Source organism: Daphnia carinata, chromosome 7 (genome assembly GCF_022539665.2).
Source record: "Daphnia carinata strain CSIRO-1 chromosome 7, CSIRO_AGI_Dcar_HiC_V3, whole genome shotgun sequence".
Lineage (NCBI taxonomy): Eukaryota > Metazoa > Arthropoda > Branchiopoda > Diplostraca > Daphniidae > Daphnia > Daphnia carinata.
Window position 1 is genome coordinate 337,060 of NC_081337.1, and position 72,089 is coordinate 409,148.

Below are 72,089 nucleotides of genomic sequence, written 5' to 3' on the forward strand. Positions count from 1 at the left end.
AGAGCCAGAGCAGAGTAGCTTTGCAGAGTTGAAGGCGGCGCTGGTAAAGGCAGGTCGGCTGGCGCATCCAAATTATGCAAGGACTTTTGAGGTACACCCAGACGCTTGCGACTACGGAATAGGCGCAGCGTTGATGCAAGACAGGGATGGACATGCCATGCCAATTTGTTTTGCGAGCCGAGTGTTAAACAAGTCCGAGAGGAACAACTTCATCACTGAAAAGGAGTGCCTGGCCATTGTATGGGCCATGAAAAAGTTTCGCCCATATATCTAGGGAACGAAGGTGGCGGTGAAGACAGATCATCATGCCCTGTGCTGGTTAATGACAAAACAGGAGTGGCAGACTAGAACGATGGAGTTTGTCGTTGCAAGAGTACGACATAAGCATCTGCTACAACAAGGGAAGTCTCCATGAGGATGCAGATGCCCTGTCGCGTTACCCAATACAAGAGGGGGTGGAGAAAGAACACGTGACACCTATCCCAGCTGCGGCCATGGCGATGGACGTTCATTCCTGGACTGACGGACAAGATCGTGTAAAGCAGTGGAAGCGGATCAAGCAGGGGATGATCAGCAACACTTCCAGGCGATACGGGAACTTTGTGCTGAAGGAAGGCTTGTTCTACCTGAGAACGATCTGGTTCGGACAAGAATTTGACCGGCTCTGCGTGCCGCCAGAGAAACGGAAGGAAGCACTGTCGTTGGTTCATGATTAGCCTACGGCGGGGCGCCTAGGGCAAGCAAGAACTCTGGAGAGGGCTCGGCAGAGGTTTTACTGGCCGAAGATTAATAGAGCAGTGACCCGGTATGTTAAGGCATGTAAAAGTTGCCAGACACGGAAGCCGGATCATGGGAAGAAGAAAGGACGCATGGAGATCACGCAAGTGGGAGGACCATTCGAGAGGATCGGGATAAACGTCCTCGTTCCATTCCCGCGATCACGAAGCGGGAATAAAAACGTGATCGTTGCCATTGACTACCTTACTAAGTGGGTAGAAGCGAGGGCCATACCGGATTCCACGGCTCTGCAAATAGCAAAATTCTTCGTCGAGGAAATTGTGTTGCGGCATGGATTTCCGCGAGAGCTGACGTCCGACCAAGGGAAGTGTTTCACGGCAGAAGTAGCCCGTGAGGTGTTCGCCCTTCTTTGACTTTCCCATCGGATGTCCGTACCTTACCACCAACAGGCCAACGGTCTTGTGGAGCGACAAAACAAGACGCTGGCGACCATGCTGGCGATGTATGTGGACGAAAATCACGAGGACTGGGATGAATTCCTCGGGTTTGTCACCTTTGCCTACAACTCGGCGCGCCAAGATAGCACCAACCACACACAATTCATGCCGGTGTATGGGAGGGAAGCATTAATTCCGACGGACCTGCTAGCGGCGACGGGGCCGAATCAAACAAAGCTTGCCGACCCAAAGGAACTGATGAAGGCGTTGTCTAATTTGAGGGAAGAGGTCAGAGATAGACTGGCCCTGGTGCAGCAGCGGTGCAGCAGCCAGAAGTCTCAGTATGACACCAGAGTGAGTGAGGCACCGGTATACGAACCCGGTGTCCTGGTGTTAATCTTCTGGCCGCAGAGGAAGAAAGGTCTCGCTGAAAAGTTACTGCACCAGTACGTAGGACCTTTCAAAGTGATCAGGCAGATCACTGAACTAAACTACAAACTTCGAAAGCCTACTGGGAAGAGAACCATTGTGGTCCATGTTTCTCAAATGATGAGGTTTGTTATAGAGTCAGATGACGAATCCGATGGCGTGGTGGAAGCTGAGACCGTGACGCGTGCCAACACCAGCGAGGGACCACCAGAAGGCGATACCACGGCAGTGGCCGAGGAACCGGAGGCAGCGATGGAACCGGAGGCGGCGGTGCGTACTGGCACGAGTCCTGAGAGATTGCTGGAAAGCGACACCGCGGCAGTGGTTGGACAACCCGAGACGAAAGGCGCAAGGAGAAAGGCGAAGCGCCGACCATTGGAATTGATAGAGGAGGAAGATTTTGGCGAAGGCCTACAAGTGGAAGAGGAGCCAAGGCTTGGGATTCAAGAGGAGGTGGAACCGTCACCGGGGCGTCCGATCCGACAAAGACGGGCACAAGGATGGATGAAGAACATGCTGGTTTTATCAGTGATCTGTACCATTGGACAGATGGTCCAAGCGCATGAAATGAAAGGCAAGTTCGTGGTGACAGAAGGAGCTGTTTTTCATCCAGAGGGAACCCTAGCGTTAGGCGATTCCGAATGGATCGTCATTTACGACGTACCGACGAAACGCACAGAGCAGGTGATTAAGCGCATAACCAACTGGGTGGATGAGATGTTACGAGCTTTCGACAAAGTTGCGATGGGGAATTTTCCAATGGAAGTAAAGCCATTTTTAGAAGAACCTGCGTTCGACTTAGTCGAGATCAAGACAATAGCAGAGCGGCGACGACAGGAGTTCAGAGAGCTAGAGAGAGCCCTGAAGGGCGATGGTACTCGGCAGAAGCGCGGGCTGTTCGACGCTGGAGGCAAAGTACTTATTAAAGTGCTGGTTATTTGGGACCACTACCACCCAGGAGCTAGAATCGGTGCATTCAAGGCTCGAATTTTACCACAAGAAGGGCCTGGAAGTAGTACATCTTCTTCAGGAGCAAGCAACACTCCTGAATGTCATGTTGGGACACCTGGCGGAACATGAAGCGGAAATAGACAGCTTGATGGCGGCGTGGGGACAGATGCGCCGCGAACAAGCTCAGCTGAGAAAGGTCTTCAGCGAGAGCTGGACACACCTGTCGAGAGAATTGCTTTATCTCCAAAGAGTGGCGGGATCAATCGAGAAAGCTAATCGCGCATGGGACTGGACGGCGGAGGTCCTGCACGGCTGGCAGCCTGGGCTGGCGGACGCAGCAATAGGAAAGCTGTCACCTCTGATGTGCCCCCCGAATGTACTGACTCAAGCGTTAGAGTCCGTTCGACAGGCGTTACCACAAGGATGGGGACTGACACATTCAGGCATTTTAATTTATCTTTAACGAATGTAATTGATAAAAGCATCGATGGTTCAGTGGTAGAATGCTCGCCTGCCAGCCTGCCACGCGGGCGGCCCGGGTTCGATTCCCGGTCGATGCATTTTACGTCAAAAATTGACCCTTAGCACCCGTAGCAGATACAAGTTGTGCATGATCTGTTATCATAGTTCAACGATTAAGTAACCGTTACGTCATCACATTCGGGAACCGCGGGTAATTCCTGACATGGTATTGGCAAGATTCTCGTCTCTGAATAGCATCAAACTTTTTGCTAGCTCTCTAACAGCTTGCGCATTTTAATATGCATTTTACAATAAAAGCATTGATAAATGTATTTAGTCACGTGTTTTTACACGCCCTGAAAATATGAGTAGTATTTACCTAGACTTGTCTGCCTCGTTTGTCGTTGCAGCATACATTCACAAACAAAAACTTGAATAAGCCGTTTGATCCCGACGTGATTTGAACACGCAACCTCCTGATCTGGAGTCAGGCGCGCTACCATTGCGCCACGAAATCCTACAACAGTGATGGTGTTATAGTATGCACCAATTCAATAAGTTGAATGCATATATCACGTATTCCATCCCATTATGTTGATCAAGATCGGCAATTCAACATTGAAATTGATTGGTAAGATTATTTTATTTCATTTTTTAAGAGTAATTAGATTTTGAAGATCATTTAGGTTTTAAGTGAATAATTCGTTACGTTTGTGAGGTTCTTTTAAGTAATGATCAACATGTGGTAAATATTGAAGAAACGTCACAGTGACGTTCAGCGGCAACCTTGGTTAACACACGTAATTATGATTAACTTATTACAGGTGTAACGAGCCCAAAGGCTATCCAAAGGAATCCACACCTTCTTCATCCCTCAAGCGTTTCGCAAGTGAAAGTGAACGTATCTCCTCTCACTTTACCTTCAATATTTGTGTTCTGTAGTAGTATAAATACCGCATGTTTTTTAATCTTGTAATTGGGAATTATTCCGGCAATCCACTGACAATACACGAGGTTCGAAACATTACAATTGGAGGTCCCAATGAGACTTAAACTTGTTGTCCAGTAAAAAGTTTCTTACCCGGATAACGCTTGTGAACTTAGAATTTGAACAAGAGTCAGAAAGAAACAAAACCTATATCAGACCACCACGACAAAAGCGCATATCAAACAAATAGAATCCAAGAAACAAGAAGTTATTAAAAAGACCCATAACGCATTACAATTGTATTCATATTCATTGTTAGAACAAACGTTGCAAGTACCACGTGGTATAACAGCAGAAACTATTACAAACACCACAAAGACACTTAAAGATTACGTAGAATCCCTCGGTGGCAACACCGAAAACCTTGGCAGTTTATTACAACAGATTAGTATTGTGCATGGTAAAGAGAAAGAATTCCTGTTCGGCACCATCAGTGTTTTGCAAACAGAAATAGTACTTGCGCAGATTGCAGAGAAAAAATATTCGTCTAACCTCAATTTCGAGTTACAGAGCTTGCGAAAACAGCTAGATAGCAACAAGAAAAAGGCAAAGAGTTCCAAATACACCTTGAGTAGTTCCCTTGAGCAACTCCAAGAAAGAAACGAAACACTCAAAAACTCCCTTGAAAAATCTGCCAATCGAATCAGCTACGAAGAAGCCTGAAAGAAGCCTGAAAGATAGTACTACAAAGAATAAAAATCTTGAAACGGAATTACAAAAAACCAACGTACAGGCAGGAGACAGAGAAGAAAAAATCAAGTATCTGGAAAATAAAATAAAAGAATATAGAAGGCAACAGATAACATTCGCGGAAACCCAAGATTTAGACGCCTCCTTGTGAAAGTAAAAGGTCTTGGAAAGAAGAAAGATGGATAGAACTACAGCAAGCAGATAAATATTGCCAAAAATTAGTGAAGAAAATACAGGAAGATAGCCAGAAAAGTAAAAGATTCACAGGCAACTTTATAATCTACGAGAAAGGTATATTAACAGATAAGCAAGGAAAGTTAGTAGTCCCTATACCGTTAATCACAGGGATCTTACGAGGAAATCATGACCCCATGTTAGCAGGACATTTAGGAATAGAAAAAACAATAGCCAGACTTCGAGAGCAATACAGTGCCGCTCCACTTATCGGACCACCCACTTATCGGACCAAACCGGTTATCGGACCGAGGTCACACTCGCACACTGAGTCGAGGAGTGAGCGCCCCTAGTGTGGACTTATGAAGCATTTTTTAGAACCGGGGCGCGCGAAGAGCGGTCTGTATGAAGATGTCCCTTCATTTTCAGAGGGTTTAAATTTCATCGGAATGCTGTTGCTATCAGCTTCTTAGGATGAATCCGATGTCAGCTTTTTATGATGAGACAGGTACCCCAGCCTGCTATGGTGAGTCAGAAGTTTACCTCAATTTCTTTTTAGCTTTTATTCAGGAAAGATCCATTTTAGTTTAGCTGTAAAATGGAAAAATAGTGCGCACGCCGGTGTTAAGTACCAATGTAAACTCGCGGAATATGGCAAATTCAAATCGAAGAAAAAATAGGGAAGTTTTGACGCTAAAAGAAAAACTTGAAGTTGTAGAGCAGCTATAAAATGGATTGTGTGGGCGTGCTGTGGCGAATTCAATTAATTATAAAGCTTGTCTAGTTAAGTGAGTACAGAGAACCAGTCGATACGAGCAGAGCATTAGACACTATTACGAATGAGCGCGACGAGATGGCGCTGATCGCAGCCGAGCCGCTTTTCGGACCATCCGCTTATCGGACCACTGCACAGGGTGGTTCGATAAGTGGAGCCGTACTGTACTTCTTCCCATACATGCGACAAAACGTAACAGAACACATAAAAAATTGCCTAAAATGCGGAAAACGCAAGGCTGTGGGAGGAGGTAAAGCACCATTGCAACCTATGACCCCAGCCAAAAGGGCGTGGGAAAGACTTGCGATGGATATTGTGGGTCCAGTTCAAAAAACCGCAAAGGGACATAGGTATATTTTAGTCCTATCAGATTACGTCAGTCGTTTCGTTATTACAGTGCCGATGAAAGATCAAACTGCCCAAACAATTGCTAAAATCTTGGTTAATGATATTTTTACCAAATACGGATACCCCGAAGTCGTCCTAACTGATCAAGGGACTAACTTCCTGTCGAGCTTAATCCAAGAAATTTGCAAATTATTCAAAATCAGACAAATCAGAACAACAGCATACCATCCCCAAACGGAAGGATTAGTAGAACGTTTTAACAGAACCCTATGTGACATGTTAGCTTGTTACGTGACGGATGAACCTGAAAATTGGAACAAATATCTTCCATTCCTCACATTTGCTTACAGCACAGCGAAGAAATCGACACTACAACAAAGCCCATTCTTCCTATTCTTCGGATAGAACCAGTGCTCCCAAACGACATCAAAATAGATAGACGGTACGAAACATACGAAGACCCCAGTGTAATGTACTCACATCAGTGGAAGAAGGCTCAACAACTGGCGAAGGAACACCTATTTCGGGCGCAGACAAAAAAAAACATATTACGAATAAGGAACAAAAGCAATCAAATACAACATCGGTGACTGTGCTACTGAAAGCCCCACCAACTGCCGGAAAATTCATCAACCGGTGGAATGGACCATTAAAAATCACCAGAAGTTTCACAGATCTCACTTACGAGATTCAACACGCCAACAATGAAAAACTGAAATCGATACTACACGTCAACCGCATGAAACATTACGTCCCAGGAAACCTAGGAGCACAAAGAAACAGTACGAAGGGGACCAGGAAGACCAAGAAAACAATTCAGTAACGACAAAAAACAACTTACCCCTGAAACGCGTCCAGTTCGTGCAACCGAAGAGGCATCTTATATGATCATCGTACCAAACATTCCTTTTCCCACACCAAACAAACCTGCATACACTAGAATGGCGAATCCACGACACAACTTACGGCAACGTCAAGGGGTATCGAGATTCTAAGAAACCTTCAAATTTTCTTTTCATAGATGGAACTAATACTATTATTCATCCACTTGCTCACCATCATTCCATCAACGTATCCCATCTATTCAACCGTGTGCGACTGTAACAATATAAAGACCAGAGGAATTTCAGATATAGAAGCACCATATTACTGTAACAACAAGGAAACAGATACAGCACACTTACCCAGAATACCTACGCTGTACACTTTAAAAACGACGCAGAAACCAGCAGCTTCTAGGAAAGGCTGGACGTGCAAACAATGGATAAAAACGAAGAAAATAACAGGATCATTTTGGATTGGATCCTTCGACACAATATATTCACAAGAAACTAAACTAATAACCCCACTGGAATGCTGGTAAATGGTGAACGACAAGAAGTGTGGTGATAACAATGTGCAGACCGGACCAGCGGGACTGAGTTTTACAGCCACCCCGACAGGCGAAGGGCAATGGTATGCAATAAAACAATACCACACCCTCAACTGTGTAGCGGAACAAATCACGCTACGGCAGGAAAAACCGGATGACCCAATTGAAAGCCCTTTTGGACCGTTAATCACAACCCAGCAGGAAGGACCCTTCATTCAAAATAAAAACACAATAGTGTGGGGAGATAGAACGACAAATAACTCATACTCACAAACGTTGATTAAGGGAAGCGGATATCTGGAGCTTCCAACAATGCCGGAACACGAAAACACTAGTCGTCTCTACGACACAAATTGACAGGTTGAGATTTTGTTCCTCAAGAAACCAGATCGATACATCATACCACAAGGTTACAAAGTTGTGGGTATACCGCTTACATACCTAATTTTTACAACGGAAACTACAAGAAAACTATAGGAGATGTTTAAAACAACTATGAAAACATGCAAACTTAATACTCACCTAGATACATCAGTGTGCAAGGATTATAGAGAAATCCAAATAGCCAAACGTAAACGATCCATTCAGCAGGAAGTTAAATTCTTGCTAAACACTCCTCTCGAAGATTCAGGAAAACGTCTTTACAGCATTTCGTACGCCTGGGGATCAATAAGAATGGGATATTCACAATCAATCAGAATCGGGGAGAAAGAACGGTTCGTGAATTACAACGCAACGATATATATAATATACAAACCTGAAGAAAGCAACCAATTAAATGCTCACTTTCGTCTCAAAAACGATGATCAACTTCCACAAGGATCAGAATTCGAATACATCGTTGACCAAACAATCTGAGTACAGATCGGTGATTTATGTATAACAGAGGGAGAAGCAGGCCGACTGATTGTAGCCAAATGTTCGGAATATTCAACAGGATGGATCCTAGATCAACAAAATTATCAATTAATTTCACAAGAATCATATCTCTGTATTACACTAGGATCACCCCAAGCTATCATACTAACAGAGTGCAGAGAGGACAAAAACAGCGTAACACAAAAATGGATCTTCGAAACTGTAAACACCAATCCTGACATCCTAGAAAATTTCCCGGACACAACATTAGCAGAAATGCAGGAAATTCAGCAAGAACAACGAAAGGCAATCACAACAACGATTAATTCGCCATATTCGGAGGAATTTTAAAAACTAATCGCGGTAGCGGAAATACAATCTGGGACATGATTGCCTGGGGACTATTGAAAAATGGAAAAACACCAAATGAAAAATGTCTAACACACCACGGAGTAAACAAACAAATGACGTTGGAAGAATGTGACAAAGAGTGGCCGCGATGTCAAGAAGAACTAAGAAAACTGGTAAGAAGCAACGACCCATTGGTGCAATCACAAATTACGGTAGCCAACTGTAGCAAAGCAACAGAAAGAAGACAAGCTTTCGAATACACATCTGATTTTACCATCAGACCTTTCAATACAAACACCTGTATCAAAGCCAATACGACAATGTTAGTCCTCCAGGAATGCGCTAACACCAGCTCAATCTGGGGCACATTCGAGCACATAGGACAGCTCATGGCAACAGATGGAACTCGGTTACATTAACCCTCATCAGACAGAAAGTGCCTATCACAGAGAGTGGGAAGAGTGAGCATGGGGCATTGTCACAGCTCCAGCCAGAAACAACATTTTAGCTTCGAATATCGGAGCCCACACCAGCCAAAAACGCTTTCAGCGGCAGCCATTATTGCACTACACACTCAACAGCCATTGGACGGGAAAACACTCCCATCCATTCCGCCACTAGTGAAAAGGGAAGTCAACAACCAATCAGAAAGGAATGGAACATTGACTCCGCCCCCTACCACGCCCACAACAGAAAAATCCACAACAACGACAAGCGCTACAACAACTACGAAGCCCACAATAAAAACAACATTGGGATCAACGACAAACACAACGGTAAAAACTACGACTACAATTAGGCCAGTTACAAACACAGCAGCAAACAAACCCACAACAACGCATAAAATTACAACTAAGCCCAGTATGACGTCAACTTCAACAAAACCCCCAGCAACTACAAAGCCAATGATCACGTCAACAAGCACTAAACCTACCACTACTACTAGGACTACGACAACTGTTAAAATAACTTCGACTTCAACAACCACTACAACTACTAGGCGTACGTCAACGAAAACAACGCCCACTCCGACGAGCTTCACAACAACAGCTTCAACAACAACGCACCAACCAAGCACAACTACGCAAAGTACGATGACAGTGAAAGAGAGTCCAATGACCCCACAATCGTCAACACAGACAGCCAGAATGACCCCATTAACTACAACAGAAAAAACGTCTACAGCAGAAGAAAATCAAATTCAGGCCATCGAGGAGAACAATATTCAAAATTTACCGCCAGCAGAGTTCCTGTTAATGGATCAGAAAACTGAAGAGTCATTAATTAATGAAAATTTGGAAAGCGGTCTACCTAAAAACATCGAAGAATTCAACGACAAGGTTAAATATGAAATAAATAAGATGCACGACCAATATAAAATCAGCATTGAAGCGGAACACGAGAACAAACTCGCAAAAGAAATTCGAAATGTTTATTGTCAACTACGTCGGCAATCAAAAGAACGCAGGCTGTTATATTAGCTCAAACCAACAGAATTTTGGCCGCAGCAGCAGTAGGTTTACCTCTCTGCACGAGACTACAAGGCTTCGGTCAAGCAATGACACTTCAACAATGCGAAGCCAAAAGAATTTTTATATCAGAAAATGAAACAAAATGTGGATTTAAACCGTTCTTTACTTACGAAGGAAAGAACTGTTCGATCGGAACAGATGGATGGTCAATTCATCCATTTTCCGATTGTTTTTGGAAAACACCGTTAGTGAATTTGAATGGAAATCCATACAACTGGGAACACAACTCTACAACAGGAGATTGACCCTTCACAACTGACAATAGAAGCACAAGGTCAAATGCGCTCTCCCCTACCAAGTGCACCAAATTCATTAATCTACCCATCTATCGAAGAAAATGACATCCTTATCTACAAAATCAAAAAAAAAAAATAAAATAAAATAAAATAATAATAATAACACAAACACCGGAAAATAAAATTATCCATCCGTGGAATCACATTTGGGAAGACAAACGCCATAAATAAGATAGTTGTAGATTTGCGACGCACTTGTGATGGCCAGGCGATGTCACTCTCTTCTTGAAGACGCTCTCGCATAAAACGAGAAGATGTTGGGGTGGGATGATAAAAATCATTACCCGACTCTAGCCACGAAAGTAAACGGGTGAATTTGAGTGGGTAAACGTCGCGATAGAGCGCATTCCTAAATGATTCCTCCCCGTTTGTACCCGAAATCCCGCGCTCACAACTACAACGGAGAAACTCCCTTAATGTTGGCAATCTCACACAGAAAAACCAAGAATGTGCGAAGTTAATATGGACACCATCAACATCAACATTACAAGACCAGATGGAACAACCGTTTTGCACTATCTAGCCGAATATAGCCTGGAAAATCTTGCCATCCAAATTTGCGCAAAAAGAATCATCAAAATCAACCAACAAGACGACTCAGGTGAAACCGCCTTACACGTAGCAGCCGGATTCAACCGAATCGACATGATCGAAATATTACTGCTACACGGATCAGACGCAAGGATAAAAGACTCCCATGGACGCCCGGCTGATTCAAAAACATGCAGTAACAGAGCGCGAGCAATATTTCAAAAATGGGAGCAAAAACATAACAGTAATTCCCTGACCAAGACTGGAAGAAAAGAACAACTTCAATACCGCCGCGAGAAAAACGAAAAAGCCATAATTAACAAAGCTGAAATACCGGGTCGAAAGAAAAGCAAGAATAAAAGACGAAAAGAAAGAAGACAATACACCAGCAACTTTATTCAAATCACCTGCAATACTTTTTTTTATAATTTTTAGGTGGAGGAACAAGTTTTATTATTCAACCATAGCAACAACTGTAGTCGGTGACGGAAAATGAAAATTGTAGGACCAATTGTTCTTATCGGAGAGGGGAAGGAATATAACGAGCCCAAAGGCTATCCAAAGGAAGCCACACCTTTTTCATCCCTCAAGCGTTTCACAAGTGAAAGTGAACGTATCTCCTCCCACTTTACCTTCAATATTTGTGTTCTGTAGTATTATAAATACCGCATGTTTTGTACCTTGTAATTCGGAATTGTTCCGGCAATCCACTGACAATACACGAGGTTCGAAACATTACACAGGTATACTTGGCAGACGTTTTCTGTGCTTACCAATACCGCAGAAGCAAATGCACATCGACAGTTCAACAGACTATTTCCCATTAAAAGTGTGATTGCTAAAGCACCGATGGTGATAAAGTTGTTATTGGTTGAAGGTTCAAAGAAAACCAAGGCGTCTCGTGCTGTTAGGAAAAATCATTTCCTAATATTTGGCATCGATGCTTTTGTCCCAGCGTGCTATTTATGCATTTTAGTAACACAACAGTTACAAATGCTACGTAAGCCATAACTGGGACTCCGTAATACAGCGATCAGTTTCGTACAGCAGAGTGGCGCAGCGGAAGCGTGCTGGGCCCATAACCCAGAGGTCCGTAGATCGAAACTATGCTCTGCTAACTATGGATAGCTATTAAGTTATATGTAACACAATAACGTAAGCAAAATTATTGTTTATTCCGTAGCCATATAAATAGGCATTTTAATTTATCTTTAATGTATGCAATTGATAAAAGAAGAATTATATAAACAGCATCGATGGTTCAGTGGTTATGACATAATTCTATTTTCCTTACTGGAACAACCGTATATGGCACATGTAACGTAAGAAGGGCATAGACTGACATAAAGAATATTGCACATAAAACAGATATACAAGTAGATCATAAGATTACATACATGAAAACGCTATGAAATGTAAAATATAAAAAGTATAAAGTATACAAAATAGAAAATAGAACACAGAATATAATACTCTTCTAACTACAGTTTTCAGTACTATTTACAGAGCGGTAAACGGAGATAGCGTGTTATATTTGTGTGTCGGGATCACTTATTGTAGCCAGGTGTTCTTTTTCCATCTCCATGGATCCTTTAATCGCCGCCAATCTGGATTTTCTCCTGAATGGCGACCAGCTGCGTTGGTCAATACCTAGAGGAGATCGGATTTCGTCGTTCCGTGGATACCAAGAACCCAGGGAGCCAAGCCCTAGTGGTAGCACTTGTCCAATGGTTGCCTTCCAAGCAGTCGATCCGAGTTCGATTCTCGGCCATCGCAGAAAATTAAACATTTGGTTGGTGAATTTCTTTAGGGCGTTGTCATTATGAAATGGATTTGTGACACTTGTTGACACTGATACACAAAGGTGAAAACAGAAAATCACTTATATCAGTAATTGGAGACCAATCACTCTCTTATGCTGTGACTATAAAATTTTAGGAAAAATTTTTACAAGTAGACTAAAAAATATTTTACCGCAACTAATAAGTCATGGTAGCAATGGTAGCGCTCCTGACTCCATATCAGGAGTTTGCGTGTTCAATTCACGTCGAGATCAAACGGCTTATTCAAGTTATTGTTTGTTGTTGTAGTTAGGAGCTCCCGCTCAAGAAAAATAAGATGGCTCGAGCGGCGAGTTAGTGTCTTAAAGTGTCTATTTCCACACACGCTCAAACTCACACAGTTTCATAAACGAATAATAGATTACACACACAATGCGCGAAGGAAAGCCAGCTTTCGCAAGGCACCTTCTTGTAGGTCTCTCCATAGACGGGCCCAAAAACGAGACTGCCTTGGCTAGGCTTAAAGACGTCCGCTTGCCCGCTACTACCGACCTGCCATCTACAGAGCCAGACGGGCACAATATGGGGAAAATAATAGTGGTCAAGGGCTACACTGTAACACTCGGCCCTTCCTGACTCGAAGTTACTCGTGCTAGGGCAGTCAGAGCGAAATAATACCAAACAAAACAAAAAAAGACGTCGAGGAACTTCGAAAAACACACACACACAGAAAAGAAACAAAAAAAAAAAAATTTCGCATCAACAGACATGGGGGAGCCACACGAAAACTGGGAATGTGGACAATCTTGCGGTTAAATACTAATGTTAATACTAACACTAATGCTTATTTTTAACCATTGATGTGACGTAGTAATTAACCTCCCTTCCCCCTTTTTATCAAATACTACCCCACCCTCGGCTACACGGCTCTACTACAAAAACAAAACAAAAGAAAACAAAAACAAAGTTATGACCGACTACACGTGGCTCAGAGGAAAACAAAATAAAAAAAAAAAAAAAAAAAAAAATAAAATAAGAGAAAAAAAAAAAAATAATAATAATAATGAATGATAGTTCGACAGCGAAAGAAGGTGTGTTACGGTCAAGGGTCGTAGTCCTTCAACCATCCAGGGCGTTTTGTCCTTCTACCTACTCTTGTTGTGGTTGTGGGCGTAGCTGGCTGGGGCTCCTCTTCCGATTCGGACGTGGAATGGTTGCTCGAGGAAAACGACGATGACGATTCATCGGCTTCTACGCTGACTGATTCATCCCACTCAGCATCAGCCCTACCATGAAAGCGACGCAACTGGCAGCTATGCGCGTTGAAGCTTCGGTACGTCAGTTTCTTCCTGTTTGCTGGCAGGTCTTCGACAAGATAGGTTGTCTCGGACACTCTGCGTACAATTTGGAATGGACCAACGAACTTGGGGAGGAATTTTCTCGTTGCGTTCTTCTTCCTGGGTTTCCGACGTACGAGGACGAGGTCGCCGCGGCGGAGCTCAGGTTCTGGCCTTCGAGTACGGTCCAGTCGTTCTTTTATCTTTCGCTGCTTCTTCAATATGCGCAGCCTTACCGACTTTCTCAAATCTGAGACACGCGAGCGAAAAACATCGTGTGCCTCCTGCTGCTCCACTGGCCACGGAAAAAGGTTTTCGATGGCTAACACAGGGGCGTGACCATTGACCAACTCGAATGGAGTGGTTTCGGTCGGGGTTTGGCGTGCGGTGTTTATGGCATAAGTTGCCGCAGATAGGTGTGAATCCCGGTCGGTATGGTCCTCGTTGACAAAGGCGCAAAAAGCTAGCGTCAGGGTGCGATTTACTCGCTCAACCAACCCATTTGTTTTCGGGTGTTCCGCTGTCGCAAGGATGTGCTTCACGTTCCACCGGCCAACCCATTCAGCAAACATCTGCGACGTGAAGGCCGTCCCTTGGTCACTGATGATGCGACGCGGTGTTCCATGTCGAAAAACGACGTTAGTTTCAAGGAACGAAGTGACAAATTTCGTCGACGTATCGGGAACGGCGGCGACTTCGACCCACTTGGATAAATAGTCGATCGCGACTATAATGTGACGATGTCCTGAAGCAGTAGGCTTAAACGGACCTAAGTGGTCGATTCCAATCAGCTCGAATGGCGCAGAGGGTGGTTCGATGGGTTGTAGTTTGCCAACCACCTGACCGATCGCATGCTTATGTGTTTGACAGAAAGAAGAAGACATAACGAATATTTTAACACTACTTCCCAGCCGTGGCCACCAAAACCTACTCTTAATTTTTGCTAAAGTTCTTTCAATACCCTGGTGCCCAGATGAGGGGAGATCATGACACGCTTTTAAAATCTTTCTACGGAGGATGGAGGGAACAACAAGGAGGAATTTCTTGCCGGAACGCCTATTTTTCTTAAATAAAACTTTACCGCGAATAACGAATTCTTGCGAAATTTTACAGGGAGTAGGGGTGTCTAAGGCTACAAAAAATTTTCTCAGCTGGCCGTCTTGCTGCTGCAAGAGGGCGAGCTCTCGTGAGGCAAAACCCATTTCGGGTTCTCTTGCGGTCGCACAGATTGTCTCGGAATCACGGGCTGTTGTCAGGACTTCAACCGGATTTCTAGACAGCGTGTCTGCGACGATATTGTCGGTCCCTTTCAGGTGTTCAATCGTGAAATTGAACTCCTGCAGTTCGAGAACCCATCTCGCAAACTTCCCCTTCAAAACTTTCTTCCCCATCATCCACTTGACGGCGGAGCTATCCGTCTTGACAAAAAAGTGTCTACCATAGACATAGGTGCGCAACTTTTTCAGAGCCCACATCACCGCCAAGCACTCCAACTCATTGGCGTGATAGCGCGTTTCAGTATCCGACAGCCCCCTGCTGATGAAAGTCACAGGTCGGTGTCCTTCACCAGCATCTTGTGTCAATACTGCTCCAAGTCCAGTCTGGCTTGCGTCGGTCTGAATGGTGACTTCCAGAGCATCATCGAAATGGGCCAGAACAGGAGCAGTCGTGAGACGCTCAATGATACTGTTCTTTGCGCCTTCATGACGCTAGGTCCACCTCCACTCAGAATTCTTTTTGAGGAGCGCGTGCAAAGGGTGAGCCAATGCCGCAAAATCAGGGACAAAACGCCGATAGTACGACGCCAGTCTAAGAAATCCTCGCAGTGATTTTAAATTTGTAACGGGCATACACGTCAACGCACGCACCTTCTCTCCTTCCGGTCGGATTCCTTCCGCATCGATAATATGTCCTAAATGGGACACCTTGGTGGCTCCGAAAACGCATTTTCCGATGTTGAGGGTCAAATTTGCTCTCTCTAGGGCGGTTAATACCAGCTCTAGGCGTGCCAAGTGCTTCTCGAACGTTCGGCCAAACACCAAGATGTCATCTAGATAAACTAGACACATGTGCCACTTCAACCCGGCCAAAACACGATCCATTAAGCGCTGGAACGTCGCAGGAGCGTTGCACAACCCAAAGGGCAAGCGCGTGAACTGGTAGAGACCATCGGGAGTGACAAACGCGGTCTTCTCCCGGTCCTCTAAGGCTACGGGCACCTGCCAATACCCACTCGCGAGGTCCAAACATGAGAAAAATTGAGCGCCGGCGAGTCTGTCCAAGATATCGTTAATCCGAGGCATTGGATAGACGTCGCGCTTAGTCACCGCGTTAAGGCGCCGAAAATCGATACAAAACCGATAATCTCCCGACTTTGCCTTGCGGACTAGGACGACGGGGAAACTCCAAGGGCTAAACGATCCCTCCACCACCCCATCTTCTAACATTTCTTCTACTTTGTCGGCAATAACCTGACGCTCAAACGCCGACACTCTATATGGCGCCGATTTAATGGGACGCTCATCTCCCGTGTCAATGTGGTGGACAACCTCTGTGGTGTGGCCAATGTGCCTTTTAGACGGCGGGAAGCAGGCTCGCTTACGCTCGAGCATTGTCAGTAACGCTTTCTTTTGGGAAGGATCTAATCCTTCCCCGACTTCCACTTGCGATGCGAGTTCCACCTCTCGCTCTTCCGGATGCACTGTAGCGCATTCCTCCGATACCCTGTCCGTAATTGTAGACAGCACAGCGTCGTCATCCACCTCAACGGCACAAAAGAAATGCCGTCTTTTTAAGCGTAATTCCACGGGGGAAAAATTAACAAGGGGAATTTCCGTTAGCCCATTATGGACAGAGACAACGCTCGCGGGTATCACCCATTCCTTCCCCGGCTTCGCACAGCAGTTAAATTTGACATATGCTGTCCCCGATATGTCCGTCGACAACCTCCCCCTTACGAAAATGAGCGAGTTGGGTGGAACTACCAGGAGCCCATCCGCTTTTACAGGCATCCAGCCCCGTCGTTTTGATGGCGATTCTTCTGCGAAGGACTCTATGAGCCCATCGCTAACGACAAGATATTCCTCATTCCCTCGTTCTTCCTCCAAAAAATTTTCCTCCCTCCCCATCTCCTCGTTAATTATATACGCTTCTTCCGACCATCGCACCTTCTTTTTCTCCTTCGTCAAAACTTCCTCTATCTTACTTCCTTCGCCCTCTTCGACTTCCCTGCACCCCTGACTTAAATCTCCCTCAATAAATGCTATATCCTCCCTTTTTACACCCTTTTCTTCTACGTTACTTTTCTCCCTTACTAAATTTAAATCCCTATTTTCCTCCCCCCTTACACCTTTCCCCGTTATGTTACTCCCCCCTTACTAAATCAAAATCATTATTTCCCTGCGTCACTACACCCTTATTTTCCTTCTCAACTAACCCTTCCCCGATTAATTCAATTCTCCCTCCCTTTACTACAATGTTAGTTTTACTATTTACAATCCAGTCGACACCCAAGATTAGTGCGAAGGGAGCGGTCCTTAGAACGGTTACGGACGATAGGGTTACAAAGCTGTCCTTCCATTTGATGGATAAGGGTAAGGACCCCTCTACTCGCACAACCTTGTTGTCGACTCCCCTTAACTTAGTTTTTGTGACTTTACGCGGCGGATCTAAAAACTTACGGACGACGCTTAGCCGCACGGCACTGACGGTAGCACCCGAGTCGACAAGTGCTACTACTTCTCCTACACTTTTTATCCACACCTTGATAAGAGGCAAGGCTGGGCGACTTTCAATCACAAAAAATCCCTTCAAGGGCGCCATTGCCCTCCACGCACTACCCCGTCGTTTTTTGTCGGACAATCTCTGGCGATATGACCATGCCGATTGCAGGCATAACACAACCTCGGTGATGGGCCTCTTGGGACAAATCCTCCCCCTCCCCCTCGCGGAACGTTAGGATTCGAATTAACCGTAAGCCGTGGTAACGATGTCGAAATTTGGCTCACCAACCTGTCTCCCAAGTTTTGAAAGAGGGCGGTCAAATCTGGCGTCGATGGAGCAACATTCGTCGGAGGCGCTGTTAGAACAGGTTCCGTTGTTAACATTGGGGTGGGTACACTTCGTATTGCGGGAGTTAAACCAAGTTGCTCAAGGTCGCGGAGTCGTGCTAGGAAAGCCGTGAAATCTACTGGTACCGGTGACGTTAGAGCTGCGACGTAGATGGGGTTTGCGAGACCTCGTAACAACAATTTGATGACATCCGCCTCAGGTAGTGCAACGGGACAACGAAGGCAAAGCCGACGCTTGTCCAACGCGTACTCAAGACACGACTCCCCCGACTTTTGCGTTCGCGCTTCCACAAGGGAGCTCCACTCTAAAAACGATAGTGTACGCGCGAAATTGGCCACCAACGCGGCCGACCAAAGCGCCCAGGTATCATAAAGATGGCCCGTCTGTACGTGCCATTGGGAGGCGGTACCCTCAAAACGGGTCACAGCCACTAGGAGACGGTTCTCCGCGGTCCAGCCTTCTAAACCGGCTACCCTGTCGACATGGTCGATGAAGCCCTGCGCTTCCTCACCTACAGCACCCGAAAAGCGCGGTATCGAACCGACAGCAATTGTCGACGGGCGGGCATTTGGCGCAGCTGGTATCGCGGCAGCAAGGGCTTGGATAGCCTCGTGGTTTTGTTGTTGTTGCGCTTGGATGACGCCGACGAGTTGGGTAACTTGATCGTGCCTCGCCGCACCATCAGCCGCTGCGACTTCCGCAAACCGATTGAGAGCAACAATTAATTCTGCATTGTCTGCCATGTTTATCGGTGTTGGCTCGGTTCCCGTGAGAAAAAATTCAGATTCCTGACACCTCGTTTTCGTTGTAGGCGGACGCTGCACTGGGCGGACGATACGAGCCCTTGCGGACGGATTACGAGCAGATTCTCTCGGGGTCCGAAGATAGTATTCGGGTTCGAAACCGTAAAAGGGGTCTGTAATGTCGGTATCCAAATCCGACATGCAGAAACACCGCAATCAAGTTCCAAGAAAAACAAAAGAAAGGGACTAAACGCCACAAAAATAAGAGAAAAAAAACAACTCCCAACTCCTAAAGAAAAACAAAACAAACAAAAACAAAAAAGAAAACAAGTGCAATCAAAAACCACTTATTCAACGGGTCTCCCTTCAAGACCAAAAGATCGTCAACCCACCAAAAAAAAAGATGTTGAGCAACAAAAAAAAGATTGCGAGGAGAGCTCAACAAAATAAAAAAAAAAACACAAAGAAAAAGTCAAAACAAAAGTGCCCTCTGTACACAAGAGGAACAAACGCAAAAACGATACCGTCCAGATCGAGCAACAGCCCGTAAGCAAAAAAACTTCACGGCACGGCTTCGTATCGAGGTTCTTTTCTCGCCCTCCAAAAAAAAGAAAACGAGTAACCAAAAGAACCACTCAAAAGGTATTGCCGTTCCGCCGATATGGTCGCTCAAAAAAAACAGAAAAGAGAGAGAGGGAGAGAAAAAAAAATATCTCTCTTGACCAAAACGTGTTGGCCGTCCCAAAAAGAAAAAAAAAAGACGGAACGCACCACACAAAGCGGGTCGGGCAAGAGGTATGCCGAAAAAAAAATACACTCCAACTACACACAGTAAAAAAAAAACATGCACTGGAATTGTTTATTTGATAGCCCGTGGCTATAGGTAACCGGGGTTAAAATACTTACCTGTACCGTTCCTCCACTCTTCAACAAAGACGTCGCGGCGGGATGGGATCCACTCCCCTTCGGCGCCGGTAAGGACAATCCACAATGGCGGCGACCAGGTACGCGAAAATTTCCTTCTCACGTGGCCAGTACGCGGGTCCGATGTGGGCGACTTTGTAAAAGTCGTTCGATGGCCTACTAATATCCCTCTTCTGACACCAAATGTTGTAGTTAGGAGCTCCCGCTCAAGAAAAATAAGATGGCTCGAGCGGCGAGTTAGTGTCTTAAAGTGTCTATTTCCACACACGCTCAAACTCACACAGTTTCATAAACGAATAATAGATTACACACACAATGCTCGAAGGAAAGCCAGCTTTCGCAAGGCACCTTCTTGTAGGTCTCTCCGTAGACGGGCCCAAAAACGAGACTGCCTTGGCTAGGCTTAAAGACGACCGCTTGCCCGCTACTACCGACCTGCCATCTACAGAGCCAGACGAGGACAATATGGGAAAAATAATAGTGGTCAAGGGCTACACTGTAACATTGTGAATGTATGCTGCAACGACAAACGAGGCAGACAAGTCTAGGTAAATACTACTCATATTTTCAGGGCGTGTAAAAACACGTGACTAAATACATTTATCAATGCTTTTATTGTAAAATGCATATTAAAATGCGCAAGCTGTTAGAGAGCTAGCAAAAAGTTTGATGCTATTCAGAGACGATAATCTTGCCAATACCATGTCAGGATTTACCCGCCGTTCCCGAATGTGATGACGTTCCAGGCTAGTCTATCTGGAAATTGGAGGCGCAGACAAACCTTTTCAATTAGGTCCTGTGCATAGGTCTCTCCAATCCTGCTGAGTTCGAACAAATGCGACCTCATCTTCTCAGCGAAACGTTTGAATCCGATTGGGTCGTTCTTCAATTCCAACCGGTCAATCGCCTGGAGGTGCGCGGCTCTCATCACATCTCGACAACCGCAAGATTGCTTTAAGCGACGCAATGCTTCCATATAGGCGGCTTCACCGCCTCCTAGTCCGTGAACTAGGTCAGAACAATCGCCTTTCAGATAGCGTTTGAGCAGAGCAAGTTTCTCTCCGGCGGTTTTCCTGGTATCGTGGACGAGGGCACGAAACAAATCAATCCACTCGAACCAGTCGAGAGCTTTGCCGGTGTAGTTCTCAAGCTCTGTTCTTACCGACGAACTGCAAGAAGGTCCACTGTTTGGCTTCAGACACCCGGCGGCATAATGATCAATCCAATCGTCTGGTGCTGCTTGAGAATCCAGTGAACTGAGCTGACGTTGTTGTTGCAACCAGTTGGACGCGAGGGAAGTGAATGGAATACTGGCTTGGCTAACCGAGGTGCAGCGATCCTCTTCCAGACTCAATTGTCGCAGAGCTTGTTGAGCCTCTTCTGCTGCAACGCGGGCGACCTCAGCTTGGCTGGAAGCTTCTTCGGCCTGCTGACGAGCTTCTTCTGCTTGACGATGCGCGACATCTGCTCTCTGCCTGGCGGATCTGAGGTTTTCGGTCAGACGGGCTGCGTCTGATACAGGGGCAAACTGAGCTGGACGAGATGAAGCCTCAATAATTTCCGAAGGAGGCTATCCTACTCTTGAGGCTAGATGATCTTCGGCCCTCTCAACGACTTCGCCAGCGAGCTGGATATGTCTTAGATGCATGCTGTCCTGTCTGTCGTTTTCGGCCTGATCTTCAACCGTCATTAAATCAGAATGAAGCTGGTTTGCTCTTGCCAGCAAACTGTCGAGATGTCGCATCAGCGCTGAGATGGCACCTCGCGATCCATGGGAGCAAATGAGGGTGTCAATTTGGCGCGTAGTAGTCGTAAGTTGATGTCGAACCACCTTCCTCTGTCTTTTCCAGGTATCGATGGTAGCTGGATCCCCTTCTACATCTCTTCTCGCGGCTGTGTCTCCACCAATGGCTCCATCGTTAAGCCCCAATTCATCCATCTTGCTCAAGGTTGCGTCTTGCAAAGTAGAAACAGCAAGAAGTCAATACTTCGTAGTGCAATCACGGTCTGTGAAATCTGAAAGGCATCCAGCTCTAGGTTGCTGGTAGTAATACGACAAACTTCTGCTGATGAGCTCCGGCTCGAAGGACCAAAATGTTTCGTAGCTCGAAATAAGGGGAACTCAGAAGTTCGTAGAGTTGCGACTTCACTGTTGTATTGAGCGAGTAGAATTGCCTTGTATTAATGACCAGTATTTGCAAGTGTGTATCAGCGTGTGGAGTCTGAGATAGCACGAGAGACAGTGTTTGCCACTCAAACTATGGGACCACACTACACAAGTTTCCTGCAATTTAGTTCAAGGCGGTCTGAAAGAACAGATTCACTAACGATAAACACGGTGATTACTAACGATAAACACGGTGATTACTTCACTGACAAATGGTACAGCAGACGAAAAGTTGCAAGAGGAAGGGAAGTATAGGAAAACAGAAAGGCGCCAAAACTGTACGATTAATAAACACGCGTTGCCAGATATTATAGGCTGCAGCGCTACATTTGCGCCGTAACATCTATTTCTCTTTTATTGCATTGTAATGCCTTTCGCTTATTTTTACTTATTTTAAATGCACAAGCCCGAGACAAGTTTACTTTCCACTGGAAAACCCCTTTAAAAACTTACCACTTGACGAAATGGAATTAAGTAATTTATTGTTGCAACGATCTGCATAACTTAACATTAACCCGTTTAACAGTAATTAGCCACACTTAGCCCCTTAGCTCCCTGGGTTCTTGGTATCCACGGAACGACGACATCCGATCTCCTCTAGGTATTGACCAACGCAGCTGGTCGCCATTCAGGAGAAAATCCAGATTGGCGGCGATTAAAGGATCCACGGAGAGGGTAAAAGAACACCTGGCTGCAATAAGTGATCCCGACACACAAATATAACACGCTATCTCCGTTTAACGCTCTGTAAATAGTATTGAAAACTGTACTCTGAAGTGTATTGTATTCTGTGTTCTATTTTCTATTTTGTATACTTTATACTTTTTACATTTTACATTTCATAGCGTTTTCATGTATGTAATCTTATGATCTACTTGTATATCTGTTTTATGTGCAATATTCTTTATGTCAGTCTATGCCCTTCTTACGTTACATGTGCCATATACGGTTGTTCCAGTAAGGAAAATAAAATTATGTCGTAACCACTGAACCATCGATGCTGTTGATATAATTCTTCTTTTATCAATTGCATACATTAAAGATAAATTAAAATGCCTATTTATATGGCTACGGAATAAACAATGTTTTTGTTTACGTTATTGTGTTACATATAACTTAATAGCTATCCATTGTTAGCAGAGCGTAGTTACGATCTACGGACCTCTGGGTTATGGGCCCAGCACGCTTCCGCTGCGCCCCTCTGCTATACGAAACTGATCGCTGTATTACGGAGTCCCAGTTATGGCTTACGTTGCATTTGTAACTGTTGTGTTACTAAAATGCATAAATAGCACGCTGGGACAAAAGCATCGATGCCAAATATTAGGAAATGATTTTTCCTAGCACGAGCCGCCTCGGTTTTCTTTGAACCTTCAACCAATAACAACTTTATCACCACAGGTGCTTTAGCAACAACACTTTTAATGGGAAATAGTCTGTTGAACTGAATAATAAAACTTGTTCCTTCACCTAAAAAGTTAAGAAAAAGAATTGCAGGTGATTTGAATAAAGTTGCTGGTGTATTGTCTTCTTTCTTTTCGTCTTTTATTCTTGCTTTTCTTTCGACCCAGTATTTCAGCTTTGTTAATTATGGCTTTTTCGTTTTTCTCGCGGCGGTATTGAAGTTGTTCTTTTCTTCCAGTCTTGGTCAGGGAATTACTGTTATGTTTTTGTTCTCATTTTTGGAATATTGCTCGCGCTCTATTACTGCATGTTTTTGAATCAGCCGTGCGTCCATGGGAGTCTTTTATCTTTGCGTCTGCTCCGTGTAGCAGTAATATTTCGATCATGTCGATTCTGTTGAATCCGGCTGCTACGTGTCAGGCGGTTTCACCTGAGTCGTCTTGTTGGTTGATGTTGATGATTCTTTTTGCGCAAATTTGGATGGCAAGATCTTCCAGGCCATATTCGGCTAGATAGTGCAAAACGGTTGTTCCATGTGGTCTTGTAATGTTGATGTTAGTTGGTTTCCATATTAACTTCGCGCATTCTTCGTTTTCGTGTGAGATTGCCAACATTAATGGAGTTTCTCCATTGTAGTTGCGAGCTGTAAATTCGCAGTTGTTATGCTTCAGGATTCGTTGTAACAGTAGATCATTTTCGGCTGCTGCGATATGGCCAATTGTTTTTCCGTGATAGAGTATCTCTGGGTCCGCTCTGAAGGATAGTAATGTCGTACCTACATCTTCGTACGCATGTGTGGAGTAGCGTCTGTTCCTCTTCGAATCTTTCATTGAGGAATGTGGCCATCTTCTGTCTTGGCCAACCCTGTTGCGTTTTGAACTTATTTTGGATGCACCTTCTTATTACCTGCATTGGGGCTCCCATCATCTTTAATGAAAGTTTACCGTTTTCTAAGTCTATCATGGCTTGTCTTCGCAGTTGGATTTATTCTGCTCGGGCTGCTGATATGGATGTTATCGTTTTCATCCGACAGTTTTTACATGCTTCTGTTTCCCTCTGTTTGTTCGTCCGGCTTGTTCCGTTTTTGGGGAGGTTCACACTGAAGATAGGTGTCACTGTCATATCCTAATATAAAATTAACACTGTAGTCACTTTCCATATCGGGTGCAATTCCACTATACGCCGTTAATCCCTCGTTTTCATCATCACTTGATTCACTCGTGTCTTTCAGTTTTTCCATATTTCCGTAAAAATCGTTCTTCTCTGTTTCTATTCCGTTCCATCCCATGTATTGCACTAATTGCGTGTTTCCATCCGCACTTTTCGCACTTTCTTTTGCTCTGCAGTCCTGTTGACTATCCTCACTTTCGGTATCGCTAATAGTGATTAGCTCGTATACCCTCTTCGTCTCCTGATGGATGATGGTTACTTCCATTTTGTTATCCTGAGCGGTGTTGTTATAGGCCGTTTTGAGATGAATTGTTGGTTTGTAATTTGCACTTTGCTTTGCGAAACTTTGTTGTAGTTATGCCGTTGAGACACTGGGAAGAGTTTAGTTTTCGCATTTTGCAAAATCTTGCTTATTCAAATATCTTCATGTTGCTTTTTTTTCTCATATGTTCTTGTTTCTCTGTTCTTAATTTGATAACAGGTTTGTCTTGCATTTAATATGTCCCATTTTCTGTTTTATACTCTTTTTTGGGTGAAATTGTTGTCCACGTCTTGTGTTGCGCTGACATTTGGATTTACCGCAGGGTGAATCGACGAATATCGTGTTTGTTTTCCAACTTTCTTTATTACTTTTTAGTCATTGTTATTTTCTTATGGGGGTCTTGTGTTTTTTTAATTCTTCTTCGTGAGCTAGTTTTTTTCGTTCCTGCTTGTTCCATTGTTCTGTTTGTTATTTCGTCTTTAATGGAGGTGTTCGACTATGTGTACATTTTTCATTATCGATCACAGATCGATATGGCATTGTCTGGGCTTGGTGACGCGATTTTTTCTACTCCTTCAAGCCTTTCCTGGAGACTCCGCGTACAAGATCGGAGCCTCTTCTTCGGTTTGTTTCGGCTGACCTTTAAAATGTCGGGTTTGGCGCCGCGGGATTTTGGGTACAAACGTCCGGGGCTGAACGATTACTATTATTTGTAAGTGTTGTTTTACTTTATTTATTTATTAAAATTTTTTTTTTTTTAAAGGAATCATTTAGGGTATGCGCTCTATCGCGACGTTTACCCACTTAAATTCGCCGTTTTCTTTGGTGGCTAGAGTCGGGTAATGATATTTATCATGCCACTCCAACATCTTCTCGTTTTATGCGAGAGCGTCTTCAAGAAGAGAGTGACGATTGCCTGGCCATCACAAGTGCGTCGCAAATCTACAACTATCTTTTTTATGGCGTTCCTGTTCCCAAACGTGATTCCACGGATGGATGATTTTATTTTCCGGTGTTTGTGTTATTATTATTTTTATTATTGATTTTTTTTTTATTTTGTTGATAAGGTGTTTGTTCGGAATACAATATTGTTATTTGAGTTTGTTTCTTTATCTGTTTTTACTATAAAGTTTCAAGTAGTGGATAATGGTAAATGAGTTAGTTGCTAGAATGGGGAAAAGTATCTGGTTTTGTAAAGAATTTATTATTTTTTTTTTCGATTTGGTGGATTCAAAAAAAATAATCAACTTTATTGTTGAGCTTTTAAATGCTGGTAAGTGCGTTACTTACTGGGGGCTGCTAATTTAATATGTAATTAACTAACTTGTCAAGGGCTACGTTTAGTGGCTACTTTTAATTTTAATGACCTTGGAAATTTTACTTTTTGGCTGAATTACTGCTGTCTGTTTCTGACATGCAACGACATAGGTCTTCCCAAACCATGCCATACCCGACGACGTAAGTGCACATGGTGTGTTTTCCTGTACATCGTTTGGGTGTGTCAGTTTCTTCGATAGATGGGTAGATTAATGAATTTGGTGCACTTGGTCGGGGAGGGCGCATTTGACCTTGTGTTTCTATTGTCAGTTGTGCGGGGCGGACGTGCTTATGAACGGTTGTTCGATGGCTATGTCTGAATGGTAATTTGTTTCTCGTGTCGGTATTATTGGTGCGAGTTCGTGTTCTTCCTCTATGCCATCGTCTTATCTTCTTGTAAATTTCCGGTTTCTGCAGATATGTTCTTTAATCTTCGAGACGGGGTTGCAAATGATGAAGATCCGTAAGCATACGAGGAATAGCACAAATCCAATCGCTGATAGTCCTAGAAAATAGAATTATTTTCAATTTGTTGAACCATGAGAACATGTGGCCTATTTGATTATCTTGTTGTTCTGACATCACAATATCTCCAACAGAATTGGAATTTCCTTCTTGCATTCTGCCTACTAGGTCATTCAGGATATTTAATTGTTCCATCTCCATTGTCTCGTGTGCTGGGTGACTTTTCAGCGAGAAGTCGAAATCATTAAGGTGGAGTTCTTCAAATTCTGTAATGAGGTCTAAATTAGGCATGTGAATGCTAGGTTTCTGGCGTATCCGATCTTCTGTTGTAGAGTTGTGTTCCCAGATGTGTGGATTTCCATTCAAATTCACTAACGGTGTTTTCCAAAAACAATCGGAAAATGGATGAATTGACCATCCATCTGTTCCGATCGTACAGTTCTTTCCTTCGTAAGTAAAGAACGGTTGAAATCCACATTTTGTTTCATTTGCTGATATAAAAATTCTTTTGGCTTCGCATTGTTGAAGTGTCATTGCTTGACCGAAGCCTTGTAGTCTCGTGCAGAGAGGTAAACCTACTGCTGCTGCGGCCAAAATTCTGTTGGTTTGAGCTAATATAACAGCCTGCGTTCTTTTGATTGCCGACGTAGTTGACAATAAACATTTCGAATTTCTTTTGCGAGTTTGTTCTCGTGTTCCGTTTCAATGCTGATTTTATATTGGTCGTGCATCTTATTTATTTCATATTTAACCTTGTCGTTGAATTCTTCGATGTTTTTAGGTAGACCGCTTTCCAAATTTTCATTAATTAATGACTCTTCAGTTTTCTGATCCATTAACAGGGACTCTGCTGGCGGTAAATTTGGAATATTATTCTCCTCGATGGCCTGAATTTGATTTTCTTCTGTTGTAGACGTTATTTCTGTTGTAGTTAATGGGGTCATTCTGGCTGTCTGTGTTGACGATTGTGGGGTCATTGGACTCTCTTTCACTGTCGTCGTACTTTGCGTAGTTGTGCTTGGTTGGTGCGTTGTTGTTGAAGCTGTTGTTGTGGAGCTCGTCGTAGTGGGCGTTGTTTTCGTTGACGTACGCCTAGTAGTTGTAGTGGTTGTTGAAGTCGAAGTTATTAAAGGTGTCGTAGTCCTAGTAGTAGTGGTAGGTTTAGTGCTTGTTGACGTGATCATTGGCTTTGTAGTTGCTGGGGGTTTTGTTGAAGTTGACGTAATACTGGGCTTAGTTGTAATTTTATGCGTTGTTGTGGGTTTGTCTTCTGCTGTGTTTGTAACTGGCCTAATTGTAGTCGTAGTTTTTACCGTTGTTGTTGTCGTTGTTCCCAATGTTGTTTTTATTGTGGGCTTCGTAGTTGTTGTAGCGCTTGTCGTTGTTGTGGATTTTTCTGTTGTGGGCGTGGTAGGGGGCGGAGTCAATGTTCCATTCCTTTCTGATTGGTTGTTGACTTCCCTTTTCATTTGTGGCGGAATGGATGGGAGTGTTTTCCCGTCCAATGGCTGTTGAGTGTGTAGTGCAATGATGGCTGCCGCTGAAAGCGTTTTTGGCTGGTGTGGGTTCCGATATTCGAAGCTAAAATGTTGTTTCTGGCTGGAGCTGTGACAATGCCCCATACTCACTCTTCCCACTCTCTGTGTTAGGCACTTTCTGTCTGATGAGGGTGAATGTAACCCAGTTCTATCTGTTGCTATGAGCTGTCCTGTGTGCTCGAATGTGCCCCAGATTGAGCTGGTGTTAGCGCATTCCTGGAGGACTAACATTGTCGTATTGGCTTTGATACAGGTGTTTGTATTGAAAGGTCTGATGGTGAAGTCAGATGTATATTCAAAAGCTTGTCCTCTTTCTGTTGCTTTGCTACAGTTGGCTACCGTAGTTTGTGATTGCACCAATGATTCGTTGCTGCTTACCAGTTCTCTTAGTTCTTCTTGACATCGCGGCCACTCTTTGTCACATTCTTCCAACGTCATTTGTTTGTTTACTTCGTGGTGTGTTAGACATTTTTCATTTGGTGTTTTTCCATTTTTCAATAGTCCCCAGGCAATCATGTCCCAGATTATATTTCCGCTACCGTGATTAGTTTCTAAAATTCCTCCGAATATGGCGAATTAATCGTTGTTGTGATTGCCTTTCGTTGTTCTTGCTGAATTTCCTGCATTTCTGCTAATGTTGTGTCCGGGAAATTTTCTAGGATGTCAGGATTGGTGTTTACAGTTTCGAAGATCCATTTTTGTGTTACGCTGTTTTTGTCCTCTCTGCACTCTGTTAGTATGATAGCTTGGGGTGATCCTAGTGTAATACAGAGATATGATTCTTCTGAAATTAATTGATAATTTTGTTGATCTAGGATCCATCTTGTTGAATATTCCGAACATTTGGCTACAATCAGTCGGCCTGCTTCTCCCTCTGTTATACATAAATCACCGTTCTGTACTCAGATTGTTTGGTCAACGATGTATTCGAATTCTGATCCTTGTGGAAGTTGATCATCGTTTTTGAGACGAAAGTGAGCATTTAATTGGTTGCTTTCTTCAGGTTTGTATATTATATATATCGTTGCGTTGTAATTCACGAACCGTTCTTTCTCCCCGATTCTGATTGATTGTGAATATCCCATTCTTATTGATCCCCAGGCGTACGAAATGCTGTAAAGACATTTTCCTGAATCTTCGAGAGGAGTGTTTAGCAAGAATTTAACTTCCTGCTGAATGGATCGTTTCCGTTTGGCTATTTGGATTTCTCTATAATCCTTGCACACTGATGTATCTAGGTGAGTATTAAGTTTGCATGTTTTTATAGTTGTTTTAAACATCTCGTACAGTTTTCTTGTAGTTTCCATTGTAAAAATTAGGTATGTAAGCGGTATACCCACAACTTTGTAACCTTGTGGTATGATGTTTTGATCTGGTTTGTTGAGGAACAAAATCTCAACCTGTCGATTTGTGTCGTAGAGACGACTAGTGTTTTCGTGTTCCGGCATTGTTGGAAGTTCCAGATATCCGCTTCCCTTAATCAACGTTTGTGAGTATGAGTTATTTGTTGTTCTATCTCCCCACACTATTGTGTTTTGATTTTGAATGAAGTGCCCTTCCTGCTGGGTTGTGTTTAACGGTCCAAAAGGGCTTTCAATTGGGTCATCCGGTTTTTCCTGCCGTAGCGTGATTTGTTCCGCTACACAGTTGAGGGTGTGGCATTGTTTTATGGCATACCGTTGCCTTTCGCCTGTCGGGGTGGCTGTAAAACTCAGTCCTGCTGGTCCGGTCTGCATATTGTTATCACCACACTTCTTGGCGTTCACCATTTACCAGCATTCCAGTGGGGTTGTTAGTTTAGTTTCTTGTGAATATATTGTGTCGAAGGATCCAATCCAAAATGATCCTGTTATTTTCTTCGTTTTCATCCATTGTTTGCACGTCTAGCCTTTCCAAGAAGCTGCTGGTTTCTGCGTCGTTTTTAAAGTGTACAGCGTGGGTATTCTGGGTAAGTGTGCCGTACCTGTTTCCTTGTTGTTGCAGTAATATGGTGCTTCTATATCTAAAATTCCTCTGGTCTTTATATTGTTACAGTCGCATACGGTTGAATAGATGGGATACGTTGATGGAATGATGGTGAGCAAGTGGATGAATAATAGTATCAGTTCCATCTGTGAAGAGAAAATTTGAAGGTTTCTTAGAATCTCGATACTCCTTGACGTTGCCGTAAGTTGTATCGTGGATTCGTCATTCTAGTTTATGCAGGTTTGCTTGGTGTGGGAAAAGGAATGTTTGGTGCGATGATCATATAAGATGCCTCTTCGGTTGCACGAACTGGACGCGTTTCAGGAATAAGTTGTTTTTTGTCGTTACTGAATTGTTTTCTTGGTCTTCCTGGCCCCTTTCGTACTGTTTCTTTTTTCAGTTGGTTTGTCGCGTCTGATGTTCCTTCTGCTCCTGAATTTCATTTGCTCTCTCAAGTTGTTCTTGTTTCCTTCATCGCTCGATCTTTGATTTTCTCTTTAGTCTTTCACTTTCCTTTCGAATATTTTCAAGCTCTCTTATAACAATTTCTTTTTCCGTTGCCCTTGTTTCTACTCGTGCTAGTGTCACTATGGGAATACGGCTTAGGGTGTCGCCGTTTTGGTGCGACTTCCCAGGCCGGTACCCAATGACGATGTCAAATTCTTGTAGTTTGAGTGCCCATCTAGCTAATCTTCCTGCGGGTTCTGCCTTGCTCATGAACCATTCTAAAGGTTTATGGTCTGTAAATACGGTGAATCTGCGTCCGTATAGATATGTCCTAAACACATCGATTGCGTGGATGATTGCGTAAGCCTCTTTCTCTGTGGTTGACCACTTGGCCTCGCGGTCGTTCAGATGTTTAAAGCTATACGCTATGACGACTTCCCCGACTTCAAGATGTTATTCATTGCTCGTTGGAAATTGCTTGGTGCATTTGTTAATCCAAATGGCATTCTATTAAATTCGTATTGTCCAAATTCACAGATGAATATGGTTTTGTGTTTATCGCTTTCTTCTAACTCCATTTGCCAGTAGCCGCTCAGTAAGTCCAATGTTGAGAAGTAAACTGATCCACTCAATGCATCAATGGTGTCATCAATTCTTGGTAATGGGTATTTATCTTTTACAGTTATTTTGTTTAATGCCCTATAGTTAATACACATACGCATTTCTCTATCTTTTTTGGGTACCATTACTATGGCTGCTGCGAATGGACTGTGACTTTTCCTAATAATCTTGTTACTTATCATTACTTCAATTTTTGTTTTGACGATAAGTTTCAATGCTTCTTGTGTTCTGCGCAATCGTTGAGTAATTGGGGCGTTGTATCCTATGTTAATGGATGTTTTACGTCAGTTGCTAAACCCAAATCTGATTCTTTTTCTGCAAATAGAGATTCGTGTTTTTTCAATAGGATTTCGATTTTAATGCGTATCTCGTCTGAGATGGTGTTTGCTTCACAATCTTGGGTCTGTCTAATTCGCTTGGATTTCTTGTTATTGTCTGATTGGGAGAAAGATTCAAGGCTGCGATAATCTGTTTCGGTATGGCCATTGTTATAGTTATTTTCTGTTGAACGGTGTGGAATGAGTCGAATGTGGATGCCTGCTTTGCCAAACGTTAGGCTGTATATTGGGTGTATGTTCCACTTGGTTACTTTCCAAAGCTGTGTTCTATCCCAAAATGGTCGTAGTTAATCCGCCTATTTCTAGTATTAATTTTTACATTGTTACTCGATAAAAAGTCCAATCCTAAAATGCAACTTTCGTTTAAGTTTTCCATGATATAAAAAGGATGGTTATAACGTGGTTGTCGTTAATGATAATTGAAAATTCATATTTCCCAATTGATTTTAACGTTTCTCCTGACACCGTTCTGAATCTTGGTGAAGGGGTGTTTTTAATTCTTTTAAGCGTTTCTGTGGTCTTTAGGTTGAATAATATGCTGTTTGAAACTAAACTGGCTGCAGCACCTGTGTCTACTAAAGCATGAATTTCTTTTTCAAAAATTCTAATGGGTATACGTATTAGTTTGGGTATCGCTGATTCTAAATTATATGTTGAGGGGTTGTCTGGTAGGGATATTGTGTTTACTACATTGGACGGCGGTTCGGATTGTTGATACGTGCCACATCTGTCCAAACATTCTCGTGCAATGTGTCCTTTTTTATTGCACTTGTAGCAGATAATGATTCTATTTCCAAGGGTGTCGGTGGAGTTTGGTTGGGTTTGTCGTGGCTGTGGGTATTGATGAGAATAGGATGGGTTTTGGCCATACAACTGTTGATTGTTGTGCTGTTGAAAGTTCGGTTGATTGTAGTGTACCGGTCTGCTGCTGTATGGTGGTCTCTGTGGTGTTTGTTGGTATGTTGGGAAATTGGATTGTCTATACCCCGTGGAACTACCTTCTCTTCGTGGTGAAGTATAGTTGCTGCGGTATGGGCTGTTACGATTAAAGTTTCGGTCACTACTGGAACCTCGACTATTCGGCCTTCGTGAAATCGAACTCGCGGATTTTGTGGTCTGGAGTATCGACCACTTGATTGTGGAGATCTTGTTCGTATCGATCTAAACTCCCTCATCACAGATATAGGATTTCCTAGGCAACAAACGTGGCTAACGTACATCTATTTTCGCGCCTATATCAGGCACGTCCTGGTTGTCCTAGTGGGACGGATTAAGGATGACTTGTGGCTTTCAATTGTTGTGTGGGATGCATCCTGGAACCTTGCAATGATGGCGGTTTTCCACTCGTCATAACTTAACTCGTCACCTTGCTCTTCTACGTAGTTTCCATGCCATTCTAGGGCATCACCTTTTAGTCTGTCGGTGAAGAAAAGTATTTTTTGGTTGTCGTCCCAGTCGTTGTTGCGTGCTACATGTTCTGCGTCCTTCAGCCATTCTGTTATTAATTTATCAGTGCTTTTCCCTTTGAAAAATGGAATTGACTTTTTGTCTTCTCTCGAAAATAATTCTCCTAATGCTTTTACAATTGGTTGGGTTGTGGATGTATCGATATTATCGGTATCTGTTGTGTCGCCGTCAATTCTCGAAAGTCCCATTTTGGTTTTATGTTTGAGAGTCTGATACTTTTGTTCTAGTTGAAGGAGGTTGTTGTTTTGGATCTTGATTTGGTTTTTTAGGTCGTCGTTGAGTTGCTGTAGCTCGGCAATTTGTTCTGATTCTAACTCGTAGTGAAGGGATTTGTCTCCTTCTGTTAGTGAGGTTAGATCGTTAATCTCACTCACTAGTGATCTCTCCTAGTTCGTTGGAGGCGTCTAAATCTTCGGTTTCCGCGAATGTTATCTGTTGCCTTCTATATTCTTTTATTCTGTTTTCCAGATACTTGATTTTTTCTTCTCTGTCTCCTGCCTGTACGTTGGTTTTTTTTGTAATTCCGTTTCAAGATTTTTATTCTTTGTAGTACTATCTTTCAGGCTTCTTCGTAAACTGGCTTTTTCTGTTAAGGTTTTTTCAAGGTTCTCTCTTGTTTCTTTTGTTTCTGTCAGAAGTTGCTCCGCGGTTTCTAACCTCGTAACCAGTTGTTTTCTTTCACGTTCAAGTTTGCTAATTATTTCTTGTCCTTCTCTTTCAACAGCTATGTTGTTTTTCTCTCTTTTCCGTAAAAGGTTTTACAGTTGATTTTCTGTTGCAGTGGCAGTTTCAAGGCTTGTTTCTAATTCGCTGGTTCGATTGGCAGATTTTTCTAGGGAGTTTTTGAGTGTTTCTTTACTTTCTTGGAGTTGCTCAAGGGAACTACTTAAGGCGTATTTGAAACTCTTTGCCTTTTTCTTGTTGCTATCTAGCTGTTTTCGCAAGCTCTGTAACTCGAAATTGAGGTTAGACGAATATTTTTTCTCTGCAATCTGCGCAAGTATTATTTCTTTTTGCAAAAAACTGATGGTGCCGAACAGGAATTCTTTCTCTTTACCATGCACAATACTAATCTGTTGTAATAAACTGTCAAGGTTTCCGGTGTTGCCACCGAGGGATTCTACGTAATCGTTAAGTGTCTTTGCGGTGTTTGTAATAGTTTCTGCTGTTATACCACGTGGTACTTGCAACGTTTGTTCTAACAATGAATATGAATACAATTGTAATACGTTGTGGGTCTCTTTACTAACTTCTTGTTTCTTGGATTCTATTTGTTTGATATTCGCTTTTGTCGTGGTGGTCTGATAGGTTTTGTTTCGTTCTGACTCTTGTTCAAATTCTAAGTCCACAAGCGTTTTCCAATGGTCTAAAAATTTTTCTCGAAGACAGTTGGGATTTTGGTTGGTTGTGTCTGATTCGAGTAGGATGGGGTACAAAGGTGGAGATAGTTCGTCGACAATGTTTGGATACAAAGTATTCTCTTTACGAGTAGTCTCTGGTACAATATGATCAAGCGGCATTCGCTTACCTTTGATGGTGTTTCCTTGGTCTGGTAGAGTTGTTGGACTCGTCGGGGAAATGTAGAGCACAATCACTGAAATAAGGTACGGGTAAGAAACTTATTACTGGACAACAAGTTTAAGTCTCGTTGGGACCTCTAATTGTAATGTTTCGAACCTCGTGTATTGTCAGTGGATTGCCGGAACAATTCCCAATTACAAGGTAAAAAACATGCGGTATTTATACTACTACAGAACACAAATATTGAAGGTAAAGTGGGAGGAGATACGTTCACTTTCACTTGTGAAACGCTTGAGGGATGAAGAAGGTGTGGCTGTCTTTGGATAGCCTTTGGGCTCGTTACACCTGGAATAAGTTAATCATAATTACGTGTGTTAACCAAGGTTGCCATTGAACGTCACTGTGACGTTGCTGCAATATTTACAACACATGTTGATCATTACTTAAAAGATCCTCACAAACATAACGAATTATTCACTTAAAACCTAAATGATCTTCAAAATCTAATTACTCTTAAAAAATGAAATAAAATAATCTTACCAATCAATTTCAATGTTGAATTGCCGATCTTGATCAACATAATGGGATGGAATACGTGATATATGCATTCAACTTATTGAATTGGTGCTGTTCCGAATCCTACAGCCCCAAATAGTTAGAAGAGGCTTTATCTAAAACGGTATTGTGCCATAGGCGAAAACGGAGGCAGGGGAACGTAGACGACGCAACGAGGAGGGAAGATCACCCTTTCGCAAAACGATTAGAGACAAGAATTTGCCTGTTACAGTCGCGTCACTCGTTTTCCCGTAAAATATTGTAACTTGTAAAATATCAGTATTGAGCTAACGTGCCCGTAAATAAAATACAGAGTGCGAAATTTACATGCAATCTTAAAGTCAGTACGTATCGTTAACATTTTGGTGCATCGACCGGGAATCGTGAATCCCAACGAACTGATCCGTAAATTGTAGTCGTCTTATCGCTCTGTATCGTCCACATCGTTTACGCTACAGCACGAAAACTCATGCTGACGTTGTCTCCTATCAAGAGGATCTACAATCAAGCGTTACCTTTAGAACAAAACTTAATTAGACGATTTACGCCACATGTGCTCGCCCCTATAGCACATTGAATCGTCTACGCACGAAGTATTGTCCTAATAACTTGATTGTCGAAACCTTAGCTTGTACCCGTCTCGTCGACAAGCTCATGCCTTTAAATAACGTCTAAAGTGCATACTCGCAAATCAGTACCGCGTGGCAGATCACGTAACACGTTGCGTAAACTGATCCCATACGTCATCCGTTGTCATTCAAGCATGGCCAACGAAGCTTTCCCCCTCGATGTTATTCAAGAAGAAGAACCGGAGGAAGATTTGGAAGAATGGCAAAGGACAAACGACCCCGCTCAGCTAAAACAGCACCGTACGCAGGCCAAGAGAATCCACACGATGGCACTCAATCAAGCTCTCCTTGCCGTCCGAATGCAGGAAGATGTTGGAACAATCGAGATTGAGCGAACAAGCCTGGTTCGTGCATACGACATCGTTGAAAGAATTCACCGTCGCTACGTGGAAGTCTGCAAGTTCGACGGCGAAGATCTAGACAGAGAAACCAGCTGGGGAATTGATATTTCCATCAAACACTCGAGGGCGTTAACCGACATGGCCAACTACATCGACTCCCTTCAGGCCCGCGCAAGATCAGTTGCAGGTTCCAGCCGTAGTAGTGTTTCCAACCGTTCATCAACCTCATCGACACGACGTAAACTTCAGGAGGCCGAGCGGTTAGAAAAGGAAACGCAACTAAGGATTCAACAGGAAAAAGCCGAAGCCTTACAACAAGCCGAAGAGGAAGAACGTAGAAAGCAGTTCGAACTTGGCAAGATGCAGCTCGAAATCGCCAGAAAGGCAGAGGAAAAGCGGGTTGAAGCAGCACGTAAGGAACGACAACTGAAAATGGAGTTAGAGAAGCAACGTTACACTAGCTCCTTGTTACGTAAACAACTCGCAGACGAATTAGCGGAAACCGAAGAGACGGATGAAATCGAAACGTCCGGGTTTGATAAAACAGATGTCTGGAAAACTTCTAACGTCCCATTTCATGCACCCGCTACGCCTGTTCCAGAATTCTGCATGCCGTACAGACCAGCAACGACAACGCAACCATGCTCTCAACACGGGCCGGCTGCGTCCCAACAGCCGTTTACGTTTGACCAGCCATCTTCGTCGTTTCCTAACTTGAACGTCAACGCCTCAAGCTACGCACCCACAAACATATTCGATCGGGTAGCTCAGCAAATCAACTCCAGCGCACGTCCGCCGTCACATCCAACAATCGCGATGTCGGCGCCTCCCGTACACAACCGATTTACGCAACAAACGTTTCCGTCCCAGAGACCAGTTCCTGATTCGCAACCAACGGTGTACTCCCCTGATGCCTGGATATTCACCGTGAATCGTCATGACGCACCTCCGACATTTCGTTCATCATCGAGACCGCCGAAAGCTGAACCACCGAAGTTTGACGGCAACCCGATAAACTGGCCTATGTTTATCCAGTCATTCAAGGTTCAGATCCACGACACATGTTTCAGCGATGCCGAACGTCAACATCATCTACGTGCATGCCTGACGACCGAAATTCAGAAGAACCTCGGTGAAGTTCTACTCAACCCTGGATTATACTCCTTTGCATTGAAAGAGCTGCATCGGAAGTTCGGAAATCCAAGAATCGTATCAACCGCCTGCTCTTCATTGCTTCTAAAGCTACCTTCGTTTAAAGATAGCGACTACGAATCTTTAAAGCAGTTTTCGTCCACACTCCGTTCAGTCGTCGCAACTTTGCAACTGGGTGGATATGGATTGGAGCTACACAGCAGCACCACTTTGGCTCAATTGGTTGGAAAATTGCCGCCCAACCTACGCAGTAAATGGGCCGAAGTGAGCTATCGAATTCAAGATAGATTGCCTACGATACTCGACCTGGACACGTGGCTCGATGACGTTACGATGGCGGAGTATTTCGTCCGTGTTGGCGTCGACCCCACATTCCAGCAAGGCAGTCATCCGAAGACTCGAGAAAACGTCCACAAATCGTCTAACGAAAAACCGAAGAAGTCGACCACGCCCCCTATGGTCTTCTCCACAACCGTAAACATCGCATCCTGCCCATATTGTGACGGTGCTCATCGCCTTTACCTCTGTGAGAAGTTTAAGGCGTTAAATCCCACGGAGCGATCGGAGGTAGTCAAAGAAAAAAGATGCTGTTACCGGTGTCTCGACGACCGCCATCTAAGTTCCGAGTGTAAAAGGGAAAAGGAATGTGGAACAGAAGATTGTAAACGTCTTCACCACCCTCTTCTCCACGGAGCACCGAGGATGTATCCGAAAACGCCACAATCGAGCCTGACGTCACACTCTTCTCGAAAGGGCCCATTTAACGGCGCGGTCTCCTACGGCTACGAAAACGAAACGACCCTGCTGCCTATCGTCCCTATGGTAATCGAAGCTAATGGTCGAACCTGGACCGGGTACGGATTGTTGGATCCCGGTAGCCAAATCTCAATGATAACCAACGCGCTTGCAAACGAATTGGGACTTCAAGGCGAGAAGGGAATTTCGATAATCGGAACGTACCACGGCCGCGACCCAACTGCACACACGACAAAGGTGTCCTTCAGAATCTCGTCGTTGGACAAAAGCAGTTCTTTCGAAATCCCGAACTGTTACTCCGTTCCCGTCTTAAAAATCAAGAACGAAAACGTCGATCTAAAGAAGCTTGTCAAGGATTGGCCTCATCTAGCTGGATTGAAGGTTCCCGCCCAAAATTCCGTGGACGTGAACGTGTTGATCGGCTCGTGTGATATGGCTCCGCAAGAAGTCCTTGAAATCAAAAGAGATCCGTTGAACGAGCGAGCTCCGCGAGGTCTCCGAACAGCCTTTGGATGGTGTATAGCCGGTCCGATTTCTCCGGCCGCCGTTGCACAACTTCAGTGCAACTCGCTCTCATTAGCGCCCCCACCCGATCAAGATCTTGTGAATGCGATCGATCGCTTTCTACTCACCGAGACCTACGAAGCCCGAGCAGGTGTCAAGGTGCCGGTCAGCGACGATGAATTACGTGCAAACAAGATCCTAAACGAAACGACAAGATTCGTAGGCGATCGTTACGAGTCGGGACTCCTCTGGAAAAACGAAGAGCCGAACCTCCCCGACAACAGCCAGTCTACACTAGCTCGCTTCCTAAAGCTAGAACGAAGACTCATCGCCGACGAAAATCTTGGTAGAAGATACTCCGCTGCAATCAACGAATACATCAGCCTTGGTCACGCCCGAAAACTTTCAGCCGAGGAGGTCGATTACCGTCCAGCTGGCCGTACCTGGTTTCTACCTCACCACCCTGTGATAAATCCGAAGAAACCTGACAAATGCCGCCCAGTTTTTGATGCCTCCGCGTACTACAAGGGAATGTCGCTGAACTTTGCCCTGCTGAAAGGACCTGACCTGCTAACCAACTTAATTGGTGTGTTGCTACGTTTCCGGCAACATCCGATGGCATTGAGCGCGGATATCGTAAAGATGTTCCACCAAGTAAGAGTGCGGCCACAAGACGGGCCGGCACTTCGCTTCTTCTATCGCGACCCGGGTATACAGGAACCGCCCTCCGTTTACCAAATGAACGTGCAACCCTTCGGCGCAGTTTGCTCCCCGACAATTTGTGCTCACGTTCTACGTCAAGCAGCCGAAGACGGTGGGATTGATGCAGCCGACGCTACGAAACAAGTAATCGACCATTTCTACGTGGACAACTGGCTGACGTCATTCCCAACTGCCGAAGAAGCTATTCAGCAAGCGAAAAGGGTGACAAACGTTCTACGTCGTGCAGGATTCGAGCTCGCCCAGTGGGGCTCATCATGCCCGAAGGTTCTGCTGTCGTTGCCTGGCAACCCAGTTTCGTCTATCGACTTAGCGCTACACGGAATGCCCATAGAACGGACGTTGGGCCTCTCACTCGACTACGGTAGCGACTCGTTCGTAGTGAGCGCAAGCATTAAACTGGATGGAGAGACGAAACGTGAAATACTACGAGAAACGTCAAGCGTCTACGACCCATTTGGTTTTCTCTCACCGGTGTTGCTACAAGCTAAACTCATTCTGCAAGCTGTATGCAGAAAATCGGTTGGCTGGGACGATCAACTAGACCAGACGACCATCGATGAGTGGCAAAATTGGGCCATCTCCCTCTCGAAGCTAAACCCGCTTTCCGTCCCACGATGTTTTTACCCAGAGCTACCAAAAGCACGAGGTGTGGGACTGCATCTGTTTGCTGACGCCTCCGAATCAGCGTTTGGTGCCATTGCCTATCTCCGTTTCGACATCCCCGACGGCGTTAAAGTGTCATTCGTTATGGCCAAGGCAAGAGTAGCACCTATCAAATACGTTTCGATACCCAGACTTGAGCTGTGTGCAGCATTACTCGCCGCCCGCCTAGCATCAGTGATCAAGTCAGAACTTCGACTAAAAATCGACCAAACCACATTTTGGTCAGATTCGACAACGGTTTTGAGATGGATCAACTCCCCACACTATCGGTTTCATATTTACGTCGGAAACCGAATAGGCGAAATATTGGAGCTGTCCGAAAGTAGTCAATGGCGTTACGTCCCTACGGCTCAAAACCCAGCAGATGACGTCAGCCGCGGCGTCACGTCATCTGAATTTTCCATCGAACATCGTTTCTTCACCGGTCCGTCTTTCCTCTACCAATCACCTCAAAATTGGCCGGCCTTCCCCGATGTAAAACAGGGAACTAACGAAGTAGAGGATCCCGAAGTTCGCTGTACGAGATGGGTTGGTGTGATTCTACACGTAAACGATTCCATCGACCAGCTCACCACGTACACCTCCCGCTATCCGTTTTTAGTCGGCGTTGTCGGCTACGTCAAACGTTTCATCAGTAACGCTCGTAAAGAAAAAACTCATCGCGAATTCGGCAAATTATCGGAAACCGAGGTCAAGAATGCGGAAGCAGAATTGTTTAGGCGCGCTCAGATGTCTGCCTTTCCAGAAGATTATAGCAATTTAAAAGAGGGAAAGCAGCTCGATCCTGGTTCAAGCCTAATCACGTTAACGCCATTCATCGACCATCAAAGAGTTTTACGAGTCGGAGGACGTATTGAAAATGCTCCAGCTGCACCTGAAGCTCGCCATCCGATCATACTTCCAGCTGATGAGAAAATCACAAAGTTGCTAATTTATAGTCTCCACCTCGAGTTCGCACACTCCACTACAGAGAGAACCTTTCACGAGTTACGAAAGGTTTACTGGGTTCAACGTGGACGAAAAACGGTGAGAAGAATTATCAGCAAGTGCTTCAAATGCAAGCAACACTACGCAAAAGCACTCTGCCCGATGATGGCCGCCCTTCCCGGTTACCGTCTGAAGCCTTTCTACCCCGCCTTTACACACACCGGAGTAGATTTCTTTGGCCCGTACAACGTAAACATATTCAGACGGAAAGTAAAACGCTGGGCCTGTTTGTTTACTTGCATGTCATCAAGAGCCGTGCACTTGGAAATGGCATACTCTCTTGACACTTCGTCATTCATCAACTGCATCAGTCGCTTTGAAGATCGCCGTACGACTCCGCAACATTATCACAGCGATAATGGCACGAACTTTGTTGGAGCTGTGCGTGAATTCTCCGAGTGTCTTCGTCGGATGGAACAACTAGCCATAAGAGATGGACGAAAACGAAGAACAGTGACCTGGAGTTTCAACCCACCTGCCGCGCCACATTTTGGTGGAACTTGGGAACGTCTAGTTCAGTCGTCAAAACGTGCCTTAAGATTCGTACTTAACGAACAAACCCTGACTGACGATACCTTAGTCACCACGTTAATTCAAGTGGAGAAACTTCTCAACGGCCGCCCGTTAACGTATGTAAGCGTAAACCCGGCGGATCCCGAACCCATCACGCCAAACCATCTTCTCCTTGGACACGAAAATCCGTACGTACCCTTCGACATGTTCGACGAAAACGACATGACGACCAAAAGGCAGTACCGCATCGCTCAGTACCTCACGGATTGTTTCTGGAGACGTTGGATGAGGGAATATCTGCCCAGCCTTACGGAAAGACGGAAATGGCTATACGGACAAAAGAACCTCAACGTTGGCGACATCGTGATCGTTATCGAGCCAGACACACCCCGTGGAGAATGGCCCATCGCTCGTGTCATCAAGGTGTTCTCTGGACCAGATGGCGTGGTCCGCTCCGCGATCGATCACCTACGTTCGGCCACCAAAACCTCCGAACTTCATCGCCCAGCTGTGAAACTCTGCTTGTTGGAGTCTTGGGATACGGATGGTGCGTCCGCTTACGAACGCAGGGCCGGCTATGTTCCGAATCCTACAGCCCCAAATAGTTAGAAGAGGCTTTATCTAAAACGGTATTGTGCCATAGGCGAAAACGGAGGCAGGGGAACGTAGACGACGCAACGAGGAGAAAAGATCACCCTTTCGCAAAACGATTAGAGACAAGAATTTGCCTGTTACAGTCGCGTCACTCGTTTTCCCGTAAAATATTGTAACTTGTAAAATATCAGTATTGAGCTAACGGGCCCGTAAATAAAATACAGAGTGCGAAATTTACATGCAATCTTAAAGTCAGTACGTATCGTTAACAGGTGCATACTATAACACCATCACTGTTGTAGGATTTCGTGGCGCAATGGTAGCGCGCCTGACTCCAGATCAGGAGGTTGCGTGTTCAAATCACGTCGGGATCAAACGGCTTATTCAAGTTTTTGTTTGTGAATGTATGCTGCAACGACAAACGAGGCAGACAAGTCTAGGTAAATACTACTCATATTTTCAGGGCGTGTAAAAACACGTGACTAAATACATTTATCAATGCTTTTATTGTAAAATGCATATTAAAATGCGCAAGCTGTTAGAGAGCTAGCAAAAAGTTTGATGCTATTCAGAGACGAGAATCTTGCCAATACCATGTCAGGATTTACCCGCGGTTCCCGAATGTGATGACGTAACGGTTACTTAATCGATGAACTATGATAACACATCATGCACAACTTGAATCTGCTACGGGTGCTAAGGGTCAATTTTAGACGTAAAATGCATCGACCGGGAATCGAACCCGGGCGGCCCGCGTGGCAGGCGAGCATTCTACCACTGAACCATCGATGATGAATATATATGCTTTGTTTATCAATTGCATTCGTTAAAGATAAATTAAAATGCCTATTTATATGCCTACGGAATAAACAAAGTTTTTGTTTACGTTATTGTGTTACATATAACTTAATATTTCATATAAGTTAGCAGATCGTAGTTTCGATCTACGGACCTCTGGGTTATGGGCCCAGCACGCTTCCGCTGCGCCACTCTGCTGTACGAAACTAATCGCTGTATTACGGAGTCCCAGTTATGGCTTACGTAGCATTTGTAACTGTTGTGTTACTAAAATGCATAAATAGCACGCTGGGACAAAAGCATCGATGCCAAATGTTAGGAAATTCTTCCTATCCTTGGTTTTCTTTGAACCTTCAACCAATAACAACTTTATCACCACCGGTGCTTTAGCAACCACACTTTTAATGGGAAATAGTCTGTTGAACTGTCGATGTGCATTTGCTTCTGCGGTATTGGAAAGCACAGAAAACGTCTGCCAAGTATACCTGGAATAAGTTAATCATAATTACGTGTGTTAACCAAGGTTGCCGCTGAACGTCACTGTGACGTTTCTTCAATATTCCTCCTTTTCCGACAAAACAAACCTTTTGTTATGTTTTGTTTTGTTTTGTTTTGTTTTGTTATGTTTTGTTTTGTTTTGTTTTGTTTTGTTTTGTTTTGTTTTGTTTTGTTTTGTTTTGTTTTGTTTTGTTTTGTTTTGTTTTGTTTTGTTTTGTTTTGTTTTGTTTTGTTTTGTTTTGTTTTGTTTTGTTTTGTTTTGTTTTGTTTTGTTTTGTTTTGTTTTGTTTTGTTTTGTTTTGTTTTGTTTTGTTTTGTTTTGTTTTGTTTTGTTTTGTTTTGTTTTGTTTTGTTTTGTTTTGTTTTGTTTTGTTTTGTTTTGTTTTGTTTTGTTTTGTTTTGTTTTGTTTTGTTTTGTTTTGTTTTGTTTTGTTTTGTTTTGTTTTGTTTTGTTTTGTTTTGTTTTGTTTTGTTTTGTTTTGTTTTGTTTTGTTTTGTTTTGTTTTGTTTTGTTTTGTTTTGTTTTGTTTTGTTTTGTTTTGTTTTGTTTTGTTTTGTTTTGTTTTGTTTTGTTTTGTTTTGTTTTGTTTTGTTTTGTTTTGTTTTGTTTTGTTTTGTTTTGTTTTGTTTTGTTTTGTTTTGTTTTGTTTTGTTTTGTTTTGTTTTGTTTTGTTTTGTTTTGTTTTGTTTTGTTTTGTTTTGTTTTGTTTTGTTTTGTTTTGTTTTGTTTTGTTTTGTTTTGTTTTGTTTTGTTTTGTTTTGTTTTGTTTTGTTTTGTTTTGTTTTGTTTTGTTTTGTTTTGTTTTGTTTTGTTTTGTTTTGTTTTGTTTTGTTTTGTTTTGTTTTGTTTTGTTTTGTTTTGTTTTGTTTTGTTTTGTTTTGTTTTGTTTTGTTTTGTTTTGTTTTGTTTTGTTTTGTTTTGTTTTGTTTTGTTTTGTTTTGTTTTGTTTTGTTTTGTTTTGTTTTGTTTTGTTTTGTTTTGTTTTGTTTTGTTTTGTTTTGTTTTGTTTTGTTTTGTTTTGTTTTGTTTTGTTTTGTTTTGTTTTGTTTTGTTTTGTTTTGTTTTGTTTTGTTTTGTTTTGTTTTGTTTTGTTTTGTTTTGTTTTGTTTTGTTTTGTTTTGTTTTGTTTTGTTTTGTTTTGTTTTGTTTTGTTTTGTTTTGTTTTGTTTTGTTTTGTTTTGTTTTGTTTTGTTTTGTTTTGTTTTGTTTTGTTTTGTTTTGTTTTGTTTTGTTTTGTTTTGTTTTGTTTTGTTTTGTTTTGTTTTGTTTTGTTTTGTTTTGTTTTGTTTTGTTTTGTTTTGTTTTGTTTTGTTTTGTTTTGTTTTGTTTTGTTTTGTTTTGTTTTGTTTTGTTTTGTTTTGTTTTGTTTTGTTTTGTTTTGTTTTGTTTTGTTTTGTTTTGTTTTGTTTTGTTTTGTTTTGTTTTGTTTTGTTTTGTTTTGTTTTGTTTTGTTTTGTTTTGTTTTGTTTTGTTTTGTTTTGTTTTGTTTTGTTTTGTTTTGTTTTGTTTTGTTTTGTTTTGTTTTGTTTTGTTTTGTTTTGTTTTGTTTTGTTTTGTTTTGTTTTGTTTTGTTTTGTTTTGTTTTGTTTTGTTTTGTTTTGTTTTGTTTTGTTTTGTTTTGTTTTGTTTTGTTTTGTTTTGTTTTGTTGTCACAGTGGTCAGTGACTAGCAGTTGGTACTTGAGACGTTTTCGGTTTAAGCTGCTTAGAGACTCTTATAGGGATTCGTGACTACAAGTCACGTCCTCGGTAGTATAGTGGTTAGGGTCTTGAGGGAAGAAACTTATAGGTGCACGTGCATTTAAAATAAGACTATATATGACTACGCTAATCGGGCCTTGAACCTGAACGCACCCCAGGAACGTCCGTCGATACCAAGAATGGAGCGGATGTCGTCTTTCCTGGGGTACCATGATCCAAGGGACCCGACAACCAGGGGAAGAATCCTTCCAAGCAGAGAATATTTTTCATACTTCCGCTGGTAGGCAATCTCCATACTTCCTGGTTGGTCATAGCAGACCACGACGTTCACCATCACCCGGGAGCCAGATAGTTGGAATTCAACATCTGGTCTTAAGCGTTCCCCGGGGATGGCTTTGTTGACAGTGACGTCATGTCCCTGCTTGACTAGCAGCGATTCCAAGAGATCTTGGATGGTGTTGTGCCTCTGGGTGGCGAACTGGAGACCTTCTACACAGTTGTTAAGAACATGAAACCCGGTCTCGATTTCCATTCCGCATCGGCGGCAACAACTCGTGTCTTGTTCTCGAGAACAAAATACGAGTTGCCCCGAAGAGGAAAAATGTCAAGCCGGGCCCTGTGTAGGTATCTCCAGTCGCGGAAGGAGAGGGGCGTAAGGCAGGATACTAGGCGAGCCATATCCTTTGATGTTTCTTCCAGGGAGAGGCCAATAGCTACTACTCCCTGGTGGCTCTTGTCGGTTAGAAGGTTCTTAGTATAGCGCTGCCGAGCTACTTTCCGAAGTCCGCGGACTGCCTTGGCTGAGATTACGGAGAAGTCATCGGCGACAATTCTTAGGTTTTCGTCACCGGATACATCAATCCGTACTCCCAGTCGTTTGGCAGCTTGACGGGCAAGAGTCCAGAGATTGGATCCTGCCTCCGCGTACCTCAGCCTGTAGAGCCCCCCGTCCACGGATCCCGAAAGGTATTCCCCAACTGGTAACACTCCTGGATGCTCCGTTCTGAACCCTCGCCGGATGGTGTCATGGAGCTGCTCTCTGCATATATTCCTCACCGTAGGATCTCTACAAGTGAGAAGCTGAGCTCGGGCGATGGTCCAGATATCGGCAGACATCGGCCCCCAACCCGTCGGTCCGCATAGAAAAAGGGGACCGTTGCGTGGTTGGTAAATTGCAAATAAGGCCTAGGAACTTCCTGCACTCAGTGTCCAGTTGGGTAAGGGAGTCTTTCAGGACCTGACCCGAAGCAAGATGGTGGGAAAGGGAAGGAAGAAGGTGGCTACGGAAGATTTCAAGTTTTTGCCATGGTGCGAGATGGGAGGCGACAATCTTGTCAAGGTTAGGGATAAGGTCTGTGGGAGGGCGGAACCGCAATTTTCCGCCGATCGGTGTACCAAGATACGTCTCTTGGTCGTCTGGTCCCAGGCACCGGATTGGTTCAGTACCAATCCGGCACTGAGCATCAGACGGCTTAGCTTTGTCAATGAACAAGCAAGCACACTTCTCGGCGTTGAATTGCAGCCCCAAGGTGTCAGCGGTAAGGGATAAAATGTCTAAAATATTTTGGAGCTCGCCAGAAGAGTTTGTAACTACGGCAATGTCGTCAGCATATGCCGTGATCTTGACGAGCGAACCATATAATAAAAATCCGGGGTTGGTATTGGACTTGATTTCTGGCCCTGATGAGGGGCTCAGAAGCCAGGTTAAAAAAGGGCGTCACCCTGGCGTACACCTGCAGTCGGGGAATTGCGGATGAATTCTTTCCCTACGGCAAAATCCAACCGATTTCCCGAGTAAATGTCCGCCAGGATGCGTCGTAGGTCGTCTGGTATCGGAAGAGAAGCAAACAGCTCTCCCAAAATGGCGTGAGGCACAGAACCGAACGCATTGCACATGTCCAGCCACGCTATAGACATATGCCTACGTTTGGTCCTTGATTCCTCAACTGCCGCTTGCAAGAGGTGCGTGTGCTCTTGGATACCATGGACCCCCGGGAGGAAACCCTTTTGCTCGGGAGATAAGCAGCCAAGGACTGAAGCGACCTGCGTCAGTCTCTGGCTAATCACTCCCGAGAAGAGTTTGTAAATGGCAGGAAGGAGTGAGATTGGCCTAAAGTTGGAGTAATCGCTAGTGTCCCCTTTCTTCAAGATGGGGACAGTTCGCGATGTTTTCCAACAACTAGGAATCCCAATCTTCCACACCATTTGACAAACTGTTTCCAGCAGAATGCAGTTGGGGTCGAGGGCTCTAAGATGTCGGTATTCTAGGCCATCGACCCCTGGAGATGTATTTGTAGCCCGGTGAAGCTTAGCTTCAAGCTCTTGTTGACTTGGCGCATGGTTTAGGAAGTTCAGCTGGTCCCTTGATGGCTGGGACCAGTCGCAGGTGTCGTAGAGCTCCCTCGCACTCTTGCACTGCTGCAGAGGTGGGCTCGATCGGTGGTAAATCTTTTCGAGATATTCCTCTGCAGCAGCTACAGTACCAGTGTAGGAGGGAGAACGCTCTTCGAGCTCCTCTCGAACGGCTCTTCTTGGGTAAATTTTTAAGAGCCGTTGAATCTTCCTTGCTTCATACGCCTTCAACTCGATCTGTCGCCGGGCTTTCTGCATCTGCCGGTTTTGATTTCTTTTTCTGTTTTTAGGGTTTCCTCGGGGTTTTTCAGGGCTAGGGTCTTGTAAAATCTTTGCTTTGAGGAGTCAGTCAGCTGTGCAACGTTCAAGGACGCAATCAAGGTCGAAAGGAGTCTCGAAGCTCAGGAAGGCAGGTACCCAGAGATGGACGAAATCGCCGCCTCTTTGCTCTGCTCTTCCGAGTGTAAAGCATTCTTTTAGTAATTGAAAGAATGACTTTACCTTATTTAAGACAAATTGTAATAAGAAAATTAAACTCGGAATGCGTCACCACAATGTCGAATATATTTTATTCTAATAGATCAAAAGGATAATAAAAGAATACACAATTATACGATATAATGGGAAACGGGAATATAAAATGGAGTTATGTGAATTTAGTCTTACCGTCACCGCCGTGGCGAAGATAGAATAGAGATGATAAATGTTATACAGGAAAAATAAAGATAATAAGGCTGTCGGTCGCTCAAGAAGCGAGGAGGAGCACTCACAATAAAAAATCTGAATAAGATACAAATTGAACTCACTAGATTTTAGGAATTAAGCAGCACTTGTAGCACTAAGAATGAAAACTAAAACTGGAACTGGAACTAAAACAAGAGAGAACTGAAGAGAATTGAAGAGAACTGAAGAACTGACTTTTGGGAACAAAAGGGCATCCTTTTATATATTTAACATGTTTGAGGGAAACATAGCATTTCCGACAGATGAGCTCCGGATATAAGTTATTGAATATCTCACGCAGCAACATTTCATATTCATGGAAATGTATGGCGCGATGTTCGACGCATGAAGCTCATCCAATCAGCAATAAGCAGGATGTAAAGTATAATATAAAAATAGAATTCAAGGAAATGTCAATGACACTTGAATTACTATATTTATAATGTATACTTTAAATATAAAACATAGTATATAATTTTAATATAAAGAAAACAAACAATGAAGATAAAATACAATTAAAAGTTGTATTTTGATGACTTCGTTACACGAGCTACCCTAACTACGTCCTCGATTGATCAGCTGACTGGGGGGAGTGGTGGAGGTATCGAGATCAGGGAGAGGGACCAGGGTTTCTGGGGATACAAGAGGTGGGTTGGGGATTTCTGGTTGAGGGAGTTCATAAAGCCAACTAAAATTATGTGTGGTAAAAGATGCAGTGAACTCTCTCTCCCAATCTAAAATGGGACTCTGGATAAAATTTGCTGGAGATAGGACATTACCAACACCCTATTCTTCGATCACTGAGACTTCCACCGTGCAGCCCTCCTCACGGTCTTTCTCCGTAGCATAATTCTCCTCTTCGAGGGTCACTGTTACGGAAGATTAGCGGTCAGTATCTCCTCCTGTCACGCGGGAGGCCGGGGTTCAATTCCCCGCCGGGGAGAAAATGGGTTGCAGTGATCGAAAAGTAACGCTATTATTTCAGTACCCTTTTTAAAAAAAGAAACGGGAAAAAAGCACGCTTCTTCCCTACAAACTGTTTTAATTGTTGTGCTCTCGTAGAAACAAGTGTACAGGATTGAGCTTTGGTTTCTAAAATTTTGACACTTACATATGCTCTTCTCCCCACGAAACATAAGATTTTCACTCGTTGAATCTTGTATGACGCGCCATCTGCTGTTTGTTTCTTGAATCCTGTGGTGCAAACGATTGATATAGAGCCTAGCTTACGCTATCTTCTCTTTGTTTCGCTAACTACGTACGAAATGTGACTAAAAATTCCTTTGTCGAACGGCCGAAAGCGAGAACACTTTGAACGCCAATGATTATCGTTTGATCTTTCACATCGTCCTCGGCATCATAGTGTTCTGATACCCATTTTTTCCCTTCTGATAGAACGCTATGTGTCCATGCCTGAAAACAAAAAAGAAAATATTTAAAGCGCTATAAAATCAAGACACGACGAGCTTAGAAAAAAGAGCTAAAACACGACAACATTAGCAAAGGGGACTACATGCGTATTAAATATCAAATTATAGAAAATCGCGTAATATGTTATATAAAATAAAAACTAGAATTTAGAAAGAAGAACGACATGTTCACGTTCGTTTGTTGTGTTTAATCTGTAGGGTCAGTAGGGTGTTTCTTTGCCATTTCAATCTATCCGTGGATCACTGCCTATTTTGATTTGCTCCTGAATGTAGACCAACCACAGTGGTCAGTGTGTAGCAGTTGGTACTTGAGACGTTTTCGGGGACTCTTATTTTCGTTTTCTTAGAGACTCTTATAGGGATTCGTGACTACAAGTCACGTCCTCGGTAGTATAGTGGTTAGTTTTTGGAGGGGTTTCCGTTTGGGAAAAAACTTTTTCCTTTCTTTCCTCTGCGTTTGTGCAACTTTGGCCAACAGTTGATATTTGTTACTGATTTCTCTAATGAAATATTTAATATTGTGCGATGACCGAGAATCGAGCTCGGGTCGACTGCTTGGAAGGCAGCCATGCTAACCACCATACCACCATAGCGTTGGACAACCCAACAGATTTGAATAATAATTCCATTCACAAGGACATCGCCCAAGAGAAAAATTTGCCACCTGCGATTCCGCTAGGTGGCGTAGACGCCTATAACAACAAATTTCAGCTGCCGTAACTTTTACGTTATAAAACTTAAATTCCCTGATTTTCGTTTGAATTTTGTGATATTCAGGTATGTAAAGGTGTCGTGCATCTGGTGTTTACAATTTTTTGCTGTTATTTATCCTATTTGTAGAAATTTTTGTAACTTGTTTGTTGTATGTCTGTGTGTATTTTCAAGGACAAAGGCTTTAAATGGGTGTTGGCCAGTGCCATCTATTGTGCAACTTTGTAACTAATTAGTTCAATCTATTGCCAAAAGGTGACGCGATTTTCAATTATTATTTTTTTAATTGCAAGATCTGTTTTTTGATTTGTATATACCTTCCTTAACTTATTCAGTCATTTATTTCTTATGATCGTTTACTACACCATGTACATATATTGTTTAATTCCCCGTTTCTGTAATAACTGAATGGCAACCCTTGTAAAACACACACCTATACCAATAACACGAACACAAGACATAGTAAGGGTTCCTATACCTCTCCCTCCATCCATTCGGTCTGGGCATCAATCTTGCAAAGGAAAAAAGGGGAGTGGGCCATGGACAGAAGAAGACCGAAAGAAACACCTTTTCGACCACCTCAAGATTCAGCATCCTGAAAGGTGCTCTTACTCCGGTTTTCTTCTGCTCCAAATGTCGCCTGGAATTTAACAATTTCACTACTGCCGGGAGACACGAAAGAAAATGCTCTGGGGAAGCCAATTCAACATCGTTCTCCCTTGATCTGACTCTCAGGTCAGTGGGAGCGTTTTCTATGTCTTCCGATAGGCGAAGTTCAACTCGCAGAGTGTTCCCTATTCCGGAAATATTTGGTGACAAACTCATCCTGTCCTACCCTGGGGTGCCGTCTCAGTGCCCTAGGTGTGGTTGGGTAACACTTGCAAGCAACTGCAACACCATGCACTCGATGACGCGCCACCTGGAGATAAAACATTCACTTCGACTTGAGAAGTTTTGGAGATGCTCAAAGTGCGGGATTATTGACCAGGGTAAGAAGATGCACGCTCATGACGTAAAGTGCATGCCGTCGTCTTCTAGCCAAAGTCAAGCCCCTCGAACCATTGGGTTACCAACAACCCTAGTAACGGTATCTACATCACCGCAGCCGATAACGAACACCCCAGAGAATAAGTCCCCACCTCAAGAACCTCCTCCTTCATCTCATCAAGTTGAGGGGGAAGATACAGAAGATGCTCCGAACGACAGCTGGCTATTTTCACTACCCTACCGTTGCAAAGCGGATGCTTCAGGAATCGAAGAAGTTGATAGATCAACGAATTCCAATGCATCTCTTTCCGACACAAGCGTTCCACCAACAACGGAGCTTTCCTCGACGGAGCCACCACTCCCTATTGTATCGAGTCCCTCAACTACAGCAATAGAAATTCCACGGCAAATAACACCCACACCGGATCCCTTACAACGGTCGACCTTTGACGAAGCAGATGTTATGGTTCCCTCCACAGAGCAACCAACACAACGATCTGGACACTTTTTCCTTCTATGGGATAATGTTTTCAGAAGTTGTAATAACATGGAGGATTTCAACAATGTTTTGGGGCGTTGCACCACCGATTGGCTTGCTAGAGCTTCAACCACAGAGCTACCATTTCAAGAACAGTGTCCCAAGCAAGGAAATCCTCCAAGGGGATCAAGACATCGAAATCAGTCCCGACAGCTGCAAAGACTTCGTCAAAGGAAAAAGTCAACACCCGAAGAGGCAAGCCGTATTCAAAGGCTCTTCAACATCTATCCAAAGAGAGCCGTTAGGCAGGTACTTGGCGAAAAGTCTTCCCCCTATAGTGGCACCACTGAGGCTGCGGACCGACACATTCAACGTACATACGTCCGTCCTCATCTGCCGGCAGAAGAATGCACTAGGGCTAGACGACTCTTCGACGCCTGCAACTGGTCAAGCCCGACAGAAGATCAGTTAAGTTTTTTGAATCGGCCGCCATCCAGGGAGGAAATTGAACAGAAACTCCGGCGCGCTACCAATTCCGCCCCGGGAACTGACGGAATCGAGTATCGCCACATAAGAGCCCTCGATCCTCAAGGCCGCCTACTCGAAGTTATCTATGAAAAGGTGTGGCAGTTTGGGATTCCAAGTGCTTGGCGGAAGTCACGAACGGTTTCCATTTTCAAAAAAGACGACCCCAGTGACTGAGTTCTCTAACTTCAGGCCAATCTCCCTTCTTTCTACCCTCTATAAAATTTACTCTGGCATCATAAGCCAGAAAGTCACCACCATCGCAGTAGAGTTAGGCTGGTTATCCCGGGTGCAAAATGGATTTTTACCAGGCGTTCATGGCATCCAAGAACACACGCAGCTTCTTCAGACTGCCGTGGAAGAAACAACTTCCAAGCGCAAGTGCATGTCCATGGCTTGGCTGGATTTGTGCAATGTATTTGGTTCAGTTCCACATGAGGTGCTGTTCGAGTTGTTTCTCTCTCTTCCACTGCCAAATGGCCTGAAGCGCATGCTCTCCGATATATACTCTGGAAACATCATGAACTTCTTGTCGGAAAGGAGTCTATATCTATATCACCATCAGCAGGAGTTCGGCAAGGTGATGCTCTCAGCACCACCGTCTTCAACCTTGCCGCCGAACTACTGACCCGAGCAGCACTGTCGGAGAGCAACCCTGGAATCGACCTCTTCGGAAAAATTGTCAAGGCTACAGCCTACGCCGATGATTTAGCGGTAGTGTCCAATACAGCCCAAGTACTTCAAGAGACACTTCACCACTTATCACGAGTAGCTAAAATCCTGGGGCTTAAGTTCAATGCCGAGAAGTGTGCAAGTCTAAACTTCATCAGTGGGAAAGCTTTTCAAGTAGACCTATTTGTTGAAGGGAGACCAATTAGATCTCTGGGTCCAGAGGATCAAGAGGTCTATCTCGGCACTCCAATCGGCGCTAAGCTTCGGTTCCGCCCTCCAAATCAGCTCATCAGTAATCTCGACAAAATCGCTACATCTCTACTAGCACCATGGCAGAAACTTGAGGTATATCGGAGTCATCTTGTTCCATCGCTATCTCATCATTAAGCGTCTGGAAGAGTCCTAAAGGATGTCCTCACCTCCATCGACACCGAATGCCGCAAGTTTCTTGGACACATTAGCATGGTTCCCAACACTGCCACGACAACATTCTTTTACGCTGATCGTCGAGTAGGTGGCCTCGGAACTTTCAGCCTTACTGATGATGCTGACATCTGGACCCTCGCAAGAGCTGTTCTGCTGCTCACTAGCAAGGATCAGCTTATGAAGGACATCTTCACGGAACAGCGTAAGGATACCATACTGCGAGGGTTTAGAGAGGAAGCCCCAGCAACTCTTCCGATTGGGGAATACCTTTCCGGGTCTACGGAGGCCGGTCTCTACAGACTTCGCTATGGTCCGGCTGGTTCCAACCTGTAGACACTCGCTCGCGGAGCTGCCAAACGCCTAAGAGCAAGGATAGATAGAAAACGGTTTTCATGTCCTCAACAACTGTAGAGTCAATTTGCCTCTGGCTACGCAAAGACATGACGCCGTTTTAGAGCTCCTCTACCAGTTGATATCTAGAAAGGGGTATGCTGCCACCATCAACCGGGAACTACCAGAATCGCGACTGAAACCCGACGTCGAGCTCCAAGTTTCAGGTTCTCGTCTGATGATTGACGTCGGGGTTTCCTACGACCTACCTGAAAACCTCGAAGCAGCATACAATCGGAAAGACGCCAAGTACCAACACCTCGGACAAGTGCTACCACTAGTGCTTGGCTCCATGGGTTCTTGGTATCCTCGGAACGACGATATCCGATCTCTTCTAGGTATTGACCAACGCAGCTGGTCGTCATTCCGGAGGAAATCAAGATTGACGGCGATTAAAGGATCTATGGAGATGGTAAAGGAACACCTGGCTAGCACAAATGCTCCCGACACAGAAATATAAAACGCTTACCTCCGGTTAACACCCCGTAAATAGTATTGGAAATTGCACTCTGAACTGTATTCTACTTTTTTTTTCATGTTATAGAGCTTTCGTGTAAGTAATTTTATGATCTTGTATGTCTGTTTTATGTTCATATCTCTTCATGCCATTTCGCCCTTGATGAAATGTGTGCCATATATGGTTGTTCCAGGAAGGAAAATAAAATTCTGTCATAACCACTATACCACCATCGCGTTGGACAACCCAACAGATTTGAATAATAAATCCATTCACAAGGACATCGCCCAAGAGAAAACTTTGTCAGGAGTGGGATTTGAACCCACGCCTTCATTGAAGACCAGAAATCTGATGCTTCTCTCTGAGGAGCAAGGTTTTACCCTTGAGTCTGGCGCTTTAGACCGCTCGGCCATTCTGACATGTGTTTATCCATGCCCATGGAACCACACAATTTCCATAAACCATGATCTGTATTGCTAATCTGGCCTTGAATCGAAGTGCACCACAGGATCATCCGTCGACGTTGGTATCGAGCAGTTGTTTTCGTTACTGCGTTGTATTCCAAAAAGGGGGCTAAGTGTGGGTAATTACTATTAAACGGGTTAATGTTAAGTTATGCAGATCGTTGCAACAATAAATTACTTAATTCCATTTAGTCTAGTGCTAAGTTTTTAAAGAGGTTTTCCAGTGGAAAGTAAACTTGTCTCGGGCTTGTGCATTTAAAATAAGTAAAAATAATCGAAAGGCATTACAATGCAATAAAAGAGAAATAGATATTAAAAAGGGCATGCCAATCTACTGGGTAAGAGGTAAATACGTGGAGAGAGGGTTTTCCTCGTCTTCGGGGTTTGGTGCACCGTAGTGGAAGTGGACACACACCGTTTCCGAAGATCCCATGATTGCGCTCTAGGGGGAAAAGCGCGTTATTGTTAAATTATGCAGATTTGTGCAACAATAAGATAGACTAATCCCATATTGTTTAGTGGTTAGTTTTTAGTTTTTGAAGGGGTTTCCGTTTGGGAAAAAACTTCAATGTTTGGGAGTGCAATAAAAAATACATAAAAATAAAGGAGAAATTAAAAATATGCTGAAACGGGAAAAGATTTTTAAAAGGGTTTCCTAATCTACTGGGTAAGGGGTATCTACTTGGAGAGGGGGGGGTTTCCTCGTTTTCGGGGTTTGGTGCACCATAGTGGAAGTGGGCACATACCATTTCCATAGATCCCTGGATAGCTGCTAATCGGGCCTTGAATCTAAATGCACCCCAGGAACGTCCGTCGATACGTAAGTACCGAGCGGATGTCATCGTTCCTGGGATACCACGATCCAAGTGACCCGACAACCAGGGGAAGAACCCTACCAAGCGAGGAATATTTTTCAAGCTTTCGTTGGTAGGCATTCTCCATACTCCCTGGTTGGTCATAGCAGACCACGACGTCAACCATCACCCGGGAACCAGATAGTTGAAATTCAACATCAGGTCTTAAACGTTGCCCGGGATGGCTTTGTTAACAGTGACATCGTGGCCCTTCTTGACCAGCAGCGTTTCCAGAAGATCTTGTATGGTATTGTGCCGCTTGGTGCCTAACTGGAGAGGCTTGGTGGCTTGCTCCTGAGAGCAAAACCACGAATGCCCTCGAAGTGGAAGGATGTCGAGACGGGCCCTGTGAAGGTATCTCCAGTCGCGAAAGTAGAGGGGCGTACGACAGGATACCAGGCGAGCCATGTCTTTTGACGAACCTTCCAGGGAGAGGCTGGTGGCAACAACTCCCTGGTGGCTCTTGTCAATCAGCAGGTCCCTGGTATAGCGCTGCCGTGCTACTTTCCGAAGTCCAAGGACTGCCTTAACTGGGCTTACGGAGACGTCATTGCCGACAATTCTTAAATTTTCGTCGCCGGATACATCAATCCGCACTCCCAGTCGTTTGGCAGCTTGACGGACAAGGGTCCAAAGATTAAACCCTGCCTCCGCGTACCTCAGTCTGTAGAGCCCCCCATCAACGGATCCTGAAAGATATTCCCCAACTGGTAACACTCCTGGATGCTCCGTTCTGAACCCTCGCCGGATGGTGTCGTGGAGCTGCTCTTGGCAAACGTTCCTCACTGTAGTGTCTCTACAAGTGAGGAGTTGAGCAGCTCTGGCGATGGTCCAGATATCGGCATCATCCGTGAGGCGGCATGTCCCTAGGCCCCCAACCCGCCGATCCGCATAGAAAAAGGGGACCGTTGCGTGGTTGGGTAAGTTGCATATATGGCCTAGGAATTTCCTGCACTTAGTGTCCAGTTGGGTAAGGGAATCTTTCAGGACCCGACCCGAAGCGAGGTGATGGGAAAGTGAAGGAAGGAGGTGACTACGGAAAATTTCAAGTTTTTGCCATGGTGCAAGGTGAGAGGCGGCAATCTTGTCGTGGTTAGGGATAAGGTCAGTGGGGGGTCGGAACCGCAATTTTCCGCCGATCGATGTACCAAGATATGTCTCTTGGTCATCTGGACCCAAGCACCGAATTGATTGATTACCGATTCGGCACTGAGCTTCAGACAACTTGCCTTTGTAAAAGACCAGGCAAGCACACTTCCCGGCATTAAATTGCAGTCCCAATGTGTTTGCGGTGAGGGATAAAACGTCTAAAATATTTTGGAGCAAATTCTCATCAGGAGAATTTGTGACCACGGCAATGTCGTCAGCATATGCCGTGGTTTTGACGAGCGAGCCAAATAATAAAAATCCGGGTTTAATGTTGGACTTTCCGGCCCTGACGAGGGGCTCGGAAGCCAGGATAAAAATAGGGGCACTAAGAGCGTCACCCTGGCGAACACCTGCTGTCGGAGAAATGCGGACGGATTCATCACCAACGGCGAAATCCAGCCGATTTCCGGAATAAATGTCCACCAGGATGCGACGGAGGTCTTCTGGTATTGGGAGAGAACTGAACAGCTCTCCCAGAATGCCGTGAGGCACAGATCCAAACGCATTGCACATATCCAGCCATGCTATAGATACGTGCCTACGCTTAATTCTTGTCTCCTCAACAACCGTCTGCAAGAGCTGCGTCTGCTCCTGGATACCATGGGCCCCCGGGAGGAAACCCTTTTGCTCGGGAGATAACCAGCCAAGGTCTGATGCAACCTCCGTCAATCTCTGGCTGATCACTCCCGAGAACAGTTTGTAAATGGTAGGAAGAAGGGATATTGGTCTAAAGTTGGAATAATCGCTAGTGTCCCCTTTCTTAAAAATGGGGACCGTACGCGATGTCTTCCAACAATTAGGAATCCCTAGCTTTCAAACCATTTTACAAACTGTTTCCAGCAGAATGCAGTTGGGGTCGATGGCTCTAAGATGACGGTATTCAAGGCCATCCACCCCTGGTGATGTGTTGGTAGCCCGGCGAAGTTTGGCTTTAAGCTCTTGTTGGCTGGCCGCACGATTGAGGAGAAGTTCATCTGGTCCTCTGATGGTTGGGACCAGTTGCAGGTGTCGTAGAGTTCCCTCGCACTTTGGCACTGATGCGGAGATTTTCTCAATCGGTCGTAAGTCCTCTTGAGATATACCTCCGCATCATGTACAGTACCATTGTACGAGGGTGAACGGTCTTCGAGCACCTCTCGAACGACTCTTCTGGGGTAAACATTGAAGAGCCGCTGAATCTTCCTCGCCTCGTACGCTTTGCTCTTGATCTGTCGCCGGGCCTTCTGCATCTGCCGGTTTTGATTTCGATTTCTTATATCAGGGTTTCCTCGGGGTTTTTCAGTGCTAGGGTCTTGTAAAATCTGTGTTTAGGTAAGCAGTCAGCTGTGCAACGTTCGAGGACTTCTTGTAGGTCTTGAAGAGTCTCACAGATCGAGAAGGCAGAAACCCAGAGACTAACAAAATCGGAGCCTCTTTGGCTCTGCACTTCTGAGCTATTTTAACTGCGTCCTCGATTGTTTTGCTGACTGGAGGTGATGGTTGAGGATTCCTGGTCAGGTAGGGGGAGTAAAATTTTCGGTGATAAAATGGGTGGGTTGCCAATTTCTTGAGGAGGGAGTTCATAAAGCCAGCTAAAATTTTGTGTATTAATAGATGCTGAGAACTCCCTCTCAATCACGGGGCTGGTGCTAAAATTTGCCGGAGTTAGAGCATTACCAGGGACCACTTCCTCGATTGCTGGGCCCTCCTCTGGGGAAATCTCTGCATCAGAAGAATCACGGCTAGAGGTATCCAAGTTGGAAATCCCTGCAAATTGGACTGAGGGTGATGGTTGGGTATCAGAATGTAGCCTTTGGTAATGTCCTTTAAGGGTGGGGCAATCTCCAGCAAATCCACACACCCCGCATTCCCAATACTTTTCAAGTCGGAGTGTGTGGGATGTCTCTAGGTGTCGATGGATACTAGCCATGGCGCGGGTGTTTGTTGCCAGGGTAGTCCATTCACACCTAGGACATTTAGTTGGTCTCTCGGGGTATTTTAAAATAGTTTTATCCCCCTCTATTCTGCAAGGGGGAAAAGTGGGGAGCTGAGTGTCAGGGGAGTTTGGAGACAACTGCGAGCCACCAATTTCCGAAGAAACGGTGAGTTCGAGTGATTGGCGGAGAATACTGGCAGAGAGAGACTCAGTGCATGGTCTGGCATGCCTGCCGGCTGAAATAAAGGAATTAAATTCCTTCTTGCAGCCAATGCAGACATACTGGGTCGCGAACTGAACCCCTCTTCTGGAATGGCATTCTTTGATGTGTTTCTCCGCCAATTGTTTCCTACGTTCCCCTGACCAGGGCCCGTTTCCCCTCTCACCTCGGCATGTAGGCTCCCCACATCGTAAAATGTTTGGCAGAGGAACAGGAATTTTTATTTTGCTTCCATGGAGTCTTACTGTAGTAGCATTTCTACTACTAGATGCTCCATCCTCTGCCATTGATTACTACCCCAGTGACCAGTTACATAAACGAGATACTTTAAAATCCAGAAAAAACCCAATACTACTAAGAAAAAACCCCAAAATAAATATAAATGGAAATGAAAAAATCCAGAAATGGATAAAACAGGATAAAATAGGAATTCTTGATAAAATAACCCCGATTATGTCGGATAAAATGTAAATATATTATCGAGGTCTAATGTAAACAAATCTAGGTTTAAGCTGCTTAGAGACTCTTATAGGGATTCGTGACTACAAGTCACGTCCTCGGCAGTATAGTGGTCAGTATCCCCACCTGTCACGCGGGAGACCGGGGGTTCAATTCCCCGACGGGGAGAAATTGGTTTGCAGTGCTAAAAAAGCAACGCTATTATTTCAGTGCCCTTTTCAAAAAAAGAAACGGGAAAAAAGGACGCTTTTTCCCTACAAACTATTTTAATTGTTGTGCTCTCGTAGAGTCTTTGGTTTCTAAAATTTTGACACTTACACATGCTCTTCTCGCCCACGAAACATAAGATTTTCACTCGTTGAATCTTGTATGACGCGCCATCTGCTGTTTGTTTCTTGAATCCTGTGGTGCAAAGGATTGATATAGAGCCTAGCTTACGCCATCTTCTCTTTGTTTCGCTAACTACGTACGAAATGTGACTTAAAATTCCTTTGTCGAACGGCCGAAAGCGATAACACCTTGAACGCCAATGATTATCGTTTGATCTTTCACATCGTCCTCGGCATCAGTGTTCTGATACCTACTTTTTCCCTTCCGATAGAACGCTATGTGTCCATGCCTGAAAACAAAAAAGAAAATATATAAAAAGCGCTATAAAATCAATACACGACGAGCTTAGAAAAAAGAGCTAAAACACGACAACATTAGCAAAGGGGACTACATGCGTATTAAATATCAAATTATAGAAAATCGCGTAATACGTTAGATAAAATCAAAACTAGGATTTAGAAAGAAGAACGACATGTTCACGTTCGTTTATTGTGTTTAATCTGCAGGGTCAGTAAGGTGTTTCTTTGCCATTTCAATCTAAGGGGTAGGTTTGTCGCACTGTATTAATCGAAAGGGTAGTTATGTCGATCAGTGTTCAACGAAGGGGTAGGTTTGTCTGTCTCAGTTAAACAAATGGGTATATAAGACGATTTTTTTTAAAATAAATTTTTAAAGGGGTAGCTGTGACAGGAGCGTTTTTAAATTTTTTATTGGGTACATATGTCGGGGTAGCTTTGACGGGAGATGTTTTTCCATTTTCTGTAAAGGTATGTCTGTCTGGGTAGGTTTGTCGTTTTTTGGGGGTACGTCTGTCGAAACCTCTAGGTACTTATGACGGGGGCTACCACTGTCTCTATCCCACAAAAGTGCCTGGAAGGAAAGAGCTGTGATTCAAAATCATGTGGAAGGATGCGGAATCACTGAAGATGGATTGTACCAGTTCCGCACTCTCCTTTTTGGCCTAACTATTTCCCCTGGCATCTTTCAGATAGCCATGGATATTATTTTGGCTGGACTTCGCTGGACGACATGTCTTATATACCTGGATGACGTCATAATTTACTCAGCAACCTTCCAACAACACTTGGAAGGACTTCGCTTAGTGCTCGGTTGCCTTGTTTAAGCTGGTTTGAAACTAAAGTGGTAAATTGCTCATTCCTAGAGCACTCTGTTCGAGACATCTGATTTCGAAAGACGGTGTAGCACCAGATCCAGAAAAGCTCGACGCAGTCTCGAATTTCCCATCACCTAGTAAAGGCGATTCAACAGCAAACAAAGTTAAGCGAGTGCAAAGTTTTTGGGCCTATGTTCGTACTGCAGACGTTATATCCAAGGTTTCGCTTCAATTGCACGCCCACTCACGTCACTCACGAAGAAGGAAATTCCGTTCGTATGGGGATAAGATCAGGCTAACAGTTTCAATGCCCTGAAAAAAGCGCTCACCTCAGCTCCAGTTTTGGCCCATCCCAACTACGACTTGCCAAATGGAAATTTTTCCTGTTGCCTGCGGACACGGGATAGGAGGTGTACTAGCCCAGCGCATAGAAGAAGCAGAACGTCCCATAGCATACGCCAGCCGATTACTGACCAACTCAGCAGTGAACTATTCGATAACTGAAAAAGAATGTCTCGCACTAGTGTGGTGTCTCTCAAAGTTCAGATGTTTTGTGTGGGGCTGCACAATGAAAGTCGTCACAGATCACCAAGCTCTGTGTTGGCTGATGAGCAAAATTTAGACCTCGCAGGCCGTTTAGCACGTTGAAGCCTGCCACTACAAGAATACGATATGACGATTGTATATCGTAGTGGGAAAACGCACGACAATGCAGATTGTCTTTCAAGACACCAATTACCAAAAACAGAAGAGTTAGAACATGACCACTGTTTCGTGGTCGGGGCGCTAACTGAGGACCCAATACTCTCCGAAGAAGAAAGTGATGCCCTAGCAGACAAACAAAAAACCTGCACTAATTGGAATCGGCTCGTCCAGAAACTCCAAAGTGGAGAACGCAGATTTAAAAATATCGTCATGAACAATGGAAAACTCTACAAAGAAACCATAAATGATGGAAAAAGTTACAGAAGATTATGCGTACCTGTTGACTACCGTGAGAGAATCCTATACGCATACCATGACGACGTTGTCTCCGGCCATCACGGCATCAGCCGTACACTAAATAAAATTTGTGATCGTTTCTACTGTCCGAAGATGACACTAGACGTAGTTCGCCATGTGTAGAGCTGCGCACATTGTCAAGGCAGAAAAGGAGTCCCAGATCCTCCAGGGCTTCTGCAAGTTCATTAAATTGGAAAGACCATTTCAAAGATTAGGAATGGACCTTCTAGGGCCATTTCCACTCTCCACAAAAGGAAACAGAATGATTATAGTGGCAGTTGGTTACTTAACCAAATGGGTTGAGTTAAAAGTCATGCCCACTGGAGAGGCAGAAGACGTTGAAAAATTCTTCGTTCATCAAATTTTCCTGCGCCATGGGGCTCCAGAGCAAATTATAACGGAGCGAGGAAAGTGTTTCATTGCCGATCTAACTCAAGCTGTCGTCAAGAGACTACTTAACAACCACAAGACGACTTCCAGTTATCACCCCGAAGCAAATGGAGCAGTGGAGAGGATAAACCATACGTTGGCTATAATGCTGTCAATGTACGTCAGCAACGATCAACGAGATTGGGACGAAACCTTGCAGTATGTTTGCTTCGCATACAACACAGACAGACAAGAATCTACAGGATACCCACCAATCTTTCTCCTCGAAGGACGTGAGCCCAGACTTCCCATCGATTTGGATTTGGAAGCAGTTCCAAACCCTTTGCTGGAAGAAGAAGAAGCAGCAGTGGGATATGCAGAACGTCTAATAGCTGACTTACCAGCAGCTAGAGAAAAAGTGAGAATTAGAATGGAGCGAATACAACAAAAACAAAAAGAAACCTACGATGCACGCCATAGCGAATTGTCATTCAGAGAAGGAGATTTGGTGTTGGTCTACAAGCCTGTGTGCAAAGTAGGAAAATCAGAAAAACTTCTTCCTCGTTGGCTAGGACCATTCAAAGTATTGAGACAAACCACACCAGTGAACTATGAAGTGATATCGGCAACTGGCCGAGGGAAAATAGATATCGTTCACGTAGTGCGGATGAAATCATTCCACGAAGCTGTGTCGGGTCCTGGCATCACCAAAGAAGCTTCAGAGAAAGAAGGTGAAAATCATCAAGAAAAAGAAGTACAAGATATACCTGCTTCAAGTGATCCACAACCTCAGGCTGATCCAGAAGAAACACCAATTGAACAAAGCAGTGCGTCACCAGACATAGAAGAAAACGATGTGGTCACGCCCACTCCGGAATTAATCATGCCAACTTCAACCAGAAGACCCACCCGTAGCGGAAGACCTCCAGCCTGGTATCTAACTTTACTGGTGCCGTTTCTCATTTTTCTGCTGGGACCACTATCAAGCAATTCGTTAATCCTAAGGGAAAATGCCATATTCAAACAAACTGATGTTGCGTTCAGTGAATCATCGTGAACCATTGTAACAGATCTCGACTTGGGATTAGCCGATACAGCAACAGCATACTTGAAACAGAAAATATGCGAGCAACAAAAAGTGGCAGAAAAATGGAAGAATGAGGGCTCACGATCACAATAACGAATAGCGGGCAGAAGAATTGCTAGCAGAACGCAAACAATTCTAAAAGGAATGGAGAATGTAGCAGACCGATTGACAAACATAAAAAAGCCTTGAATACTAACCAAAGAAGTCGTCGAAGTCTCGTTGGCGATGGAGGATCAATCCTGAAATGGCTGTTTGTAGTATCAACAAAAAAAGATTTAGAAGAATTAAACAGTCAGATACAACTTGTTTCTCAAAACCAAAGAGAAGTAATCCACATCATCGATAAGCAAGCAACAATAGTAAATAAATCACTTTGGGAGTCCAGAACAAACGCAAAACTCATCAAAGAGCTGCGAGGCCAGTATTCCACACTAAACAATGTTACAACAAACCTCATGGAGAGGATGGTGAACAGAGAAGTACTAGAACTAAATCACTTCGAGTATTATATCCAACTGGAGGAAACGTTTGAAGCGATGAATCCGATCTTACTGTGGCTACGACAACTGGCCGCTAGTCTCGACGTCGGCTTTAGGGTAGCCGGAGAAATAGGACCTGGAGAAATAGGACCTCAAAATAGGACCTGGAGAAATAGGACCCGGAGAAATAGGACCCAATCTTCAAACATTTTTTGAAGGATCCTATTTCTCCATCATAATGGTCCTATATCTCCTTGGTATTTGTCCTATTTCTCCATCTTAAAAAGACCAAATATCGAACGAGCATTATTTGTCCGATATTTAGGAAGAAAACCGAACGGGTTATATTGGTTTCTGCACTTCAAACACCGTTATCAATATGACGTGTTTTCACTCCATCATAACTTTTGTTTTTGAATTAGTATTCGTAATGTTTTTGCATGATTATATGCTTTATCTATTGCTTTTTAGAGCTCATTTAATAGAAAAGTAATTTTGTTCACACAGTATTTGGATTTTTGCATTTGACATTTTCTTATTGGTGTTTTCAGGCCTACCATCACCCTCCCTTTACTAATGTCCTTATTCACTTTTTTTTCCTTTTTTCTTCGTGCCTCAATGAGGATTCTTGGGAGGGCGTATAAGTACCTTTTAATACACAGACAAATAAGAAAATTATTATATAAAAATAATTTAAGAAACGTTAATTTAATAATGAAACACTGTTTGCCCTTGCGCAAAAGAACTAGGCCTACATGGTAAGCACGAAAATTGAATGAGTTCCGTGGGGTTTTTGGTGGGTGCTAGGAACGAGATTTGTTATCATGAAGTCTAGTTCAGTATTACTAACATTTGATGAATTATGTATATAGGAATAATATTACAATCTTACACAAACTATCGTCTGAAGCAAGGACAAAAGAAAAAGACTACTATAATTCAATTTTGATTCAAATACCATTTATTTCTTTATCGCATTTTAAATTCCTTAGCATGCATTTCACACTTAGGAATTAGTTCCCTAAAATTTTCAATTTAAGTATTAAGTAATTAAAAATGGATTACGCAAACATTCGTAAGAGTTTTATCAATTTTACAAATAGTTTATTTCTCTCATTGAGCATAAGCATAAATACAAAATTATCGGGTGTCTTTCACTTACCACTTGCGGCTTGAACGGTGGTGGATTCTGCGTGTAGGAGACAGGGTAAAATCAAAACATTCAAATACAACCTGCACGCCTACGTACCTTCCCTTGAACTAGATCTGTACAGAAATTGGTAGGAAAAATGGATGTAGAATGATTTCTTGATAATCTTCCGGGCCGCCTCCTAATCTCTTATGTGGATCCTTAGCTAAAAGCCCACCAAGAAGATCTTTCGCTTCCTGCAATAGTGTTCGAGGGAATCTAACTTCTTCCAAAAGAATACGGTCAAAGAGAATGTCGCAATCCCGGTCGTAAAACGGAAAGTGACCGCAAATGAGCTCATAAATGACAGCACCCAAGCCCCACCAACGTACTGCACTCCCGTAGTCGTCGTCTTCCAAGCGCTTTCAGGGGCAAGGTACTCGGGGGTTCAGCAAATGTTTTGGCAGTCCGTCCGTACGTGGTATCCTCTTTACAAAGTCCAAAGTCAGCAATCTTTATGTGTCCATCTTTGCGAGTAACAAATTTTCCAGCTGGTAACAAAAAATCGTTTCGTACGTGAAACTCCAAGAAACAAAACAATTTATCTATCAGGTTGTTTCCTTAAGGTCCCTATTAATGCCTTGATCGTGTAAATAACCTAGCGCTGAAACAATTTCCGCTCCGTAAAACCGCGTTTTGTCTTCAGCAAAATTTCGTTCACGTGAAAGATGAAAAAAACATTTCACCACCGTTAACATATTCCATTACGAAACACAACCGTTCAGCTGTTTGAAAGGAATATTTTAATGCCTGTTTCGAAGTTTTAAAAATATGAATGAGAAAGGGTGCAATATATTGAATGAAAACTGTTTTACAATAAAAGAAAAAGGATGGTTGGTGGTGGCACGCGGTTTTCCGTAAGAATGTGGGCAACTTCGTCTTTCCAATAATGACTTCCTTTTTAAAGATTTTGATGGCGAACAAGTAGCCAGTGCCTTTTTCTCGGCCAAGAATCATCTTTCCAAACATAACTTTGCCCACATTTTGATGAACTCGAAATTTTCTAAACTCTGTTTCAAACAAATATTGGGGTAAAAAAGGAACAACATTGCAATAAAAAATAGTTAAAAATGGTTAAACCGTCTTCACTATTAATAAACCACATACTTTTCTCTCTTCGACTACGTACCACTTTCTTTTTCCCTGAATGATGAGGACGATTAGACGTTCCAGTTACAAGAAATTTCATTTGAAATTCATCATTCCCTGCATCCATTGGCAAAGAAACCATTTTGTTAGATAGGGATAACAGTGATGATGAGCCCTTTAAGTCGTTTTCTTCGGAAACGACGAGTATATCCACATCATTGCTATCAGGTCTGTATGAAGCCGTTCAGCAACATGCTCAAATGCAGCCATCCATTCTTCCCTAGAATCCAACAAAAAAGTTACACTCACAATTTTTGTTAATTCATGCAAAAGAAAACCACTATTCATGAATATTTTTAAAATTAGGTTTTGGCCCTTCACATACCTTTATCTTTCAGAGTCAATATGAAAAGTCCTTTCAGTTACAGTCATCCATTGAAGACCCAAAAAAAATAATTCGCCTGCTAATATAGAAAAGTAAATAAAGAGAAAGCGCCCCCGCCCCCGGGAACGCCCATGGAATAAGGACTTTAGTCGGGGGGGGGGGGGGGGGGGGGGGGGGGGGGCGATACTAGGACTGGAAACGCCAGTAACAAAATGTCAAGGGCTAAAAACCAAACACTGTGTATAAAAAAGTATAACTTTTATACATGAGCTGTATAAAGCAATAGATAAGACATGTAATCGTGCGAAAATATTACAAATATCAATTCAAACAAAAAAGTTATGATGGAATGATTACCCGAGCAATTGGTAACGCTGTTTAGAGTGCGGAAGACTACATAATCCGTCCGGTTCTCCCTTTCCACCATGGAACATATAGATATTTAAATAGGAGTAATAGGACCAAGAGCAAGGAGAAATAGGACCCTTATGATGGAGAAATAGGACCCTCCAAAAAATGTTTGAAAATTGGGTCCTATTTCTCCGGGTCCTAATTCTCCAGGTCCTATTTTGGGGTCCTAAATCTCCGGGTCCTATTTCTCCAGGTCCTATTTCTCCGGCAATCCGGCTTTAGTCTGTTAGCCAACAAAAAATTTGGCGCCACAAATCGTCTCTCCAGCAAGATTCAATAAAGTTATTAAAATGATAAACGAGCAACTACCAAAAGGATGATCTATTTCCAGTGATGAGCTTTGGGTCGCCTACCGAGAATCTACTGTCACCGTGGCGGCCATGGAAAACTCGTTTCGCCTCTTCATGCATGTTCCAATTTTTGATCACGCCCAGCAGTACAAGCTCTTCGAAATTATCAAGCTGCCTGCAGCTACAGATAACGGAACGCATGATGTACTGTTCGGAAATCTTCCAGACTACCTTGCTGTATGTGCCGACCTCGAAACATTTCTAGAACTATCCAAAGAAGATGTAAAGGATTGCAGCAAAATAGGACGACCACTTTGTAAATTTCATACCGGCATCAGCAAGAGAACAGCCCGTAAGTCTTGCGCAATAGCTGTCTTTTTAAATGATTCACCCGAATCAACACACAATGCAAAAAGTAGTTCACAGACTGACGCGGGGCTGAAGTAGTCTACATGGGATCCAATCAATGGGTCTACTCAGCAACAAAGCCACACGAGATTGTGTTTTCCTGCCCAGCAGGAGGAGAGAAGCCACCTTTAAGAACAACAACTTTACCAGCAGTTGGATTGTTTGAAATACCTTGGGGATGCACCGCTCAAACCGAAGAATGGGTGTTCCCAGCCAGCATGGAAGGTAGCATAATGGCGCCAAAGCTACAAGCAGTTGTTCTACCTTCAGTGAAAATCTTTGCACAAGATGTCCAAGCAACGGGTGTCAAAAAACACACCTTCGTCGAGCTTCCGCGGGGAAATACTTCATCGGTAGACATCATTAGTCGGTTGCTTCACCGCAACGCACAAGCAACCCTATCAGCTGAAGTGACCGGAGTGCAAATTCATAATTTAATTATGAAAAAAGAAAAACAAAAAGAAGCTTACCTCACTCATTATCCTTACGAGTTGGCCGCTTCCAACATCCTTTTAGTGTTTGGAATAGTCTTTTTAGTAGTTAAATACTACATGTTACATAAGCGTCTTATCGGTCATGAACATTGTGAAACCTCTCCACCCGGAGACCGCGGGAGGGAAGAGATGGAAACTGAAAATCTCTAAAAGACAAATTGTTAGTGATAAAAAATAAAAGAAACAACTGCTGTGTGAAAGAAGTGAAAAAGCTTATTGTCAAACAGAAGATGTACTAACTACTCTTCACGATCACCAAGAAGATCTAAAAGACACCAAAGCTCCCGCAGCAGGTAAAAATCGCCGAAGTTAGCAGTGTCAACGTTCGTCATTTTCCGAATTCAAGACATCAAGCCAAGTGCGCCGAGCTTCTTGTCGTGCTTCCATCTCGGCTTGAGTAACTTCGTTGTAGAAATCGGAACGGCGAGGAGTTGGATGTTAAATGTCCTCATCGGACTGAAACCACCAGAGAAGCCGAGCATGGAAATGCGAAAAATGATCCCGATATCTTGCATAACCAGGATATGTGCTAAAAAGAAGAAAGAAAAATAAGTGTGATTGAAACAACAGAAAAAGATCAAAGAAGATTACGTACCTGTTGTAGAAGTCGTTAATCCAAGGAGCACTGATGGAGAGTGAAAAATTTAAACGTGCGTCGGCGGTATGCACTCTCGCCAAAATGTCTAGAAAATCCTCACGATCAGCCTGCGTCAAACGGCTGAAACGGCTCCTACCAGTAGTATACGTGGCTTCTCCAAAACACATTAACGCATATTCATACCGGCGAAGATTTTCGAGAACAGAGTGAAACGTGAACATTTTTGTTTGGAGGTAAAAAACAAACTAAAGATGAAAGGCAACAGTTGAATTCTTATACGTCGTAGTATTGTAGTTTGTCTTTATTGATAACATCTTATCAATTGTTAATTATAGCCGTCTTCTTACTCTTGTACCCCTTCCATAGTTCTAGCAAATTCCTTTCCAATAAAAGCTCATTAACCTCTCTAAAGCGACCTTGCTTTATCGTATGCTTATTCATCACGCCTGCTAGTCGTCGTTAACTATCCTTTAACGATTTTTTTAAAAAAGGGTTTTTCCAATATTATGTCCTTCTCTTAATTTCTTTCTAATGATTGTTAGTACAGTTGGGTCGCTTGTCTTAAAGAAGGGGGACCTGTCGCGAAGGGAAAATAGTTGACGTGGTTATCATTTCTGAAAAGACGTGACAACCAACGTTTTAATTGCGTAAAGTACGGCTTCTCATGAAAAGATGCTGTAACACGCAGATAAGTTAGTAAAAGATAGTTAGTCTTAGAATTTATGTACCCTAGAGATGGAGCGTATTTCCACCATGATGGTATAAAAGCCCATACTTTTTTTGCCCTCTTCTAGTTCTCTTCATGTTCCTGTGTTCAAGTTAAGTAAAAACCGTAGTCACTCTTTATTTCTGTTGTGTATTGTATTTTTCCTTTAAAGTTCAATACAAATAATTTAAAAAGTTAAGTCCAGTGTGACAATATCTTCATTAAATAGTAACACGTCGAAACAAATGTAGCAGTATAGTCTACAAATAATTTGCAAATATAATTAAAGATAGCACTATTCGGTCATTTAAAAGAATACCAAGTATGCACACCTTTTAATTAAGACAAGTATAATATCTAACCAGAAAATTTCGTTTGAATCAATTTACAAGCCGGAACAAAGACGATCGAAATTTTAGCTTAAATTTGCAACACACGTAATTTGTGTAAATTGATATCAGAATTTTGAGCTGTAAATTCTTTAATAAACTGAATTAAACTGTTCAATTCTTCGCAACTCCAACCCATCGAACCATAATTATAAGTTACATTCGAGTAACCGTGTTCTTTTCTCATTATACTCTACCACGTCTAAACACACGTAGCAATTTAAAGAAGAACAGGTGCAATAATAAAAGCGAACGTGAAAATTAAATTACATTTATTACTACTACTACAAACTTTGGTTCATTTTAAATAAGACTGTCACCCTTGTTTGTGTTAGTTGAGACAAAATTATACATCAAGCGATGACAAACACTGTTATAACCTTGAAGTGTCTTGGTCAACTGTCTGTATTCTTAGCTACTCTCCCTGTTTAGGCCCCTACCGGGTGTGTGAATACACTACAACATTTCCCCTTCACATACACACAAAGCGATAATACAGACAAGAATAATGACGAAAGATGAACTGACACAAACGAGGCATCTCATCGACAGTGAACGCGACAACACCAACAATGAGATAGACGGGTGACTGGGACGGGAGAGCGAGAGAGAGAGGCTAACACGCATTGGACCCTCGTGATGCTAGAACGCGGCGTTTAGGGACGTTCAACAGATCTCGCCAGGGCGAGCTGACTTGCTGACCAGGATTGTCGACTGTGCGGCGGACCACTGGTGGTTACTTGTCGATGTTGACTGCGCTCCTGTTGCGCCTAAAGGAACGTCCTTCACTCGTTTTGACCAGGTATGAACCCGGCTCTGCGCAGACTTAAGTTACCGCGCCTCGGAGCCATATACCTGTAACTAGTACCCGCACCCACTGACCCACACACAGCGTTGAACACCGAATATCTGGGGCATATCTATGGAAGAAGTCAGTTTCCGTTTGACTTTTCTGCAGCTGCTGAACCATTCTGGCTCCTGGGACTGCTGCCGGCTGAAGGCTGGACCGTATGAACGGCAAACCATGGTGCAAGTTTCGGCTTTGCAACAGCGCCGCTGGCGACGGTAGTGAGTGACAGTGGATTTGAGCGAATTGCCGCCAAAGCTTCAGACAGCGTCTTCCCTTCTAGGAGCGTCTTAAGAAGTGTCCTTTTAACAGTTTGGATATGACGTTCCGGCAGACCATTGGAGCGGGCGTACTCTAGACTCGATGTTATAAGACAGCAGTTATGTCGAGCGCTGAATGCTCTCATTTCAACGTTTGGGAAACGGGTCCCGTTATCTGTTTTGATGATTTCTGGTGATCCAAAAACAGAAAATATTCTATCAAGCTCCAAAACGGTTGCCGCTGCTGACTGATCTTTTACCTGAGCTGCATACGGCCATTTACTGTAGGCATCTACCGTCATCAAATATAATTGCCCTGGAATTTGAAGATGTCAGCTGACACGAACTGAAACGGGTATACAGGCAATTCCACTGAATACAGGGGCTGTGACGGGTTGCGGCTTCTACTTGGCTGACAGATGTTGCAGCTCGCTACGACGATCTCGCCCATCTTGGTCGAGGTGTCTTAGTAGACCGTACTTATTTGCTTTTTTTTCTCTGCTCTTTTGTTGCTGTTTTTTTCTCATTTTTTTTGGGCCTTCTTTTTGTTTTCTTGGCCTTTCGCGCTTGTTTTTCTTTTCTTTTTTCTTTTTTTGTTTTGTTATTTTCGAATTTTCGTACGGTTGGTTCTGCATGTCGGATTTGAATCCCGGCGTCCCAGATCCCTTTTTTTGGCTTCGAACCACAGTACTACCTGCGGAATCAGAGGGGAAAAGCTCGTCAAACAACAGTAAGAGCACGTATTGTTCGTTCGGTGCCGCGTTCACCTGCGACGAAAACGAGCTGTCCGAAGTTGGAGTTTGTACTGGCGGCAGAAGCATCTCCATCAACAGACATGGCAGACAATAACGAGCTAATCGTGGCATTGAATAGGTTTGCTGAAGTAGCAGCGGCTGACGGTGCGGCGAGGCAAAATCAGGTTGCCCAACTCGTCGAAATTATTAACGTGCAACAACAACAGAACAACGAAGCTATCCAAGCACTTGCTGCCGCTTTGCCAGCTGCCCAGACAGTCCGTCCGTCGACGATTGCTGTCAGTTCTATACCACGCTTCTCGGGTGCTGTTGGCGAAGATGCGCAAGGGTTTATTGATCATGTGGAACGCGTTGGTGGGTTAGAGGGTTGGACAGAGGAGAATCGAGTTTTGGTTGCTGTGACACGTCTCGAGGGCACTGCCTCCCAATGACACGTGCAAACGGGACACCATCACGCTACCTGGGCTATTTGGTCAGCCGCACTAGTGACAAACTTTGCTCGAGCGCTTTCGTTTTTGGAGTGGAGTTCGCTCGTAGAGTCTAGGGTACAAAAACCAGGGGAATCCTTGAATACGCGTCTGACAAGCGACGATTGTGCCTTCGTTGTCCCGTCCCGTTACCGGAGGCTGACGTCATCAAGATGTTGCTGAGAGGTCTCGCGAACCCCATTCACGTCGCAGCCTTAACTTCTCCTTTACCGGTAGACTTTATGGCCTTCTTGACGCGACTCAGAGACTTAGAGCAACTTGGGTTAGCGCCTCCAGTGCCCAGCGTGCCAGCGTCTACAAATG

General features: G+C 43.7%; 1 protein-coding gene, 3 non-coding genes and 1 pseudogene across 4 annotated transcripts; 2 read left to right on the forward strand and 3 right to left on the reverse strand.

Annotated features, from left to right (window-relative positions):
* Positions 1-3,462: 3,462 nt before the first annotated feature.
* On the reverse strand, positions 3,463-3,534 carry Trnaw-cca (transfer RNA tryptophan (anticodon CCA)). The gene has a single exon. It is a non-coding gene; the product is annotated as a tRNA-Trp (tRNA).
* A 32,254-nt stretch (positions 3,535-35,788) lies between these two features.
* LOC130701868 (uncharacterized) lies at positions 35,789-41,902 on the forward strand. Its single transcript, XM_057523660.1, has one exon. The coding sequence runs from the start codon at positions 35,789-35,791 to the stop codon at positions 41,900-41,902; it is 6,114 nt and encodes a 2,037-aa protein (XP_057379643.1).
* A 287-nt stretch (positions 41,903-42,189) lies between these two features.
* Positions 42,190-42,261, forward strand: Trnaw-cca (transfer RNA tryptophan (anticodon CCA)). The gene has a single exon. It is a non-coding gene; the product is annotated as a tRNA-Trp (tRNA).
* A 12,075-nt stretch (positions 42,262-54,336) lies between these two features.
* Trnal-caa (transfer RNA leucine (anticodon CAA)) lies at positions 54,337-54,454 on the reverse strand. The gene is made up of 2 exons: positions 54,417-54,454; positions 54,337-54,381 (listed from the first exon to the last, which is right to left on the reverse strand). It is a non-coding gene; the product is annotated as a tRNA-Leu (tRNA).
* Positions 54,455-64,446: 9,992 nt separating this feature from the next.
* Positions 64,447-66,567, reverse strand: LOC130701867 (RAC serine/threonine-protein kinase-like; annotated as a pseudogene).
* Positions 66,568-72,089: the final 5,522 nt, after the last annotated feature.

Coding starts and splice junctions, on each gene's coding strand:
- LOC130701868 (XM_057523660.1), top strand. CDS start 35,789: ATGGCCAACGAAGCTTTCCCCCTCGATGTTATTCAAGAAGAAGAACCG.